Source organism: Notamacropus eugenii, chromosome 7 (genome assembly GCF_028372415.1).
Source record: "Notamacropus eugenii isolate mMacEug1 chromosome 7, mMacEug1.pri_v2, whole genome shotgun sequence".
NCBI lineage: Eukaryota > Metazoa > Chordata > Mammalia > Diprotodontia > Macropodidae > Notamacropus > Notamacropus eugenii.
In genome coordinates this window covers 155,658,263-155,730,351 of record NC_092878.1, presented here as the reverse complement: position 1 = coordinate 155,730,351, position 72,089 = coordinate 155,658,263, and the positions used below count along the sequence as shown (strand labels likewise).

Sequence of the window (72,089 nt, the reverse complement as noted above, 5' to 3'; positions counted from 1 at the left end):
AGCAATGTGACCCAATATTAACTCATCGTCCTGCCTCCCTAAACTCATTTCTCTTCCTAATGCTTCTATTTCTCTTGAGGGCACTACCATTCTTCCAGTCACCCAGGATTGCATCCTAGCCTTATATTCAATTCTTTACTCTTGCTCACCCCTACTGAACTGCATACTACTCACAGTCAGTTGGTGAGTCTTGTCAACTCTTCAGTCATTTTTTTTCAGTTGTGTCAGACTCCTTATGACCTCATCTGGGGTTTTCTTGGCAAAGCTCCTGGAACAGTTTGCCATTTCTTTCTCCAGTTCATTTTACAGAGAAGGAAACCAAGGCAAACAGAGGTAAATGACTTGCTTAGTGACTAGCAAGTGTCGAGAACCAGATTTGAATTGAACTGAAGATGTATCTTCCTGACCAGGAAGTCCAGTAGTCTATCCACTGAGCCATTTAGCTGCCTCCTTGACAACTTTACTGCCTCTGTATTTCCAACTCCCCATCACCTTAGTATAGACATTTATCTCCTCTCACCTATACTACTGTAATAGACTTCTAATAGACCTCCTTGCCTTCGATCTTTCCCCTCTTCAATGAACATTCCCACAGCTGGCAAAGACATATTCTTAAAACGTAGGTCTCACTTGGTCACCCCATGTCTCAAGACAATCCAAAGGTTCCCTAATTCTTGTAGGATAAAATACAAACTCCTCTGTTTTGCATTTAAAATCCTTCACACTCTTAACTCCAAGCTGTCTTTTGGGGCTCTTAACATTTGTTAAATACTAGGTTACTGAGTTCATTTTTTTCTCATTTTTGTCTAATCTGTTCCATTGAGCTACTTTTCTGTTTTTTAAATAAAACCAAATAGTTTTGATGATTTCCGCTTTGTGCTATAACCTGAGATCTAGAAGTGCTATTCTGCCTTCATTTCTAACCATTCTCACACTTTTCCTTTGCTAGTATATATGCATCTCTCTATATATGTATCTGTACAGATAGAGATGTATATTTATATATTTGTTCATGTAGATGAATTTTAGGATTTTGTCTATTTCTATGAAATACCTCCCTCACAATTTGATTGGTATAGTATTAAATCTATAAACTGATTTGAGTAGTATCATTATTCTTATTTTATAAGCATTGCCCTGCCATAAACACCAAATATTCCACATTTTTAGTCATTCTTTACTTCTTTACAGAGCTATTTGTAACGGTAGCTATATACATTGTGAGTATGCCTTAGACGACTGAATTCCAAAAATTTTAAGCATTCTACAGTTATTTCCAATAGAAATTCCTTTTCTATTATTTTCATCTGGATTTTTTATTGCTAATTTGAAATTCTATTGATTTTTGAGGGTTTATTTTCATATCCTATTTTATTGAAGCTATTAATAGCTTCAACTCATTTATTTGACAACTCTCTTGGATTTTTCAGGAATATTTATGTCTCTCCTTGACTATAATTAGGTCTTTAGTTTATTTCTGTTATTTTGTCATTATTAATGTTTTTAAAACTATGTCAAATTTCATGTACTTTGGGGAATGGAGAGCATCTTTGCTTTACTCATGTATTTATTGAGAATGTTTCTAGTGCTCCTCTTTTGCAAATAATTCTAGTTTTTGGTATACATACATGTATCAAAACACACACACACACATATATATATGTATATGTGTATATACACCCACAATACATAGTGTAGATATTATACATACATATATGTGTATATATGTGTGTATATATGTATACATATGTATGTACATATTTCTTATTTTTTAAAAAGGTCATTTATGCCTGTTCTTTTGTCAGATTTTTGGCATGACTTTAGCAAAGAATTTTTCTGCATTTATCGTGTATTTATTTTGTATGTATTTTTATTTTAATTATTAATGCGCTATCCCTTCTAACCTTGAGAATATAAAATTTTTGATGATAGGGAATTGCTCACTTTTGTCTTTGTGTTTGCTGATACCATCATGGTGCCAAGGCTCAGAACAGGATCCCCCCAAATGCTTGTTGCTTAACTGGTTGAAACAGAAGGAAAACTTGTGTGACTAATCTAATTACAATCCAATTTGCCAATGAAAAACAACTCACCTAAAGTGTTGAAAAATGACAGTTTCCTTTTGCAAAATGCTGAAGCATAAGGTCACTCTATGCCCATACCCATATCCACCAACTCTGGTAACATACATTGGTTCAACACAAGGTAGCACCACAAGTTTTACTTTACATCTTCACCATAGTGCTAGATTCAGTAGCAGCTCAGCTTTCATCAGATAAGAGGTATGTTTGACCTAACTTTGCTTCAGTTTATATGGTAGAAATTCCCTTGTCAGTAAGGCTTTCTTGAGCAAAGACACAATTATATACAAATTTCTGATTCTATTATAATCAGTCATCCTTCTCAGTAAAATATTCTATGGATATAGAAGGAGAGAGGTTAAAAAGGGAGCAAACAAGAACTGATTCCTTTTAACAAAACAATTAACTAAAAGGACGTATGTCATGTCTTTTCTTCACAGCTCCTCCATAGAATCGGGATATGACCTAACAGATGTTGTTGATTGCTCTGTGCCGCAGTTTCCCTTTCTCCAAAATAATTATCCTGGGCTCACCAAGACAAAATAAGGATTGAGAAGATACTGTCAATGATAATTCTTCTCTCTATGAGGATTAGGTGGCATTAACCTACACTAGAGCCTTATCAAAAGTAGATCTGTTCAAGACTTTCAAGTAGAAGAACAAGAATTTTATTACAACATGACTGTCTCTATAATGAAGTTTTCTGAAAGAAAATCTACTGTATATTTATTTTACAAGTAGTCAAGATCATGCCTACTTCTACACACATATTTCAAAATTTTTGTCTTCCTTACCAAAACAAAATTATCTTACCATATGTTTCATTTTTAGCCTTTTATTTAGATCCTCCATGATTGATACTATTTTAGAGAACATCTTTGACTCTCCTAAATTCATTTTTTGCTTGCAGCTATTATGATAAATTAAATACCATTTTGTAAGCAAACCACAGTAAACAAAGTCTAATTGTGAAAATTGTCTTTATGAAAACTGAAAATTCTTTTGAAATAGTTTATCATCACATAATTTATATGGCAATAAAGACTCTTATTACCACTAAATACGATCCATGTGATAGAATAAACGTTCATTTTCTTTTTAAATGACTTTTTTGAAGGCATTGTAAGGATTAACGATAAACATGAAGCATGATCTTTATTATACTCAACACTTGCACTAGGCATTGAACTAGATACAGTAATGAGTCTTCTCAATACTTTTCTTGAATCTGCTCTAAACTTTTATTTCACTGTTCTCCAAATAGATTAATAATTTTAATGCATAGGTACAATCAGGGGAAATAACGTGTGCAAACCATTGGACAAAAATTCAAGTGCTATATAAATGTGAGTTGAATTGGTATTTGTGATATCCTCCTCATCATGATCACTATCATCATCACCATACACTCTTCTCTTTCCCTGGAACCAAGTTTCCTGGGACTTTGAAGACATCACTTGTTGCATATACCTACCATGAGTAGTGGGGGATTGTCATTAATATCCCTTTATCTCTGTCTGACAAGAAATGCTAGGAAAATCGGAAAGAAGTTTGGCATAAATTAGATTTAGACCAGTACTTATAACAAACTCACAGTAAGCTCTCTCTCTCGCTCTCTCTCTCTCTCTGTCTCTCTCTCTCTCTCTCTCTCTCTCTCTCTCTCTCTCTCTCTCTTTATGTCTCTCTCTCATACACACACACAGAGATACATGAATAGACTGGGGTCTTCTGTAACATGAAAAGATACACAACACAGGGATACTCTTGTTGAATTGTACATTTTTCTTTTTTTGACATGAAATTTCATATATGTACTTGATAATATCAACAAACATGAACATTTAACACACAAAAGACAGAAAAGATGTCTGCTTTCTGTTCTACTTCCCATTATGTAGGATTCACTATATAATTCACTATATATGCATTCTATTCATGTTATATAGCATTATATACAACTTACATTTACATTACATACAAATTACATATAGAATTGTATTTTCATCATATAGAATTATATTTTCCTCTTTATTCTCTACTATTCTCACCATTTACATAGGGGAAAAAAGGTTAGAGAAAGGAAAGAAATGGGATTCATCCAGGTAATCAACACATTTCAGAGTTTAAAACATATAACATGTTACTTCTCCCTGTAATCACCAAAGCAGAAACTCTGGGAAATGATCTCAGGCAATAGAATCTCAGCAATAAATCCTAATGCAGTTTCCCCTTGGGTTAAATTTCAAGAAACTACTTAGCCAAACAGCCTCCCTGCACCTTTGAAGAACCACCCTGGTGCACACTTTGGAAATTAAAGCCTGGTATGTAAAGGATCCATAGGGCATACCTATGAAAGGAGATCTGAAGAACAGAGCAGAACAAGAAAGAGATCCAGGGACCAGCTTCCCTCAGTGATGAATGTTGAGAGTTGCTGTCCTCATGCATGCAGTAAGGTGGCCACCCCTCTTTCTAGTGATGGCTAAGCTCCTACCACAGTCACAGATGGAGTGCACCTAAGAAAGCTTAGCAAGAATATGTATTTGCTAGATATCTTGCAAATCAAATCAAAAAGCCTTTCAAAGAAAGTAGATCAATGAGAGAAAATTGACTCTGTGTATCCACAAGGCTCAGTATGACATTTAAAGAAGGAAGAAAACACTTCTTAAGTAGCTAGTGCGTGTCAGGTTCTGTGATAAGTATTTTATAAACATTTCATTTGATCCTTACAATATCACTGACAGCCAGCTATTTTACAAATGAGGAAATTAAGGCAGCCAGAGGTTAAGTGCTGTGCCCATTATCACATAGGTGATAAGTATGTAAGGCCATATTTGAATCTGAGTCTTCATGACTCCCGCCGAGGGCCCCATCTACCCACCATGCCACCTACTAGAATATGTCATATAAGGGAGCTGACTTGTAGCATGCAATCCATTACCAGACCCTTACTAGAAATGTTCCCATCTCAGTAGAATTTGCTAGAGATTGTAGAGGCTTGGCACAATCTTTAAAAACTCAGAGTCACTTTCATGCCACAACGAGGAGGATTTCTTAACCTTTTTTGCATCATGAGACAACACAAAGTTGTCTTTGACACTCTGGCAAAGCCCATGGATCTCTTCTCAGAATAATGTTTTTTAAATGAAGAAAATTAAGTATATGGAAAACAAAGGACACAGATCATACTGAATACATATGTATATGCATATTTAAAACAAAGCTCTCAGACCTCTGGTTAAGAGCCCCTTGTTCTATATATTCTATTAGAATGGTTTGCCCAAGTGTTTAGTTCCAGTTGATTTTAAGAAAGCATTTCAGGCCTCATTTCTTTAGGCCACAGACTTTACCAGTAGTTCCTTCCTTGGATTTTGTCTCCTGTGAACTGCTGAGTGTCGCTTCTGCTTTTGTGCCTCAATTTTGTGATTTTCTAAAAGACATAATTTCATTGAATTTTTATAGTGGATTTTCCCTTAAGTGAGAGCCAGTTTTGTGTAGTGGACAGAGATCAGGAAGGTCTGATTTCAAGTCCTGCTTCTGATATACGCCATCTGACCCTGAGCAAATCACTTCACCTTTGAGTGCACCAGGAAATTCTCTAAGACTACAAGTTGCAGTGAGGTTTCTGGTCTCCTCGTCTGGGAATTCCCTATGCCAATAAAATCATCCATCCAGTTCCTATCCCTATCACACTTTCCTTTATTATAAATAAACCCTAGAAACTATACTGTTATGGTTTGAGGTGGGGAGTAGCTGAAGTCAGATAGAAAAGAGAACACCATGTCCTAGAATTAGGTAACGACATATCACAACAGAGAGAGGAGAAGGGGAAAAAGGTCATTAAATTCTGGTTACAATAGATCTCTGAACTTAGGGAACCAAGCAAACTTAGGGAGTAAGTCAGGTTCAGAAACCACAGTGTCTAGTTAGAAAATCTTGGGGGCAGAAAGCACATTGAGCCCACTGCAGTCAGAGTTGCTAATATTCCAAGAAACTGCTACAGGCTGGCCAGGCTCGAGGTCATGGAATGAGCCTTTCAAAGGTCCTCTGGTGGCTCACATATTCCCGAAGAATATAAGTTCCTTGCAGGCAAGGAACTGTTTCATGCTTGTCTATGTATCCTCAGTTCCTAGTACTGTGCCCGCCCGTAGAGTAGACACATAGTAACTAAACCCAACACTACTCCCCTGTATGTGTTGTATTTCCCCTACCAAACTGTGTGCTCTTTGAGGTCATAGACTGGATCATTTTTGTATTTGTTTCTCCATCACATAGCATAGTGTTTATCCTAAGCTTGTTAATGTTACCGATTCCTCATTAGTTGGGTGTATTGCCACTGCCCGACCTCCTTCCCCCCAAAGAGGAAGGTGAGCTGGGGACAGTGTTGCAGAACTCATTGTATCTGGAGAAATCTTTGCCAAGTTCTTCTGCCTTCTATGGGTCCGTGGAATCTGGAAGTTCAATAGTTGGTCACCCAGGCCCCAAGAGGTGCCACTCACCTCTTGTCAAAGGCTACATAGATACCTTGGTAGAGACACTACGTAGGCACCTAACAATAAGTCCAGGAAGTGCCCAGTGAAATCCAGTTAGACAGAGTGTGGGCATGACATTTTCTGACCTTTTTAACTTCCGTGAATTTCTCAACCAAAGCCCTATTGTAACAGGAAAGGGGTCCACCCCTCTCCAAATCCCAGAACTGACAACCACAACTTAAGTCTCAACCACAAAGGTCAACCTAACTATGAGAAGTTGTTTGAACTGGGAAGTTTTGTTTTGTTTTGTTTTCCTGGGTAATAGCACACTGATCTTTACATTAGCCTTTACATTAGCATGTGTAAAGGGAAATTGTCCCTGACAAGTCTAGCAGAGTTATATGAGGGAAAAAACAAATATGTAGGTAAGTGGATAAAGGGGGGAAGCATTTATTCATTCCCTCACTGATTTAACTGTATTTGTGGAGCAACTACTATACATGTATTCTCGGCTATGGAACCAATGGAGACAATCTATTTAACCTTTTAAATCTGACAATGAAAAGGATTTTAAAAATGGAATCACTCTTACAGATATGAAAGATGGAGAATAAAGGGGGCAAAGTGAAACATCAGAGCAAGAGACTGGTATCAGTTCACGTTTTCACATACTATTTATAACGTGGGAATATAAAATCTGCCATACTAAAATTTTAAAAGATGTCAGTGTAGAGTTATAATTTCATCACCATAAAGAATTCCTGCCATAAAAACTCCTACTGATAGAACTCAACAATTCCATTGTAATTTAGTTGTCTGGGGGACTGAGAGGGTCTTATATCAGTAGTTTCCACAGCTCTACTGGACCATGACAAGATCCCACGTGGGCAGGGGAATGATCCCAAAGGGTAATCAATCTGAAGGTCGGTCACATCCCGTTCTCTCTTTGATAGTCAATTAAAGTGGAGCTAATCATCAAAATAACTCCTTTTTTAGCCATAATCACCCCATACTCTCCCACTATGTCTCTTCCCGCCACTAGCATCCTATTGTTTTACAAGCTCCCAAACTCTTGTCTCTGTATCTCTACAAGTTGGCTCCTAAGTTACAACCTAACCAGGACCTCCAGCAGCAGCTGAGCAAGCAAAATTCTCCCCACAGTATATCTCCATGGCTCCAGCAAGCTTCCCTGAGTGGGCCTTGGACTGTGGGACAGTAGCTAGTAGGTAAGAGTCCCACCCTATTTCCAACCAGTTTTGTGCTGGATACAGAGTGAGTCACAAGGGATGAGTAGGCATAGGTTGTTTGTGATCTGCATGACACATCTCCTTGTGTTCTCTTCTCTTCTACCCACCCTCCCCCAAACCTTCCCTATTTCTATTGAGGGGACCACCATCCTTGCAATGGGCCAGTTGAATGTCCATTCACACTCTCTTGCTCTATATATCTAACTAGTTGCTAATTAAGTCCCTATGATTCTATTCGTAGACCACCTCTTGCATCCATCCCCTCATCTCTTCCTTTGGGTCTTGTTCAGGCAGGTATATGGCACAGTGGAGAGAAAGATGGTCCTGGAATGAAGAAGACCTGAGTTAAAATTCTACCTCAGAGCTGTGTGACTCTGGGCAAGGCATTGAACTTCTGACTACCTCAGTTTCCTCAACTATAAAATGGGGATAACAATAGCACCTACCTCCCAGGGTAGTTGTGACCAAAAGCAAAGCACATCATGTCTTAAAGCCTCAATCTCCTCATCTGTGCATGGGAAAAATATTTGTATATTTATATGATAACTACACAAAATTATTATCTATGCATTTACACAATTACACAAAATTATTATCTATGCATTTACACAATTACACAAATTATTTTTCACTGTTGTTGTTCACTCATGTCCAACTCTTTGTGACCCTGCTTGATGTTTTCTCAGCAAAGATATTGTAGTGATTGGCCATTTCCTTCTCCAGCTCATTTTACAGATGAGGAAACTAAGACAAACCAGTGAAATGATTTGCCTAGGGTCACATAGTTAGGAAGTATATGAGGCTGGATTTGAAGTCAGGTCTTCCTGACTCCAGACCTGTTGCTCTATCCACTGTGCCACATAGCAGCCCTTAAATTATGACTATATAATTATATGAGCTGTTATTTATATGCTAATTACATAAAGTGTTATATTTACATGTTATACAAAATAAGTTATGATTTGTATACTATAATAATAAAAATAAATTCTTACTTATTACTACAAAAATCATACTTCCACTACCTACCTCATAAGGTTGTTTTGAGAAAAAAAGAACTTTATAGTTCTTCTCTCTTTCTTTCTTTCTCTCTCTCCCTCTATACATATACGTATATATACATACATATGTGAATGTATCATTTATTGCATAAAATGTTTTGATGTTCAAACAACATGAAAAGCTAACATCAGACAGCTCTATGGCTCAATCATGACTAAGTATTACCTCCTGGCTTATGGCTCTTAGCTAAAATGCTTCATTTCCTTCAAAGGATGCTTTACTCAATGGGCATTACCCAAGGCTACCCCAGGCATTCCTACCCAAGGCTAAGTACATGCTTATATGATCATCTTAACTGACTCATTAAATTTCACCTGAAACAAATAATGCCAGTATTGACACAATCATTGACCAAGTACTAAGATCCTAATACCCAAGATCCCACAATCAGGATTAATAGCTTTCCCAGCTGGGTTGGGAAGCAGAAGTTAAATTACTCACTAGTCCCTTTGATATAGTTTCTGTGAAAAGGGGAATACCAGATTGGTCCCTAATTTCAACACCCTGTGACATTCCCTGATCCAACAGGATAATGTTGGATCCCAGGGGAGAGGCTCGCAAGCCACAAGCTTCATTCCATAGTGCTTCTGAATGTATAAAATATTTGTCGGTGCTGAGACCACCTATATTCTCCTGTTCTCACAACAGAGTCTGAGAGGAGAATCCGAACTCAGAGTCTGAGGTAAGAGAGATTTTAATAACAAAATATATCTTCTTTCGGCCTCCGTGAAAAGAATTTGTATTTCATCTTAAAATTTCTATTAATTAGACTACATGGGGAATGAGGTGTTCCAGCTAATTGATTTTCGTTAACTAAAATATTGATCAGAAAACCCTTTTAACATTTCAATCTGGTAGTTAAAAATCTATTGGAGGAACATTAGTCTATCATCCTTCTGGCTTTAGTAACGTCTAATGAACATAACATCTTTTTTTGATTGAGAATATTGTAATTTTTCTTTATTTTGCACTTCAGTCAATGCTCACTAGTGTTACTGGTGTAGACGGTAAAGTCTAGAAGACTGGCCTTGAATCTATACTGAATTCATGATGCACCCTGAGAGGATTTATGTGTTTTAATTAATTTAATGAATTAGGGCTATAATGATATATTTAATGAAATTTAATGAATTAGGGTATAATGATATATTCACATATATGCATATATCATATACATATATATCATATACATAAGTAATTTCCACCCAAGGCAAAGCATATGTTTATATGATCATCTTAAGTGACTCATTAAATTTCACTTGAAACAAATAATGCTGGTATCTATCATTTGCCAAGAAATAAGAACCTAATGTCCAAGATGCCAAGATCAGGAATGCTGTCTTTCCCAGCTGCATTGGGGGAGAAGGGAAAGCGAAACAGAACTAAAACCATTCAGTAGTCACTCTGACATTCTTTCAATGAAAATTTCATGGAAATCGATGGGGTTTTATTATTATAACTATTATTAAAGCCCCGTTTTAGGGCAATAATAATTATAATTTATGTGTTTCAAAGTTTACAAAGTATTTTATGTGTTATTCGATCCTCAGAGCAACCCTGGGAGGTAGGTGCTATTATTATTCCCATCTTACAGATGAGGAAACTGAGACTGAGAGTGGTTAAGTGACTTGCCGAGGATCACACAATTAATAGGTGTTCGAGGCTGGATTGGAACTGAAGCATTCTGGACTCCAAGTTCAGTGCTCTGTCTAGACTTCGAGAGAGTCCAGATGGGGGTATTCCTCACACTGGTCATCATGGATGCCTCCCTCCCTACTTCTCACCTCTTAGAGTCTCCTTTGCTTTCAGACACAGCTCAAATGCCATCTTCTGCATGAAGTCCTTCCTGCTCCTCACCCTAACTGTGTCCTCCCTCCCATATTACCTTTTATTAACAGAGTACTATGTTCAGGTGTTGTTCAGTCATTTTCAGTTATGTCCAATTCTCTGTGACTCCACTTGGGGTTTTCTTGACAAAGATACTGGAGTGGTTTGCCATTTTCTTCTCCAGCTCATTTTACAGATGAGGAAACTGAGGCAAACAGGATCACATAGCTAGTAAGTATCTGAGACCAGACTTGACTAAGAAAATGAATCTCCCTGATTCCAAATTTGGTGCTCTAACCACTGTACTATCTATATCCACCTGTGTGCATATTTGTGCCTGTATAATTAACTTTAAATTTTTGCTTTATATATTTCATATGTTTTCATTGACTTCCCTACTAGGATGCAAGCAAATTGTTAGTAGAGACTGTTTCTCTTCCTGCTTGGATCCCCAGCACCAAGCACAGTGCCTTGTATATAATCTGGGCATGTAGGTGTTTGTTAGGTCATTGCTACATCTCCTAATGCAGAAAAAAACATAGTGAATTGAGGGTTCTAGTTCACTAAAATTCTCCTTACTTACCACAGCACTATTTTGCTAAATGTTTTCAAACCTGGAGTTCAATTCAATTCTACAAGTAGCTAGTGAAATCCTACTTCATCCAAGCTGGTAGCTTGGAGGATTTCAAAGAAGAGGAAGGCATGGGTCCTATCTTCACAGAGCCAATAATCTAGTGAGGAAAACAAGATGGGCTCAAGTTCAAATGAGAAAACACAATAAAAGAAAATGAAGAAAAGTTGTCCCACTAGGTTCAGGACCCCTTTCCCAGATCCTCCATCCCTGTCAAGGTCCCTCCTCCACTGTCTCCATGGGCTGAAGGCATCATGCCATATCTGCTGTCATGGAATTATGGTGGTCAGGTACCACTGTAGATAGAACGCTGGACCGGGAGTCAGCAAGCTTGGAGGTGGGATTCTGCCTCAGACACACCCTGGGCAAGTCACTTCACCTTTGTCTGTCTCATTTTACTACACTGTAAAATGGGATAATAAAAGCACCTACCTCCCAAGGTAATTTTGAGAATGAAATAAGACAATATTCATAAAGTGCTTTACAAACCTTAAAGCATTATAAAAAGGCCAGTACAAGAATCATTATCATAATATTCATTATTTGTAATATAATTTATTTGTGCATTCTTTATATATTACATAATTATATAATATTCTGACATATATAATCATATATTACATATTATTTTTGTAATATAAATATGATGCTATTAATTGTTTATATTTATTTATAACATTACATATATAATTATAGTGTCATATAATGCTGTTTATAATATATGTTTATTATTCATATGATATATTATTTATTATTCATAATATGATACATGTACTATTCATAATATGGTGTCACTTACTATTTACAATATAATTATGCTAATTCATAGCCTCATTTATATTCTATAATTATATAATATTATTTGTAATATATTATTGTAATATATAACATAAATTTCTTATTAACTTCAGTGTAGAAAGTTAACTTCAACAACTCAGAACAAAGGTCCAGAGACCTTTCTACAATTTGCTAAGAAATTCAGCCAAATACAACCTTATCATACATAAGTTATAGTGTGAGTAGTGGCACTCTCTTATTTTCCCTGAGGCCCAGAGATAGATCCCCCTAAAGTGACTGGCCATGTCTCCTGAAGATGTCTTAGCAATGCTACGTGTTGATCATGACTCCGTGCTGCTTGCCCCCAGGACACACACACTGCAGAGGATCATGAAAGCCTTCCTGATCATAGCTGTCATCGCCGTGACTCTTGGGTCCCTGGTAAGCATGGGCTCTATATTCCAGAGCTCTAGGTCCCTTCCTGTTGACTTTGGTCTCTTCTCCTCTCCTCAGTGGCTTTCTGGGTTGCTTCTCCAGGATGGATGGGGTCCGTTAGGACCATAGCTGAGAAGTGATTCTTCCTCTTGGAATCAGTGTTTTATCACTGAAGTGAAAGATTAAGTTACACAGAAATCTCATGACTCTGACCATCTAACCTGTCAACTGGGGTAGCCCTGGGTCAGCACATTCATGGTCTGGAGGAAGAGTCAAGACATCAAGTAATTATGAAGCGCACACCTTGTGCTAGGGGCTGCTGCAATGGATACAACATGGGGCCTGGAGTCAGGAAGACCTGAGTTCAGATCCATCCTTGGACACTTACTAGCTGTTCCACCCTGGGCAAGTCACGTCATCTTGTTTGCCTCAGTTTCCTCATCTGTAAAATGAGCTGCAGAAGAAAATGGCCAACCACTCCAATACCTTTGCCAAGAAAACTCCAATTGGGGTTACAAATAGTCAGATATGACTGAAACTACTGAACCAGCATCGTGCCAGATCTGAGACACATTAATAGCCATAGGCTTATCGATTTCAGGCCAGAAGGGGCCTTTGCTTTGGCTGCTGTTTAGTCATTTTAGGGCTCACTTAATCCAACCTCTTCATTTTACAGATGAGGAAACTGAGGCCCAAAAAGGTTAAGTGACTTGCCCCAAGATCATGCAGGAAGTGAGCCCAGGTCCCTGTCTTCAAATGTAGCTTTCTTTTCTCTGTACCCCTTCTGCCTCTATTTACCCCATTACTGTCTACTCAGTCATTTCTTTTTGATTGTATGGATGTGTCTATATGTGGCCTATGTCCACTTGCATGCTACATCTAACAGATTTCTATTGATTTGCACTTTAGGTTGCTCAGGACCAGGAACAGGAAAAGCGAAGTGTGAGTTGAACCTACTCCTTCCATGTTGCCTCTGCTTATTCATCTGAAAATGCCATAGAAAGACATATGTCTAGTGGACTTTCTTTTCTGAAAACATTTGTTGCTGTTCAGCCGTCCAATCAAGTCTGAGTTTTTGTGATCCCACGGACCACAACATGCCATGCCCTCTTCTCCTCCACCATTTCCTGAAGTCTGTCCAAACCCACATTGATTGCTTCTAAGCATCTCCTCCTCTGCTGTCCCCTTTTCCTTTGGCCTTCAATCTTTTCCAAGCTCACAGTCTTTTCCAGTGAGTCCCCTCTTCTCACTATGTGGCCATTCTCTAATGTAAGAAGCAGGGAGTTTGGAAGATAATGACATAATTAATTTTAAATTAAGCTGAGGAAGATAAGCAGAAAAGGTTATTTTATTGTTTTTGTTGCTGTTAATTCAGTCTTTTCAGTCATGTTTAACTCTTCATGACGCCATTTGAGACTTCTGTGGCAAAGATCTTGAAGTGATTTGCCATTTCCTTATTTTTGCAAATTAGGAAACTGAGGCAAACAGGGTGAAGTGACTTGCCCAGATTCACACAGCTGGTGTCTGAGGCCAGATATAAACTCCCAAAGATGAGTATTCCTGACTTCAGACCTGGCACTCTGTGCACTATGGTTCCACACAGAGGTCCTGTTTAATCATGGCTAACTAGACATGGAAATCAATGCAGAACTAAACTTTAACTAATCAATGCTTTTGCACTGAATGTAACCTGACATGCTTCCCGACAACGGTAAAAAAGAATGAGGAGACAGGGAGTTTGCATGGCAGTCATGTTGTAACAACATCAAGAAAAATGGAAGGTATGTCTGAACTTGTTAAAGCACGCATTGGACCTTCCTGCACATTTGGTTCCAGTTTCAAGTCATAGGATCGTGTCACTTACATTGAAAGGGATCTGAATCTCTTCATTTTAAACATGTGGAAACTGATCCCCAAGGAAGCCAAGTGTCATGCCCCAGGTCAGACAGGCTGTAAACTGCGAAATTGCAATTCTAATCTGGGTTGTCTGACTTCAAGTATGACACACTGAGAAGTAGGACTTCGTCCTATTTTGCTGCCACACATAAATTGGCTGTAAATATCCTAGCACGTGACAGCTTCAAAAGTCATTATATGTGTCTATCTCAAACCCCAAATTATACTGAGAGAGTTTCAGACATCAACACTTTAGGAAACAGTTTCTGACTACAGAGCCTTTCTCTTTACATAAGTGGAAACCAGAAACATATAGTTATGCATTGTCCAAACCAGTTCTGACTGCAAAAGGTGACTAGCTTGAGTAATTATCCAGTTGGATTTGGATGAAATAGCACCCAAATATGATATTGTGACTAAGCTAATCTGTGTCAGTGGTCAGTGCTGTCCTATGCTCATCACAGCTCAAGAATCTGCTCTGGAAACAGAGAAAGGGAGTCAAGACATCTGGGTTTAAGTCTTGACTCTGACATCTGCTAGTTGAGTGGCCATGTGTGAGTCACATACCCCCTCAAGGCCTCAGTTTCTTCACTTCTAAATTGAGGGAGCTATCCTAGATGATTTCCAAAGTCCTTTTCAGATCTGATTCTCTGCCCTTCACAAAATAGTCACTAAGAAGTTGAGAACTGGGAGGCTCTAAAGGTTTTGCCTGTTTCAACAGTGGCAAAGTAGATCCAGATACCAATAAAATTATTTTTGTACCAACAGTAAATTTTGGCAAAAGATGTATTATCATTATTATTTGTCAAAAGACTTGGCATATGTCAGCTAAAGACTGACAACACTGAAAGCAGTGGGTTTGAGGAACAGGCAGCTAAGTAGAATATAAACACATCTAAGTAAGGAGTTGGAGGAAGTCCTGCTTGAATGCAACTGGACGAGATAACATTGTCTAGGCTTCCCCAGCTGTATTTTAATAGACAAAGTTATCTAGTAAATTAAGGCTCTGCAGATAGCTCACTTGGGGCACAATCAGCTGGAAGTGACTCTCTACCCTGACCTCCCCAGAGCAAATAGTTTTTCCTATAAACATAGAAATAGGATCAGAGATTTAAACTAGAGTTGGAAGGTCAATCAAAAAGGAGGGGAAGCATTGGTTAAATGCCTATTATCTTTTAAGTATTTTCCAAGTATTATCTCCTTTCATCCTGAAAACAAACCTGAGAGGTAGGTGCTATTATTTTCCCCATTTTACAGTTGAGGAAACTGGGGTGGAGGTTAAGTGACTTGCCCAGGGTCACACAACTGGAAAGTGTTTGAGGCTGAGTTTGAACTCAAGTGTTCCTGACTTCATGACTATAGGGTCACGAAGAATTGAATATGACTAAATAACAAGTTCTTGACTCCAGGGCCAGTGTTCTACTCACTGTGCCACCCTGCTGGCTTAATTTTAAGTGCCAGGCACTGCTATCAGTCCTGGGGTACAAAGAAAGGTAAAAACAAAGAGCTCCCATTGGAATGAGGGAGACACTATATAAATAAAGAAATACATAGAAGATGTATACAGAGGAGACAGGTAATCCCAGAAGGCAGCGATGTGAACTGAGGAGACAAAGAGACAGAAGGGGAGGGGAGGGGCATATTGGACATAAAGGAGAGCCAGCGTGTGTGTGTGTGTGTGTGTGTGTGTGTGTGTGTGTGTGTGTGTGTGTGTGTGTTCGTCCTTCGTTGCCAAAGAAGACCATGCCATCAGAGAAATGATGACATGACTTGCACTTGACTTTGTTTTGAGTGAGGGAGGGCTGTGCAGGTCATCAGCCTCACTTCTCCTCCAGAGCCATCTGAATCCAGTGACCAGATATTCATTAGGATGACTGGAGATGACCCAGGATGAGACAATTGGGGTTAAGTGACTTGCCCAAGGTCACACGGCTAGTGAGTGTCAAGTGTCTGAGGTGAGATTTGAACTCAGATCCTCTTGACTCCTGCACTGCTGCTCTATCCACTGCACCACATAGCTTCCCCAAAGGAGAGCCAGCAAAGGCTTGGAGAACAGAGAAGTGACCTTTCCAGAGTGGTTACACTGGAAGGAAGAGGGTAAAGCAGAAGACAGCGGCTGGAAAGGTGGGAAGGGCCCAGGTGGTGAGCAGCTTGAAATCCAAAGAATTTACATTAGATGTTGGAGGAAATAGAACCACTGGAGCTTTGGGGGAGGAGATAAGCCAGGTTTTGGAAAAATCACTTTGGCAGCTGAGGGGAGCATGGATTGCAGTGGGGGAGAGACTTGAGGACAGGAGACTATTGCAGTGAGAGGTGATGAGGGACTGTATTAGGGTGTATGAGTGGAGGAAAGAGAATATAAGAGAAATGTTGCAACTTTAGGGAAAATCTAAGTCCCATGGTAAGGAAACTGAGGCCCAAGGAAGTTACTTGACTTGCCCAAGGGCACTTAGGTAGAAAGTGAAGAAAAGAGAGGCAGGTTTTGAATTCAGGCCTTTCCTTCCATTCCATAAAGGGATAGAGATCCGGCATATAGCAAGTATTTAATAAATGTTGCAGCTAAGTGGTGCTGTAGTGGATAGAGCACCAGGCCTGAAGTCAGGAAGACTCATCTTCCTAAGTTCAAATCTCGCCTCAGATACTTCCTAGCTGTGTGACCCTGGGCAAGTCACTTAATTCTGTTTGTCTCAGTTTCTTCATCTTTCAAATGAGCTGGAGAAGGAAATGGCAAACCACTCTAGTATCTTTGTCAAGAAAATCCCAAATGGGGTCATAGAGTTGGGCATGACTAAAACAAGAATAATGAATGTTTATTGATAGTCACCTTTGATTTTATTTTTATAGGGAAGTCTCAGGTAATGAAAATCATTCTAGCAATGTGGGTTGTGACTTTTAATGTACCATACTGTCTTAAAGAGTTGCCTGGGGGGACTAAGAAATGACTCCCCCAAGATCACACAGCCAATGTATATGAAGACTTGACCCCAGGTCTCCTTGGTTTCAAGGCCAGCTGGTTTACAGTATACATACTTCCATGGTATCTTATGTTAAATAACTATTGTACCTCTGCACCTTAAATAATGAAACTTATCTTATTTCTTTGTCTCAGTTGAGCAGTGAAAGTGGTGAACAGTTGGCATGGTTTAACAGGAACCGTTACCGGTATCCATTTGGTCCCTATGGACCCTACCAACCTTTTGCCTATCCCAGATATCGATGGCCATGGTATTATTTCATCCCATTTCCAGCTGCAGCAACAACTCCTCTTTCTAATAAAAAATAAGTCAAATGCAAAGCAATGAGGTAAGTCCTAAGTTACTCTACAATGAAGTAATAGTACCCAACTCCAGTTCTGTTAGAATGTTCTATCAGAGAACAGATATAGACTTTAGGGCTTGGAGAGGGGAAAACTGGGTTCAAGTCCGTCTTCTGATATTAGTAGCTTCATGACCCTGGGAAAGTCACTTAAACCCAACTGCCTTAAAAAATGTGGAATATACAAAGGAGGAAAGAAAGTATCCAGTCTAGCTATGGAATAGAATGGGACAACCCTGGAAAGATAGGATAATTAATTATGAAGGACTTTGAATGGCAGGCTAAGGAGTTTGAACTTGATAGAGAAGTCAAGGAAAGGCATTTTTGCTCAGAGCAGTGACATGATCAGATAATAAATTCTCACGCTGAAACTTATGTCAGAGTTGTCCAGGGCACTGAGGACAAGTTATTGACCCAGGGCCATACAGCAAGTCCAAATTGGGGCAGGATTTCATCCCAATCAAGTTTTCCTGACTCTAAGACTAGCTCTCTACCATCTACACCAAATGGTTGCTCAGGCTAGAAAATAGATGAAAACCTTTCTTTACTATAACCAAGATTTTTCTTTATACATTAAATGTTACCATCAATGGGTAGCTAGGTGGCGCAGTGGATAGAGTGCTGCACTTAAATCAGGAAGACTCATCTTCCTGAGTTCAAATCTGGCCTCAGACACTTTCTAACTGTGTGACTCTGGGCAAGTCACTTAATCCTATTTGCCTCAGTTTCTTCATTTATAAAGTGAACTGGAGAAGGAAGCAGCAAACCACTCCAGTATTTCTGCCAAGAAGACACCCAGTGGGGTCATGAAGAGTTGGACACAACTGAAATAACTGAACAAGACTTACCATTAATAGATTTTGGAGTCGAAGGGTCAATAAATCAGAGATCTATCACTGGAAAGGGTCTCATAGGTAATCCAGTCCAATGCTCTCATTTTACAGATAAGGAAACTGAGGCCAAGAGAAATGAAGTTGCTTGCCCAAAATCACTCAGGTAGTAAGCCTCAAGGACAGATTTCAAACCTATGTTTGCTGACTCTAATCTTTGCTTTTTATCCTTGTCCTTTGACGGCAGTGATCAAAGATAGACTTGATGATTCCAAAGTCTAGATTATACCCAATTCCTAGATAAGGGTGCTACCAGCCAATCAATCAAGCAAAGACTAAATCAATCAGCATTGACTAAACACCGACTATGTGACAGACGCCATGCTGGGCACTGTCAAGACACAAGTCCATTTCATTCAGTCAGTAGAAACATAGCATCTGAAGGATGAAAGTCAAGACAAGGAAATGCCAGGAAATACTTCTTCTTTTTCTAAATTTGATAAACTGATCAATCCTCTGCCCCAGAAACAAAGGCAAGAGCAGGACAGTTGGCTAAGGAATTCAGATACCATACATCATATGTGTTCTTATCCCAGGAACTAACAGAGAACTTCAAAGACAGTGTTTCAAATTCTATATGGAAGCCTCCACTTTCCCATGAGTCCCATCTATTCTACAGTTGAAAGTTTCACAATCCTGGAAACTAGATAAGGACCATCTAGAGACATGTTAGGATGTTTGTATTAGAAAGCAAAACATTCAGTGCATCTCAAGAAGGCTGTCTATGCAGAATTCATGATAACAGCATTTCCCTCCTCTCTTTTAGGTCATGCTCTGATTCAATCTTGATTTCCTGTTCTCCAAAAGCTGCCTCCTGGAAGAAGGCATACTAAAGCCAAAGGGAAAACTCTTGTGGACTCATACCTTTAACCCAAGGCTTGTAACTGTGTCCAACGTGATGACTTTTCTCCAATAAACATTAATGGCAAATGTTTCAAGATCTTTGATTTCGCTGGTTTGATTTCTCTCTCAATTAATACACATCATGACCACTCTACTTCCATGGGGATGGGATAGAATAAAATAATATTTTCTAAGCACACTGCAAACCTTAAAATGCTATATAAAAGCTAGTTATTATTAATTTTGGAAGACATTTCTGTCTCTGTACTCTGAATCATAGCATCTTCCCAACCCAATTCATCTCACCTTGCTCATTTCTTGCCTCGAGATTTTATTTCTTTACTTTCTTTAAGATGAGGAGAAAGGAAGACTCTTTTCAGACGCAGGCACATCCCCTGTAATCTTTGAATTGAAGTACACTGAGGAATCTTGGGTGCTTTTCTGATTCAATTCCTTGGGTAAAAGGGTTACCCTAGGACATTTCATTCTGAAGTTCATAGATCAAATAAATTCTGGCTATAAAATATACTCCTTCAGCCGTCTTTTTAAGTCACCAAAGGAAAGTTCTCAGATCTGAAGCCTGTTCACAGATACTTTCTAATGAGTTCACTGTTCCATTTGATAATCTCCTTTCCGAAGCAGAATGATACTTCTCTTGCTTTTGAATAGATTAAATGATGAAGATGGTGAGGGTGATCTTGGTACCTGGACAAGACTATGATTTTCAGATAGGCATGCTCCTCTGTAAACTAGTGAGACATCCATGGGAAATATTTAGGCTGTTATAGAAAGTTGTGTAGAGTGCAAGCAATTGAGATGTTGTCCAGATCATTATCACCTTATTACTTGTTTCAGAATCAAAAACACAACGGTTATAAAAACTGCCTTAAATTTGCCTGGATTGTACAATGAAGAATGAATATAAGGTCCTACATTTGAACCTTCTAGAAGTCATCTAGTCTGATCCCCGTGTTATTAAGTTATTTTTCAGTCATATCCAACTCTTCATGACCCCATTTGGGGTTTTCTTGGCAGAAATACTAGAGTGGTTTGCCATTTCCTTCTCTGGCTTATTTTACAGATCAGTAAACTGAGGCAAACAGGGTTGTGACTTGCCCAGGATCACATAGCTAGTAAGTGTCTGAGACCAGGTTTGAACTTAGAAAGATGAATCTTACTGACTCCAAACCTGGTACTCTATCCAGTGCACCACCTAGCTATCCCAATCCCCACATTACAGATGAGGAAATTTACAGGGTGAAGCCCTGACTAGCTCAAAAACACTTAAGAGACATTTCTCACATCACACTGCTGATTGATCTAAAACCCTTCCCCCCTTCTACGTGACTTATGAAGAAGCATCTTAGGTGTGTTCCAAAAGAAATTTTTGGAAGATCATCTCATAGTTCTTCCTCTGATTAACATCAATTGTGAGGGTAGTCTGTTTTGGCAGCTAGGTGAGGTGGTGAACTAGGAATCTAGAATATTTGAGTTCAAATTCCACCTCAGACACTTACTGTGTGATGGTAGAAAAATCACTTAACCTCTGTCTGCCTCAGTTTCCTCATCTGCAAAATAGGTAGAATAGTAGCTCCTACTTCCCAGCCTTATTGTGAGGATAAAGTAGTATTTTCTATGCACTTTGCAGACCTAAAAGTGCTATACAGATGCTAGTTATTAGTATTAATTCTGGAAGACATTTCTGTCTCTGTAATCTGAATCATAGCATCTTCCCAACCCAATTCATCTCATCTCCCAATGTATAAACTGTGCCCATAAATCATATCAATCTGAGAATGAAATGTTTGATTCTAAGATAATGCATGAATTTCGAGGGTCAGAAAATCCACCTTGTGCCCAAACAGATTTGCTGGCTTGATCAGTTATGAGTAAACCAGGGAAAGTGCTGATGGGAGGAGACATTTAGCCTGGCAATTATCCCTTCTTTTCTGTGTAGTGTGAATACACCTTGCAAAAGGTTTTGTGAATTCTGCAGTGGAACTATTTGTCCTGGCTAGTATCTCTGGCTACTCTTCCATAGGAGTATAAAAATAAATCCACACAGGAGGAAGAAGGAAAAGGTGATGATGAAATGAGACTGTCAGATAGCACCTGGTAGGAGTCATCAGAAACAATAAGCCTTTCATAGTGTCACAAGGACAGCTTTTGTTCCACTGGGATTCTAATGAGGAAGTTACCAAATTTTCCTTTGAACAAAGCTCACGCTACAGCTAAGACTGTCCTTAGAACCGGATATACAGAGCATTCTCCTTCAGACTTCCTGGGTTCGTTGGCTCACTTATTAACTAGGGCTGACCTTGGATGGCTTTGAGGTGGTATAATTTGAGGGGGTACTTGGAAGGGACTACAGCAGAATGACATAGTGGATAGACAACAAGCCTTGAAAGACCCAGGAAGACCTGTGTTCAAGTCCTGCAGGTGACTCATACTGTCTGTGTGACTCTTAGTCACTTCAGCTCTCAGTGATTACGGGCGTTGACTTAGTCAAATAGAGACCTGAGAAAGACCTTGGCTTAAAGAGGCCAAGGTCTCCCACTGCATCCTGGACCATCTCCAGTTGTCCTGAGCTATCACTTGCCACTGGACCCTGATGACTCCAGAGGAAAAAGTGAGACTAGTGACTTTGCACAGCCCTCCCTCACTTAAAACCAATTCACTTGCATGCCACAGCCTCACCTCCCTGATGTCATGGTCCTCTTCTAGAACAAAGGTCAAACAACAACCTCTCAACGCTTCCAGCTGTCTTTCAGATTAGACATCACAGAGAAAGTGCCTGCCTGCACTGATGGAAGGATTCTCCTCCACCAATGATATCCCATGTCCAGTCCCTATTCAATCCTCAATCCCTCGATTAGATGATGAGCTCCTTGAGAGTAGAGTTTGTCTTCCGTCCTTTTAAATCCCCGGCACTTAGACCAGTGTCATTTATTGACCGACTGACTGACCTGTCCCTTTCACTTAGAGGTCACAGTGGGCAGAGTACTAGGAGTCAAGTCAGAGAATTTGAGTTCAAATTCCCCATTAACAAACTCTGAGAGTTTGAGTCAATCATTTAGCCACTTGGGGCCAAAGTTGGCTCATCTGTGAAATGAAGGCGCTGTACCAGAGAGAGGTCTTGTGAGATCCCTTCCAGCATTAAATCCATGATGACAATCCTGCCATCACACCTACCTAACATGGAGGCAAAGATTGCTTAAAGAGTTATTCCTCTGACCTTAAGACACTGATACCTGTTAAAATGAAAATAGCCCAGGAAGTGATAGCACATTAAGCCAATAACAGACTTTGACATCCCAGTAAAAATCACTTCATCACATTGTTTCCATGTAGCATCTACCTAAGCAGAGACTTCAGCAGGAATAAGAAACAAGGACAGTTGTGATGGGGACAAGGATGAAGAGCAGGGCAGAGCCCAGGGTACAGTCTAGGAAGGCCAAGGCTTAGGAATTTACCAAAATGAGAGATCAAGGCCCATGACCACATAAGACCAGCAGCTGTTTGGATGAAGGGATAATCTAAATGAAATTAAAAGTTACACATGAAGGAAATAGAGGAAGATAAAGACACACTTTACCAGGGCCAACTCTTGAGCTCTTTGCACTCCACTTTAACAGTCCTTACTTGTAGGCAATCCTTAATGTGCTACATAAATGATAGCTATTATGATTCTTTCCATTAGGAAAGAAGTGGTATGATAGATGGATTCCTGAATGATGGCCTATTACGGAGCAGCTCCTAATTTTCTTCCCAAGGAGGGGGGGGTGTCAGATGGGGCAGTCTGGTTTGTCACTGGCTTGGGGAACAGAGGATGCATACCTAAGGCCACCACCCAGTCACCTCCACCCAAATAAGCTTTCTCCCATTGTGGCTGCTCTGCTATGTTCTCCACCTTTGCAGAGGTATCCATAACTTTTAGCTCTTGCATAGCAGTGGGATACAGCAAAAACAGTCTGCTGCCACTGTACTGATGACTGAGGTCATTTTCCTTGGGTGCTTGCAGCATTTATCCTGTTTTCTGGAACACTCTTCCACCATTGTTTTCTTTGACTCCAGCAGCATTCCATGAAGGTTTTCCATTTTCTCAAGATGGGTTTGTGCCACTGGAGACAAAGGATTTGACTCGGTGTCAATCATCTCCTCATGCAGACTTGGATTAAATAATGTCACCATCATCTTTTTTTCTTTGTAGATGTTCACATCCATGCTGGAGAAATTGCTGCTGAACTTAGAACTCAGACTTTCTATCAGACTGATTAATTCACTCGTGAAGCAGATCTCTGGTTTCACACATACATAATTCTTAACAAGATCTTGATCATCTGGCCAACACAATATCAGTTCATGGCCAAGTCCAGTCAGTTCTCTTATTTTCTCTTCAGCATTAGAGTCCTGTCAAGTATCAAATGATCCCAGAAACAGGGGGTACAATCATGTAAATAATCATACCAAAATATCCAAATTGCAAATTGAGGTGGTATACAGAAACTGCTTAGCTGTCTTCAGTCTACTAAAGACGCTCAAGAAAGGGGCAGCCCATGTCCTTCAACCTGTCCATCACCCTCAGAACCTCCAGAGAGAGCTGAGAGTCTTCATCCTCCTCCTCCTGATCCTCATCCTCCCAATCTGCCTCCTCCTTGTCCCCTACTTCCCTTCAACTATGTTCTGCCACTCCACCTCTCCTATTCCTTGTCCTCCCTCTCCTCCTCTTCACCCCTCTCCTCTTCTTCATTTCCCCAGTCCTCCTTCTCTGCTCCCCATAATGCTTCCCACTGCCTCTTCCTCGCTACCACCATTTCTTGATCATTGTCGCTAACCCCAAACACTGTCCAATACTCTATCATCATTGCTGCCTTTCCTGGACAACAGAATCTATTGAGCACAATCCTGGGAAACAATTTGTAAATATGTCCTCACTAAACTGCACATACACACTCTTCCTAGAACACATTTGTGGTGTTGATAGTTCAAGGATTGCTTTAATTTTATGAATTAGGAAAAACATCTTTTAAGGTCTCAGTTTTGATGGACTATACCACTTCTAAGTTCCCTTCTAACTCTAGGTCTGTGCATGACCTTAGGAAACTGAGGCGGGTGATAAGGTGAGGTTAAATGCTCAAAAAATAGTGTCTGAGGGAGTAAGTACATTGCTTTGTTCAATATAGCAATCATCTGACCCATATTAGCTACATTCAGGAAATTCAATTTAATTTAATTCAACAAGTGCTTATTAAGAACTTGTATAAGTCCTTATACACATGTGTAAACACTGAGAGAAATAAAAATTTAAGAAAGAATTGTCCCCTCTTGCCCTCAATGAGCTTAGTATGTAGTTGGAGAAGTCATGATATGGAACCTCAGCTGAACAATGAATCAAGGTCAGGAACTGAATTAAAGTCTCTTCATCTACTCTCTGCTATTTTTTAATGGCATTCAATCTAAAAGGGAGAAAAACAAGGGAACAAAGACGGTGGTAAAAAGACTTGAGCACCCAATTATTTTCACACTACCTATTTTCTTTCAGAAAAAGTATCTTGACAATATTAATTCTGTGAGAGCCGTAGAGGGAGGGAATGAGCATAGCACCTCCGGAAATGACTACACAGTGAGTACAATTATTTCTGGATCCTCTTACTAGTCCTAGAGGACATTACTACCCTGAGGATATTATTTCCTGGTTCATTCATTCTAAGGAAGTGCCTTCACAAGTTCCAGGAATTGTTCTGGTCTCTGGGATAATCCAGCAATGACTATCCAAGGAGAATCATAACCTTTGGCTACCAATTACCTAATTACCTGACAGGAGGTGACAACCAGCAGCTGTATGCAATTCAAGAGGTGTCACTCATAATTCTACCTTCTGTCTACTTGTGTGATCTTGGAGAGGTTACATCATTTTTCTGGGCCTCACTTTCCTCATTTGTAAAATGAAGAGATTGGAGTAGGCAACTTCCAAGTTCCCTTTGAGTTCCAAGTATAAGATTCCCTCCATAAGAATACAGTCAGAGAGCAAAGCGAGATCAGCTGGTTAGTCACATTCCAATATAGACTCCTCTAGAAACTCTTATGCCATTCCTAAACATCCGAGGAAAATTTGGAATAGACCAATCTTCATAACCAAATGGGAGCACTACTGACATGAAACAAAGAGCCATAGAGATCATGCAGCCCAAGCTCCTCTTTAGATGAGGAAACAGAGAGATGGAAGCATAGCTGGGGTCTCCTGACTCATAGACCTTTGATTCATAGATTCTTCGGACCAAACCACCCCAATTGCCAAATCTATTCTGGGCTCCCAGGTACTCTTGGACTAGTTCAGATTTCAGGGAGTGTGTTTTGATAGAGGTGGGACTGGAACTATAAATTCATTGGTATGGGAAATTCCCAAGTGAGGAAATTTTATCTATTAAAGCAGGTCAACCCCTCCTCTGCAAGTTCAGACTCAGAGCGCTGCCTATATACAGCACTGAGAGGTGAAGGGGCTTGCCCAAGGGTTACAGAGTCAATAATGTGTCAGAGACAGGATTAGAACCCAGGTCTTCCTGACTTCTCACTCGGACACTTACTGAATAAATCAAAATTCCCAAGGGGATCCCAGAAGTGTCCTGGCAACCTGGGAACCTTTCTAGACCTCAGCCTGAAGAGTAACCCTTGCAGGTCTCCCAACTCCATTCTACTTTGTAAAAGAGCCTTTATGTTAGTTAAGGAGCACTGTGGGGTTTGCAAAACCCAAGTTTTATCTCATTTAATATTACAAAATATTATCTCATTTAATGTTCCCAGTATCTCTGGAAGGTGGTACTATTATTACCTCAATTTTACAGATGAGAAAACTAAGGCAGACAGAGGTTGAGATTAACATAACTAGTGAATGTCTGAGGGTGAGTTTGAACTCAGTTCTCTCTGATTCCAGGATGTGAGATCTATTCCCTTTGCCTCCTAGATGCCTCTGAAGTTACCATTCTATTACAAATTTATTCAGGTTAATCACATGCACAGAACTATTATTAGATTATTGAGCATATAAGGAAACTGAGACGTAGGGGTCAGGTGATCTGCCCCATCAAGGTCACTTACCACAATAAGTGCATCATTGGGTTGGCACAGGTATGATGACCATGAATCCACTATGACATCCAGAATGTTGCCCTACTATGCTACTCTGTCCATAATGCCTCAATGTGACTTCTGATCACTGATAAAGACTTCCATGGAAAACATGGAACACGCAAAGAATCTTAGGGGTGATCTATTCCTAATTCCTCTGTGGTATTGTCAGATTTAAAACCAGGACAATCTGTGTTACAAAGAGGTTTTTATATTGAAAGAAGTGCATTATTTACAAAATAAAATCAAGCCTGTTCTCTTCCTCTGATTTAATTCTGGGCCTAGCTTACTGCTCATCTTCAGAGCCTATACCATGGATGGATGGATGGATGGATGGATGGATGGATGGATGGATGGATGGATGGATGAATGGACAAAGATAGACACATGGATAGATGGATTGATAGATAAAAAGAAAGAAAGGTAGATAGATATAGATAGATGTGGATAGATTAATGGATAGACAGATATATGATAGATAGATAGATAGATAGACAGACAGACAGACAGACAGACAGATAGATAGATAGATAGATAGATAGATAGTAATACTCTGTTCAATCATCTCATGACTATTCCCCCCAACCACATCCTGAACAATGAGATAAGAACACCCTGCCCCCCTTCCACCACATCTCACTAAAGCTATATTTTTTCTTTTTGTGGTTCATTCTTTTTACTCCCTTCCAGGGCTGCTCTTAATGTTCATTTTCATTTGATTCAGCTTATATAAAAGCATTGAGAGGAGTGCTAATGATCATAATTTGGTCCAAACTTCGCCTCCATAAGGATGCCTCTGGAGCCGGGCCTGATCATAAGAAAAATGAACAAATGAGAGTCTAATTCTACATCATTCCCTACCCGTGGGGCAAAGGTAAGATGAAGCTCATATTTAGTTCCCATAGATGAGTAGAACAAGATTTCACATGACGGACAAGTCAGCCAAGTACACCTAACTGCTCAGTGTCTGGGCAGCCTACAGGGAAGGGGAGAAGTTGGGACCCAGACAGACACACTTTGGGATTCAGAAGTTAGTTACTGGGAAAGAGAAAGCCTGCAAACAGCTTTTGCCAACTGATTGAGCATTGCCATCTTCTATACGTCTTCATGACTTTCCAAGCATTGACCCAATTCTTGGTAAAGGAGTAATTTTGAGAAGTCCTGAAACAACCCCAGGCCAACATTACTTGTGAGTATTGGCAGCCACCACTACAATATACCTACCAGAAGGGAGGCAGGGAGAGGAGAAGGAAGGAAGGAAGCAATCATTTATGAAGCATCTACTATAAGCCAAGCACTAGGCTAAGCTCTTTACAAATATTATCTCATTTTGTCCTCCCGATAACTGCTGGAAAAAGTCGCTATTCTTATTCTCATTTTCTAGTTGAGGAAACTGAGGGAGACAGCTCAGGGTCACTCTGCTAGACAGTAACTCCTTGAGACTGGGTTTGACTTTTCATTCCAGGATCAATGCTCTATCCACTGTGTTTTTGAAGTTACTATTACATAACTAAACTGTTCATGTTTGAACATCACCCCATCATGTTATTGAATATTTTCCTGTATTCAAGAAATGTTCATACTAAAAAATGGATGTGATCTCCTTAATGCAGGACTCCTCCCAGCACGACAGATAGCAGCCCATTTATGCTTTCTCATTCTATGCAATTTGCGTTCTTGTGTTCTCATAAATCTTTCACAGGAGAATCCACCTGAGGTTCTAGGGTCTTCCATTACCTTTTAACATTCCCTGGGTTCCAGTGCAGCCCTCAAGCTATTCATTTGCCTTAGTTTGTTCTCACTATATGACTGTCCTCCTTCCCCTTTATTTGTAATCATACATTCCCTGGATGAAATGTTTTTCACCATGTCTTCCATACATGGTGAAATATAAGGCAATATATTTCTGAATATTATTGAAATAGCAGACAGCTAGCTGGTGCCACAGTGCCCCAAACACTGAACCTGGAGCCAGGATGTTATGAATTCAAATTCAGTCTCAGACACTCACTAGCTGTGTGACACTGGGCAAGTCACTGAATCTCTGCCTGCCTCAGTTTCCTCATCGTTACATGGGGGTAATAATAGCACCTATCTTCCAGGATTACTTTGTGGATTAAATGAGAAAAGACTTGTAAACAGTTTTGCAAACTTTAAAGTCCTCTATTTGTTGGTGTCCAGTTGTATCTGATTCTTCATGACCCCATTTGGGGTTTTCTTGGCAAAGATACTGGATTGATTTGCCATTTCTTCTCCAGCTCATTTTACAGATGAGGAAACTGAGGTTAAGTGACTTATCCAGAGTCACACAGCTAGTAGGTGTCTGACGCCAGATTTGAACTCAGGAAGATTAGTCTTCCTCACACCATGCCCGGCGCCCGATACATTGTGGTACCACATACCTGCCTCTTATACATATATACACACACACATGGGCACATAAAAATATGGTACAAGTACTATAAGAGATTACATCTTTGAGAAAGAAGGCTAATGATATCTCATCTATAAAATAAGGAGAATGACCTCACAGATGAATCTTTCAGGTCAATCTATGAATTCTACGATTCTCTAATTCTGGTGAAGTAGTAAGAACACTGGCTTTGTAGGTAAAGGTCTGGGCTCAAATATGAACTTCAAAACTGCCTGCCTGTGTGATCTTGGGCAAGTCATTTCATGGTCATTAGGTGATCTCTAAGGTTTCTTCCAGATGCAAGTCTATGGGACTTTTGATTATAAGATTAGTAATTCTTTCTTCCCCTCTTTTTGACCCTGGCTAAAATATTACCTAGAATTTACTTGGAAATGACCTAATTTCCTCCAACCTTCTTTTTTTCCCTCTTCCCTATTGGGTAAAAAGTAGGAGGGAAGTAGAAGAATATGACTTAAGGCACAAAAACTCTCCTAATAAGTCTTCAGTTATTTTAATCCTGGCAATCCAGGTAGCAGTCACTGAGAAGGCTAACTCAACTCATTGCCAAGTCAATCCAGAAACCAGATCTGACCGAAAAGACCTGAAAAGTAAGAAAAATCTCTTGCCTTAATCCCTTATTGGTAACCCCCAAACTTTTAAATCCCCTTTTTAAGCCTGACATACTTTGAGATATATTGTAATATAAATGTTCTCATTATCTGTATCTCACATCCTATCATTAGTTGAGAGGGTCTTTCTCTGGGTGGAAACCAAGGGTAGTAATTGTAAAAGTATACACATAGGACATTCTCTAGATTTTAGCCCCAACCTAATGTGACTCTTTCTACAGATTGGTGCCTCAAAGCAAACCCTCAAGGAGACTCAAAATAAGGGGCCAAAACAGTCCCTTTCATTTAGCCACATTCGAGTTTTAAATGTCCCTAACAGTCATTACTTAGCTACTTAATTTGAGTCATTCTGAAGTGTATTTGTTATGCCAAATTATGCTTTGTAGGTATCTGTGACATTTCAAGAAGCTCTGTTATGTGACAAATTCATTTTGATTTTGAAATCTATTTTAGTTTTCAAGTGTTATAATTATCTTCTATTAATTTAAGTTTCGATTATAGTTTTCAAATGTTATAATTACGTTGCTAAGCAGACAGGTTTGCCTACAATTAGCACTGACTTTGGTGACTGATAGAAAAGCCTGTGTTGAATTATTTCTTGAAGATGAGGAGAATCAACAAACTTTGCTGGTTTTCTCCTGTATAATAATAACGTTAATTCACATTTATTTAGCTTCTTAAGGCTTACAAAAGGCTTCCTTCACTACAGCTCCTGGAAGGAGGAAGCATAAGGACTGGTACTGATGAGAAACTTGAAAGGTGGATTGATTTTCCGAAAGTCATTGGTTACTGTTGGGTCAGTGGCTTCACTTGAGTCTGTGACCATAGCACGTCAATGTCTTGGCTCTAAGGACATGTTTCAGAGAAGGTTCCAGTCTACACCCTTAAAGGAAGTTTCTTCTTTTGGGACTGCCTCATAGCAATGAAATCACAGCCCAGTGTCTATCTTATGAGAAGAAAAAAAATTTTTGTCATGTATAGACTCTTCTTCAATCTATGCTTTTAAAAAGGTGACTCTCAATTTTGAGGTTGGTCATCTCCAGATGGAATGTTGCAGTTCGTATCATTTGTTTAGACTTGTTTTAGAGTGAGTTATTTTTCACCAACTGATTTCCTCAGCAGTAGATACACCTAACTGCAGAGGTCTCTTAGGGATCAGTTGTATAAAACAATAATTATCTGAACAATTTTGGTGAAATGAATATGCATTCATATTCATTCCCTTGTTTTAATGTGTATGTGTGCATGTGGTTGGTTTGTGTCTATCTGAATCCATTTAAATTTTCCCCAAGTAAAATGTCTGGAGGTTTTAATAATTACATTCCATAAAAGTCACTGGTAAACACCAAAGAAAGATTTTTTTTATTCCCATAAGATTCCAGTTTTCAAGTGTATCATCATGGCAAGGAAGTAACCTAGGTCCTTGAAGACTGTATCGGGGAAACATAAACTCCAGCAGGTCTTAAAAGTCTTTTTATATGGGCCTAGTCATAAACTGTGAAGGCCTTACTAACAAATACGCTGATCACAAGAGGGTCATTAACCAAGTGATTGCTTTTCATCCATAGCAACTCAAAAAAACATTTACTAAGGTTTAGAGGTGCTGCAAAATACAGAGGTAAAGGATTGTGCCTACCATTGAGATCACAAATCTTTTGAAATATTCAAGTATAAAGATTAAAATTTTCAAATGTTACAGTTATCTTCCTACAAGATAGGGTGATGTGGATTCAAATACATAGATGTCACTCAATGAACCAATGGGGGGAAAAGGGGGATATTCAGTTATCCCAATGAGTTGCTAAATGTTCTAACCAAAGCATCTGCAGAGACTGTAAATTAACTTCCTTCATTGAGCAGTTAGGTATCAGCCACAGTCAGACACACTACACTGTGACCCCAACATAGTGATATAGTTTTGGTCCTCTTAGAGAATGAAGGACAACCACCACCTAACCAACTAAACTGAGCAGTCAAATACGATGACCGTGGTTAGATACTGGGACTGTCAGAAATCCAGTCTTGGGCTTCATCCAACTTTTAAGTCTCTTAGATACTATTTAGAATACATGTATAATGTGGATTCTGTATCTTTTTTAAGGATAATAACAATGAAGGTCCTATTCTTGACTGTGCATATTCTGGCAGCAATGGTGTGCTTCTTGGTAAGTGTACCTGTTTTGTTTTATGATATAATTTCAAGAGGAAAAGTTCAAATCTGGATAGTTTAAATATTTTCTTAAAATTAACTTGAGACATCTTTTCTATTGCAAATAAGATATTGTTCATTGGCTAGAAACACAGACCTCATAGAACGAGGGATTTAAACACCCAGTGCAGCATCATTTTACAGATGAGCACAGGGAGGCCTAGATCATTAAAAACTACATCAAGGTCACATAGGGAGGTAGTGGTACAGCAACAAATAGAGGACTGGTGTTCCTATTCCTCATAAACCTTAAAGATTAAGTGGTTATAACCAGCAGATAAGGGCAAAATTGGGCTGGGCCCAGGCTCCTTTTTTATATTTTCATTTTTAAATTCTTTCCTTATATCAGGAAATAGAGAAGATTTTCTCCAGACTACACCTCCCTAAGCAGTCCAGGGATCTGACTTTTGCTTTATTTTCCATGTCTACTAAATCCTTCAGAGAAGGGAGATTTGTCTGAAGGACCAAAGGTCTAAGATACCCACCCAGCTCTACTTTCAACAGAGGTTCACTTGGCTTTATAGCCTGGTGGGGGGAGGTGTGAATTGATTCAGATCCCTCTCTCTCTGTCTCTCTCTCTGTCTCTCTCTGTCTCTGTCTCTGTCTCTGTCTCTCTCAGTCTCTCTCTTCCTCTCTCTCCCTCTCCCTCTCCCTCTCCCTCTCTCTCTCTGTCTCTCTCTGTCTCTCTCTGTCTCTCTCTGTCTCTCTCTGTCTCTCTCTCTCTGTCTCTCTCTCTCTCTCTCTCTCTCTCTCTCTCTCTCTCTCTCTCTCTCTCTCTCTCTCTCTCTCTCTCTCTCTCTCTCTCTCTCTCTCTCTCTCCCTCTCTCACCCGAGCTCCTAAGGCAGTCACTACTTAGAGCTTCAGTCCACATTCTTTGTTGCACGGAGTGGAGCCTTGGCCACTGAGGTCAGCCTGCTCTACTTAGGTCCCCAGTGCAGAGCTCACACCACAAGACACCTACCAGCACCAGAGCTGCCATCATCCCCACACTGCGGAATGCTCTCCTCTCCCTCTTCTGCTCTGTCTGCTCAAATGCTTCTATCACAGATTACCTCAAAAGCTCCACGTCCAGCAGTATCCTTTGGAGCCTCAGTGTCTTTTGGGCTGGAGTGGAATGCGACCCCTCCAGCATTTCCATTTTGGATTTCCTCTGCCTGAGGGCAAATGGGTCTGAAATCCAATTCTAGAGCCACAGAAAACATCTCCTGGAAGTTATATTGCAAAAACATAAGAAAACTTTTTTTTAAAAAAATCCTCACTACATTCAATGAGCAGAAACTTGTATAGAAGTGAGCAAATTTGGTTTGTGTCTAACTAGCTTTCTCCTTGCATTTCTTACTGCTCCTGTCTCTGCACCACATCAGAATGCTGACTTGGACTTGGAAAAATGGCCTGTAAGTCCTTTTATTTTTTTCCAGAACATCACAATGACTAATGTACATTTTGTGAAAGGCACTAAAAACATACAAATGCCTGCTCTTCAAAACCTAAGAACTTAGATCCCAGAAGTGAGCTGATGAGCTTCCAAAAATAACCTCTGGGAGTGGAAATCAACTCGTTTTACTCTCAAAATCCAACTGAAAAGCCTTGCATCGATATTCATCCTCTTTCCTCCTTAGGAATCAGTAAGGAGTGTGAACCACATAGGAAGTACAACCCCAGGGCTGTGACTCCCCTCTCTAGGGAATTCCTGGTGGGGAAGCTCCCTCTACCAGCAAAAGTGGCACCACCTCTGCGACTTATCGTCTTAAAGGCTGTCTATAGCATTGAAGTCCAGGGTCACACAGGCAGGAGTGGTCAGAAATGGGCTTTGAACCCAGGCTTTGACAACTCCCAAACCAACTCCCTCTCTAATATACTAAGCTGATTCTAATAAAAGAACCTTAAGAACCCTAATAATTCTCTGAGCACTTGCAGGTCTCTCATTTTTTCATATGCTGTGCAAGAGGAAAGAGCACCAGTCAAATTTGTAGCTCCATTCACAATTAGTTTCCTTGTCTTTGGGTGTTAGAACATTTGTCAATAAATACAGGAAGTTCAAGACTCTACACTGACATTCAAAAAGATAAGACTGAAAAGAAATCCCAAGTCATAATGTTCTAGGTCTCTTTGAATTCATTATTCCATCCATCTGCCCCTATTTGGCTTGTAAGAAATGTTATCCAGAAGTGATCCTGGATGATTCACTTTCTGCATGGAATATGGGCAGGATAAATGAATGCATTCTTTTAGAATGTCAAGGTCTCCTACGGAGTTTCTTCATGTGCTATTTGAAACAACAAACATAATTACACAGAGTCTAGGGTAAGGAGGTAAAACCACCCAGACAAAATCATCTGAACATCAAGGATAATTCATTTAATCTGGTTTTTTCCCAAGGTGAAATATAATGATGTGTGCTTTCAAATACTGCCACGTTGAGAGGTTTCCAGAGTCCAATGTGTGGTATGAAAATAAGCTTCTATCTGTTCTCTTTTTTTTTATTTGCAGTGTGATAAACAAAATGAAAGACAGTCTGAGCTGAGACAACAGCCACTCAGATGGTCCCCTGTCCAATATGTCTATACCCCACATACACATGAACCATATGTACCAGTTGCTTTTCCACCAAGGGCATATGTACGTCATCCATATTTCTCTAGAGTAGCTTGGTGGAAACTATATTCCTCCTACGTGCCACTGCTGCCCAATATCCATCCTTGGTCTGTGTTTCCCAGAAACCTACACCCTGCACTCACTTTTAATCCCCCCCACTATGCTCAGCCTCCAACATCATCAAATCCAATCAACAGCCCCACAACTTCCTTTCAGACCACCACCCTTCCCATCACTAACACCGTGAGCACTACAGACATCCCAGCTGTCTCCTCCATGTTTGTGACCAGAGAGGACAGCATAACTGCTGCAATTCCAACTTCCCCAACCCCTGCACAGGAGGCATAAGAAGGAAGGTTTCTATGAAGACAAGGTAAAAACAAAGGGTAATTATCAATAATTCGATAGATACATAGATAGATGGATGGACAGACAGATGGACAAATGGATGGATGGATGGATAAAGAGATACAGAGAAAGAGATGGCAGATGAATCAGATGAATGGTATTTATATCTAATAGAGATTGAGACCGTTAGAGATAACATTGTCTGAGGGGTAGGGGAAGGGAGAGGAATAAGAATCTGTTAACACTATGTGTCGGGCACTGTCTTAGCATTTCACAAATATTATCTTAATCCATAGACAATAGAAATATAGACAAAAGATATCATAACCTCACTCTTTAAACACTCAAATTCAATTTACCATTTTTTATCTTCTCCACCTTATTTTCAACCTCCCTGAGATGAACCAACAGTTGTTATTCAGATTTAATGAGACATCAAAAAACAATTGAAACAAATAGCATGTCAGGATCCTAATAGTGTGCTCCTATGCCATCCTACTCTTCTTTCTCGTTGGTGACACACCATGATAGGTCTCTTATATGACCTTAAGAGCCCTGATATGGAAGACTTTTTATACATTTTTGTATACAGATTTGCTCTCCACATTGTGGGTGTGTGGGGCGTGGTGCTGCCTCATGATCTGGAAAATCCACATAAAAATTTTTGGCCCTCCTTTCATACTGAAGAAGTCTAAATTATTATGATATTAAAAGATAAAATATGTTGATACTATACAATCCTACACATATATTTTATGTATTGCTGAGTTCTAAACTTCTCCTGTGTTGTCTACTGGCCTTTGTGTGTCCTCTACTGCGTCTACAAAATTCCCCAAAAGTTCCCATTTAATTTCTTATGCCAATATATGGAAACCTCAATGGGAAAAATTGGATGTGGAAGGGATAACTGTATATGTAATATTTAAGCACTTGAGAGCAGGGATTGTTTCTTGCCTTTCTTTGGATCCCCAGTACTTAGCAAAAATGGCAAACATATAAATGCTTAATAAATACTTGTTGACTGAGTGACTTGCAGCATATCTTTAACTTTTTTTTAACATAGTTCTATGATTCTATTCATTTTTCTACTAAGAAATTTTTAGTTCCATTGGCAATTATTTTCCATGTCTTTTGTTAAAGCAGAAGAATACAGGTAAAGGAAGTTTTTAATATTACACTCATCAGATTTACAGATGGCACAAAGATGATGGGAAAGATTGAGGCGATAGAATATTTGGACAAAGCTAATAAGATTAAATTTTAATTGGGATAAATGTATATAAAGTTTTATACTTGGGATACAAAAAAACCCCAGCTTCCCAAGTATGAAGAAGGGAAGGCATGGCTAGATAGCAGTTTGTCTGAAAAGTTCTAAATGGTTTTAGAAAGGTCCATATGATTCAAGACTGTGATACAGGAGACTTAGAGCTACTATAGCTTAAATTATACAAGATTGCCTGGGGTTGGGAGGTGATAGTCCATTGTTCTCTGTCCCGACCAGTCCTTACCTAGAGAATCATGTACAATTATGAACCCTAGAGTTTTAACCAGAGGAGGTCAACTAAGACCATGAGAAGATTTAAGATCCTGCCATATTGTTTTTGTTTGTCCTGCCATGTAAAGACCAGTTGAAGGAACTGGGACTTAGAAAATAGAAGACTTAGGCAGGACATAATATGATCTTCAAGAGTTTGAAGTACTACCATAATATAAAAGAGATAGCAATGTTCTGCTTGGCAGTAGAACTCAGGATCAGGAGCAATGGGTGGAAAGTAGAGGGACAAATTTAAGCCGGAAGTCAAGAAAAATGTCCCAATGATTAGAACGATCTCAAAGAAGAGTTAACCACCTGCAAAATTCATGGGTTCCCACCTCCAAACAAAGGCTGGAGGACCACTTGTTAAGAATGAGGTATTCTTATCTAGATGTGGGTTGGACTGGGATGCTTTTTTGAGGGGGCTGTAAGGATTGCTCTGGAGTCCCTTCCAACTCTGAGATCCTCTCATTCTCAGGCAGAGATACCTGGGCATCTTTGCAAGTGTTATTTCAGGTAATCAGGACACACTGATAAAAAAAAGTGAAGCATTCCAAGGTCTAAAGCAATTTAGAAATTATCAGTATTCTTTAAGAGGGTTCCAGGTAAGAGGAAATGAATGGAGCCAACAAAATGGTCAATTAATTCAATGTGCAATACTATAGTCTCTAAGATTAGTTACTTTTAGTGAAATAGTCATTATTTCATCTTTATTATTGATACTACTAGCAGCATTATTAATATTTTATTATTTAATGATAATTAACATTTATTATATCATAATGGGATCTAATAGGTATATATCATTTTCAGTTTTTCCAAGTTATTTGCATATATTATCTCCTTTAACATCCTCCTTATTATAGAAATCTTGATCCTAAAAACTTAAAAAATGAAAGAAAATACAAAATACCAAAGGCTCATTCAATTCAAACAAATATTAACTGAGTACCTATTACATACCAGAACTAGAGAATATGGCTTTCCTAGTTCTTCCTCAAAATGGTGGACACTGGGGACACAGAGGCAAAAACCAAAATGTCTCCTGCTTGCATTCTCCTGCTAAAGCTGGTTGCCAAGGAGTTACTCTAGGACATCGACTACTCAGTAATTACAGAGGATTGTCAATCTTCATTGGTGGATCCAAGTATCCACACTGACACAATCATCCCAGTTTGCTTTTAAGTACAACACAGCCTAGGATTGTTTCCTATTAAAACCCAAAGGAAGATGATGTCTTAAGGGACAGAGTATTTGTCTAAATTTTCATTGCTGGAACGGAGCAGGCTAGCTATCAAAAGTCATTGTTGATCAGATTCAAGGCTTTATGAGTTTAAATCTTGTAAAGGTCAAGCTCTGTAAGTCATGGTACAAAGTTAAGTTTAATGTTCTATGAATTGACCTTCTCTGAGTGTCTAGTTAAAGTCTTTTATATGGGTTGAGTACTATTGGTAAGATGAAAAAAGCTAATGATCAGATTGAATTAGAAAGTTAATGCCTCAGATATTATACTTTGTCATAGGTCCTGATGCAACTAACTGCTGAAATGAAGCTCTCCCAAGGCCATGGGGAAGAATCTACCGCCCTGCTTTCACTGGACAGTCTGCGACCTTGAAGGACATAGATTCAGTTCCCTCAAGCTTTCCATTTGTGCCATATTTCATTTCTTTGTCTCTTAACAGAATTAAAACAACTTAATGTCGCTTTATTTTCTTTGATTCTTTTCAACACTTAATTGGGATTGATCACATTTCAGCTTCAGTATTGTGCAGGGGGGTGGTGCTTTAGTGCGTAGAGTGCCATACCTAGAGTGAGGAATTCTCAACTTCATGAGTTCAAATCTGGCCTCAGACACCTACTAGCCTAGGCAAGTAATTTAACCTTGTTTGCCTCAGTTTCCTCATCTTTAAAATGAGCTGCAGAAGGAAATGGCAAACCGCTTCAGTGTCTTTGCCAAGAAACCCCAAAGGAGGTCACAAAGAGTCAGACACAACTGAAAAACAGCTGAACAACGACATGATATGATGGAAAGAGAAGTGGCTTGTGAGTCAGGGTACCAGGTTCCAACCTTGCCTCTGATGCTTACTACCTTTGCGTCTTTCAACAAGTCACTGAACTTCCACAGACTTCAGTTTCCTCAACTGTAAAATGAGGAGAATTTAACCAAAAGGCCTCTGAGATTTCTTCAAGCTCTCTCTCCAGAGATTATGGAAATATCCTATCTAGCTGCCAACTGACTTCAGCCACAGAAGGTACAAGAAATTGGAGGGGAGGGTACCCACTGACCATGTTATTCTTGGCCAATGACAAGACTGCATTCAGTGTCCCCCTGGTGTTCATGGTAGCTGTGGGTTTCTAATTTACATTGGGGCATTTTGTTCAAAATAACTTCCCAAAGAACGTGCTTAGAACCCAAGGAAGCAATGGATAACCAAGCAAAGGCATCAGTTCCATGAGCTCAGAAGGGCTTAGAGGTCATCCCTGGAATTCCAGTCTAATTTAAGTTGGTGGGGGTGGGAGGTGGAGGCAGGACTACTAGCCTAGTAAGTCAAGCATATGTCATAGACACGGTGCAAGCATTCAATAATGTCTTTCACAATACCTTTGTGGACAAACAGACAAGATATGGGGTGGATAACAATACATTCAAATAGATTTGGTCCCAGTTGAGCTACTGGATCCAAAGTGTGATTATTAGTGGATCTATGCCAACCTAGACAGTGGTGGCATGCCCCCAGGGAACCGTCCTTGGCATTATTTTGTTTTTATTAATGACTTGGATGAAAGTATGGATAGCATGCTTATCAATTTTGTGTTTAACACAAACCTGGGAAGATACACTGGAAGATAGAATCAGGCTACAAAGAGATCTGACCAACCTAGAATGATAGACCAGGAAAGTTTCAGAACTGGAAAAACACTATATAAGTCCAGTCAAGAAGTGTTTATTAAGGCCACTGTGTGCCAGGAATATGTAGTTGGTTGAACAGTCTGGGAATGTTTGGCCTAGAGAGGAAGTATTTAAATGATTGTCTTCTAAAAGAGGGATTCAACTTTTTATTTTTGCTTAAATTCAAGGAACAGAAGCAGGAATAAAGAAGTACAAGTTTGGTAGAAGAAGAGTTTAAATTATTGGTAATAGTGACCTGTGATAGGGGAATTTCCAGGTGAGGAAACTCCCTCCAGCAATGCAGCATAGCACCTTCTCTGCAGCTTAGACTCCTAGAGGAATAGTGAAGACAGGCTCATTGAGCACAAATGGGTATCACAGAACCAATACAGGACAGGGGCAGGGCTCCAAATCAGATATTCCTGGTTCCAAGACCAGCTCTCTAGCCACCACACCTGACCACCTCTCAGTAACAACAAGGACCAGTTTGCCAAGGGCCTTACATGGGTCATCTTATTTGCCCCTCACCACAATCCTGTGAGGGAGATGCTAATATTAATCCTGCTTTCCTGGAGAGGAAACTGGGGCTAAAAAAAATCAAATGACTTGCCTAGGATCACAGAGCCAGAAATTTCCAATTGGTCAGGTCAGTCCGCATTTACATTCATGATGGGGTTCTTGTGGGAATTCACTGAAGAACTGAAGCCCCCAGTCTGATCTTCCACTGCATTCCTAGAAGGAAGGCACCAGCCTGGAAATGCTTAAGAATGCTTTACACTTCCAGTGGGTACTATTATCTCTTCCTCTTTAAGCAAAGGAGAAAATGGCAGCAACAAGCAGACTGCGATGCTAGTATTGGGATATTCCAGGAGGAATACAGTCAGTAATCATGACATTGGATCAGAGCCATCAGGAGCATGTGTCAAATGGACATTTGCACCTAGATACTGCTTTCTAATGATTCTTTACCATGGAAACACCATTTCTAAGCCTCACTTTATGGTCTTTCACTGGCCCCTATTTATGGAATAATCTCCTGTAGTTTTCACCCTGTGGTCCCTTCGCCACGATTCCTTTCTTGCTGACCTGATTTCCTCCCCAATCTGTAAGTGGCTGCCATAGAACCAAGGTTTTCTTAACACGACTTCCCCAACTTCCTTCCCATACAAAACCCGATTGGTCCCCCCTTCCCTAATGCAGCTTCTTGGGCTGGGGGTACAAGGGCATGTAGTCAGTGCCTCTCAGACTTGGTGGGAGCCTAAGACTGTACCAGTCACTCTACCCCAATGACTTACTGACCACATGCATTTCAATGCATGACGGAGTTACAATCATCTTCCATGATGAAGACTAGTGGGACTAAGTACTGCCATATCCTTCTATATCTTTGCTGTGTTTCAACAAAGGAAACTTCCTTTATTGTGCCTTATTTTTGTCAAAATTGTACCTGAGTTGAGTCTACAATAAGGACTCACAGTCAGACCATCTTTTTCACTGGTACCCTCATCTCTGCACCACCTTCCACCACCACCTCCCACAACTTCCCATCCAGTTGGATTCATTCTCTCTGGCTCCTCCTTCACTGGTCCTTCCTTATCTCTGTCCCCCCTGTCCCCACCAAATGTTTGGTCTCAGGTGACATAATTACTAGTAACAGACATGCAAAGGAGCCCCATCCCAAGGAAAAACCAAGGTTTTCCCACGAGTCAGACACAAACAAGAAGCAAAACAGAATATTGCCACCAAAGTGATATTCAGCTGAAAAGTGTTCTGTACCCAGGGAAAAGTCATTTGCTTACTCTTTTACTAGTAATACCTTTTGTGGACCTTTTGTACCAGATGGTAAAATGAATAATACAACTGAAGAAGATGAAGTGTATCACCAATTACCAACCCCAGGGACAAGAGAATCTACAAATTAACTCTATACAATCATCAAAGATAATTTGAATTATTACATGAACTGATGGCCAAAAAAATTAGAAAAGATCCTACAAATTTCTTCTGTGATACAAATATGATCTTAATATCCAAACCATGGAAACACAAAGTGAAAAAAAGAAACAGAAGTTCTTAAGTTTTGTGTATGTCATGGAACCCTTTGGCAATGAAATCTGTGGAAATCTCAGATTGTCTTTAAATAACTGGAAGAAATGATAAAATTCAGTTATTAAGAATAAAGGTGTAATTTTTTCCATCCAAGTTCACAGACCACATTTCAGGTTTAGAAGCCCTTCTACAGACTAATACCCCTAATAGACATCAACCAAAACTATTGAGTACGTTATTAGCAAAGAGTCTATTTGTTTTTCAGTCGTTTTCAGTCATAGCCAACTCTTCAAAATCCCATTTGGGATTTTCCTGGCAAAGGTACTACAGTGGTTTGCCATTTCCTTCTCCAGCTCATTTTACAGATGAAGAAACTGAGGCAGGGTTAAGTTACTTGCCCAGGGTCACGTAGCTATTAAGTGTCTGAGGGCAGATTTGAACTCAGGTCTTCCTGACTCCACGGCGGGACACTTTGCTCTCATCTGCATTTGCCTTTGTGTTTAATAATAGAGCAATGCCTGTTTGCTGCCTCTGCACTGCTTATCGCTTATTTGTGCTTAAATGAATGATTATATTTGTTTGCTCTTTGTAGACCTACTCATGTTATTATTGCTATTTAACTGGACTTTTTTTTTGCTTTTTATGCTTTCTTACTCATGTATTAGGGATAGGTATAAACTCAAAGAGGTGCATGTATTACATATGCCCTGTAGGTAACTTAGACATTCCATCCTCTGTCTGATGACCTCATTACAACTCCTGCTTTTCTGGATTCACATGATGCATAGCAAATTATCCTCTTCTTCTATTTCAGATTTTTTTTTATTCATACACCTTACACTTATTTATTTGGTTCTTAATCTTGGCATTTTCTCATGGAATTAAGGTTTCTAAGGTACATGTTTGAGCTCCTTCTTCTAAATTACTGCCAGATCTTGCCCTGGGTGCCCTTTTCCTGATGTGGCTCTTACAAATATTAATCCTGCAAGAGATGGAGAGCATAATTCATTACTACCCTTTGAGTATCTTCAGCGATAGAACAAAAATGCTTCCTTTCTCCACCATCATTTGACATGGTGCTGGAAATGCTACTTAAACCTGTAAAATGAGAAAGAATGAATTTATAAGTGGTAAGTAAAATCATCCCTACTTACATGAGAGATGATTATTTCTTGGGAAGTCCTAGAGAATCAATTAAAAATAATCAAGGTCATTAAAACAGTTCAAAAAATAAGTTAACAGAATCAGCTTTTCTGCATCTTACTAACAAAAGCCACAAAGAAAAAATGTGAAGAAAAATTCCATTAAGAATAACTCTAGAATACACAGAATATTCAGGATTAAACTTTCTATGAAACATAAAGGACTTCTATGATTACAATTAAACAGTATTTATAGAAATAATGGAATCTGTACATATATTAGGAAATATTCGAAATTCATTTCTTGGTCCTAGAATTAGTTTTCTGTGCTTTTTTTTTTTATTTTAAACTTAAATACAAAATGAGAAAAGAAAAAAGACCATCACCATGTATACAGCAGACCATGAGAGGATTCAATATAAAATAATAAATTTCCATTTCAAGAGAACCTATATAATAAACATTACATTGCTTTCAAAGCTGTCTGGCTTTTCTTTGTTGGTTTTATTTTGTTCTCACTTGTGTACTTTTTATTCCCCCAACCCACCCTGAAGCAGGCTACAATTAAGCAAGGATATATACGTATAAATAGATATCTATAAACATACACATATATAAGACTGTTTTATGCTTATTTACTTCTATCATCTGCTTCTCTTGAGGTGGAGAGCATCTTCCTTCATAAGTCCAAGTCTTTCCATGTTTTTCTAAATCAACCAGCTCATCATTTCCTACTTCACAGCAATTTTCCAACCCAATCACAAACTATCTGAGAGATTGTGAAACTTTTTTACCTAATTTTCTGCATTCCTTCTATTCTTGGCTACATAGGTATTTTTATACAAGAAAATTTTAATTTAAAATAATTGAAGTTATCCTTTTTACCCTTCCACAATGCTCTCACATTATAATATAGTTTAAAGTCCGATACTGTTGAATCTAATCACTTCACATCCATCCTTTTCCTCTGGCTTCTTTGACATTCTTGACCTTTTCTTCTTCCAAATGAATTTTATTATTATTTTTTCTATTTCAGTAAAATAATTTTTTACTAATTTAACTGTGATGATGTTGAATAAATAGATTAGTTAGGTAAAACTGTCATTTTTAAAATTATATTGACTTTACCTACCTATTACCAATAAATACAACCTCAGTTATTTAGATCTGAGTTTATTTATATAAAAAGTGTTTTTTATTTTTATACGACCAAAACCAAGAACTGCCAGAATGTTGTACATCCTCATTTCTGACTATACAGGCTGTACAATCTCAGGCAGAGTGTTATTAAAGAGAATTTCCTCATCTAAGAGTTTTTATAGCAGTAAAATCACAGGTCTGGGCTCCATCCTTATATGTGTGCGTATATGTGTGTGTGGGTGTGTAACATAGCTATGTACAGCTATAACTATAGATCTAAAGTATACATGTGTATTAAGTAAATATAATGGATATTTTATACGCAAATACATGTACAAAATAAACATACATATTTGTTGTTCAGTCATTTCAGTCACACTTGACTCTTCATGACCCCATCTGGGGTTTTCTTGAAAAAGACACTGAAATGGTTTGCCATTTCCTTCTCTGGATCATTTTACAGGTGAGAAAATTGAGGCAAACAGGGTTAAGTGATTTGTCTAAGTGTTTCAGGCCAGATTTAAACTCAGGAAAATGAGTCTTCCTGAAACTACTCTATCCACTGCACCACTTAGTTGCCCACACATACATATATCTAAACATAGACACAGATCTTCTAAACTCTCTGACCCACAGTTTCCTTTTTGTAAAATGAAAGTTGGACCAGGTGATTCCTAAGGATATTTTCAATGCAAAATCTAGGCTCCCATGATCCACTTTAAGAGGTTCACATCATCATTTTTTTGTTGTCGTTTTAAATCATTCTGCCAAAGAGTAAAGGAGTTTTGTTTTCTTTTCCTAAAACTTTCTTGAAGCTATTTTATTTTTAGGGGAGATGTGACAAACTAAAAGATAAATATTTTTTAAAGTGGCAGGTGTATGGCACAAGGACACCGGGTACAATAATAACACATTACCAAAAAATCCACAAAAAGGCTACCAAGTCATGATTTTTTCATTTTCTTTTCTTTCCTTTCTTCTATTTTATTTCTTTCTCTGTTTTCCTTAGGAATTAATGGCCCTAAGTCAGAAGTTTCAAGGCACTGAAGAGAAAAATATCCAGAAGCAGAAGCCTATCCCCCAAAAGCCTCCCTCAAATGGCTAAGAATTCAGAAGAATCTCAGATGATCTTGGCATTTTAAGGCAAATGGAAAACTGGGAAAGGAAAAGGTCCTGATTTCATCACGAATCAAATCGTCCTTGGAGTTTCAGTGTCTGTCATATTTTTGGCTTTCAAGGGATTATCTCAGTTCTCGTGAAAAGACAATATTCTGGATTGTTCTGTGACTGGCACAGCACTTATTTTGATACCAATTATCACACCAAAGTCCTACGTGTTAAGAATGGCAATTCACCCCACCTACTCCAACCCCTCCTCCCCTCCCCAGGTTATTTATGTTCATCTGTGACTCTTGACCTAAGTGTGTTGGTAAGCTGCGTCATGGCTGGGGAGGAGGCAGTGAGCCCACATTCTGCATGGAGTTGGGAATGATCAATATTGATGTTGAATTAAAAATTCAAAAAAAAAGATACCACATGGACAAGTGAGGATGCAGATGAATAACGTGAAACGGATCATGTTAACGACAACACAGCTGTCATTCAGAGTCTTAGGAAGTTGTCTGGCCTGGAGAGGTTTATTAATGGCATTAGGCTATTTTGGAGGTAGGATCTGAACTTGGGACTTCTTGAGCAGCTATGAAACTATATTGCTAGTCTCACAATCCCACGGGTCATTCCTGCGGTAGTCTTAACTTGGACCAACTGCATGTGAGGAAACATTTTTACAACAGTGTGTAGATCACTTTGAATATAATGTGTATAATCAAAGATAATTATTTCTCATTTTCTTAATCACATAACTGAAATGGGGGAAAGGCCTAGAAAGGACAACATTAACAGAAATCTAGGAATTTCTGCTTTCTCATTTTTCCCTTATTCTTGTAGAATTTTTTTATTGGTTTATCCACCTAATAGAAAGTTTTCCCTCACTGCTCAGGATAAGAATACTTTTGTTAATTTAGTCAAGAAGTCCCCTTAGCCATAACTGAACATTTTCCCCTAATTAAAAAACAACTGTGGAATAAGGAATTGAAACGTAAAAAATAAAGAGTTAATCAAGGTCCAAGAAAATAAGAATATTTGATGGTACATAAATTAGTAAATGAATCTTAGATATTTAAGTAAGCTATTTTTCTTTAGAAAAAAATATTTTAAAATGAACTGTAGGCTTTTTAGAGTTAAATTTTTGAAAATTACCATGAAGTTTGTAAATGACTGTATCCCTACCCTTTCCAAAGAAAAGATATAATACATCACAATGTTCCGGAGAAGAGAATACTTTAAGGCCAACTGCCTATTTCACAGGCAGCATCTGTTCTATCTTTGTTTCAGGATTAACCTGAAGCAATTCCTTCTTCATGAAACTCTTCCTTTCTCCCCCCACTAGACAAAAAGTAGGAGGGACAAACGTGAAGTCCGGTTCCTTTATTAGACCAAGACACAATCAGTCTGTCTCTTCATTTTCTTTGGGAATCAACAAGTAACTGAGTCTAGTAACAGGGTCAAGAAGTGGCAACATCTGACCAGGACAGAAGGGAAGGGACCCCTCTCAAGGTACCAACTTGGGTGACCCCAAAGGCTTGGGGGGACACACTCCTCTATTATCTCTCTTCTGTCTTCATTGTCACTCCTTTCTTCATTCAAAGCTTGGCCCAGGGTACAGCTAGTATGTCCATGACAACAACCTAAGATAAGGCAAGGGTGTCATGGTCAGGTCTGGTTTTTAAGAAATATGAAATGACGTATTGTTGAGCCCTCAATCACTAAATTGGTAGTATTTTTTATTATCCCAAAACATAACATAGTCTAAAGATTAAGTTGTGTGTGTGTGTGTGTGTATTACCTGGGTTTGGGGGACAGGGATCAAGAGTACAATCTTGACTTGTGTTTACAAATAATAATGCTAAGAAATCAATAAGTATTCATTAAAAGCCAGATTGATCATTATTGATGTTGAATTAAAAATTCATGGTGGTGCTAGAGGTACAAAGATGAAATTGTCCCTGTCCTCAAGGGGCTTATATTCTATTTGGGAAGAATATAAACACAAGGTAATTTTTCTTTGGGGAATGTTTCTTACTAAGAGCTGTGTGATGGGGGGAGAAGGAAAGGCTTCATGTTGGAGGTGTCATTTGGAACATGTTTTGAAATAGGAAAGGAATTCTAAGTGGAGACAAGGAAAGGGGGCATTCCAGGCATGAGGCACAATCCTATGTAAAGACATGGGGAAGAAAGACAGATTATTAAGATAATATTAAGTATTATTAAGCAAGAATATTAATATATATTAAGATAATATTAAATATTATTAAGCAAGAATGCCAGCTTGGATGGATCCAAAAGTATGAGAAGAGCAATGGTGTGCAACAAGACTGGAAAGGTAGACTGGCTGTAGGTGGACAAAGCAGTTTATCCTTGATTTTAAAGGCAATTTGGAACCATTAGAGTTCACTGAGTAGGAGAGTGGACTCCAAAGCTCTTTTTACCACACACTCCTATAAAATAGTTTTGACCATACACTCCAAATAGGTATCTATTCTCTTATTTGTAAATTATTTATAGGCACTACTATGTTTTGATTATGTACATTATAAAACATACACAAAAAGACATTTTAAAGGATGATATAAAGATGAAATATTCTGAAAACAATATTTTATTTTAGTGGGACAAATATCCTCTCTGTTATCACTAAAATATTAGTACTAATAAAACTTTAGTGAAAGCCACGTGATTTCTTATGCTTTTTTTTTCCCTATGGGGAAGAGGAGTAGTGAAGCTAGGTGAGGCTAGTGGATAGAGCATCAGATTTGAGTTCAAATTCAGCCTCAAACTAAACTGTTTGACCATGGACAAGTCACTTAACCTCTATTTGCCTCAGTTTCCTTATCTGTAAAATGGCAATGATAATAGCACCCATTTCCCAGGTATGTAGTGAAGATCAAATGAAATCATATTCATAGAGTGCTTAACACGGCACCTGGTATGCCACAGGTGCTAGACAGATGTCAACTATTTTTATGGTATTTTTTGTTCCAAATGCAAGAAATGCACCACTGGTTGTGACTACTGTATCATGATACTCACTTCTGAATCCTAACAACCAATTAAGCATGGGGTTTTTTGTTGTTGTTGAAATTCTGCAAGCTGATTCTCACCTTCCCTGATGTCGATCCTTGCAAACTGACTGGAAGGTTTTTATAGTTTTGATGAATGAGCTCTAAACCCACTAAAATTCTTCCTTTGTAGGATTTTTAGAACATATTATAAAAGTCTGTTCCCATGTTTTTAAAGCGTACAGATATGAGAGTTTTTATAAATGCCACACACCTTGTTTTCTACATTCAGCACCTAGCTCACCACCTTCCAACTCTTCCCAACTCCTGCTCTTATCCTAGGGGACTTTAATATCCATGGAGATGTTCCCTCAAACCCCCTCAGCATCCAATACTTTATCCTGCTTAAAAGTCATGACCACTGTACTCCTTCACTCTACTTCACCACACAGAATGGCCACATACTAGGTCTCACCAGTACCTACAAATGGTCCAACAACACTTTTTCTAATTAGAAATGGACATTCTCCTATCTGAACACAATCTTCTATTATTGTACTTTTCTCTGAACCTTACACCTCTTATTCTCCACTCCACTAATGGTCTCCCACCCTTACACCTCTTAGTACTTTCTCAGGCCATTGCCCTGGGAGTTAGGAGTCTTGGTCGATTTTGCTAATAAGCAGCTAGATGGCTTTGGGTACCTCACATCAACTGTGGGGCTTCAATTTTCTTACTTGTAAAATGAAGGGGTTGTTACTCATTGATCTTTGAGGTGCCCTTTGGTGCTGGGATCAGTCCTAAAAGATCAAACATTTCATTATGATAACACACACACACTCACACACCATTCTGTCCTCTCTCCTTATGAGAGAGAGAGAGAGGAAGGGAAGGAGGTAGGGAGGAAGAGAGAGAGAGAGAGAGAGAGAGAGAGAGAGAGAGAGAGAGAGAGAGAGAGAGAGAGAGAGAGAGAGAGAGAGAGAGAGAGAGAGATTGCTGCATCTAAATGCATGTGCTACTATGTTTTTGGCCAGACATATTATCATTGAGGTTTCTCATTTCTACCACTGAGGAATGTCATCCAAATTTAGGGTTGAATCCAGCACAAGAATGGGATAGAATGATTTAACGATACTCATATCCAAGCACAGAAAAGGAAGGTACAGACAGATGTCACATGTGGCCTCCCTCACTCCCACCATCCCATGGGTGGTCAGCCTGAAGAGTAGTAAAGTATGCTCTTGGGTTCAAGGCCTAGAGCCACTGGGGACCCAGGTTTACCTAGAGTTTTCAGACAAAGGGCCTGCCATGGCATCTACAATGCTGTTCATGGGATGATGTGGTCAGGGAGCATGGACAAATTAACAAGGAAAGCCTACCTAAGATGAGCATAGCAGAATTATAATTATGCCACATAAGCAAGCTTGCAAGAGAACTTAAACCTTCAGAATACAACAGTTGTATGCTGGGACAGTCCTAGGTGAGTGTAGCCAGAGATTCCTTTGGTTGTTCAATGAAACATGGGAAAATGGACTGAACCTATGGTTTCATCAGAACAGGAAATCTCTCAACCAATCCATCCTCACTCTTTGTCTGCAACTTAGAGTCTCCAAGAGTTTGTAAGAACAGAGAGGCCAAGTGATTTGTGCAGGGTCACACAGACAGGATGAATCCATGTTTTCCCGACTCTGAGCCTAATTCTGTACCCACTAACTCTCCCTGGGCATAAGGGGCATTTTATACTAAGGTACAAAAGAGTTGCTTCTAAATTACATGAACTTGAGTGGTCCTATGACCATTCCCCTGACATAAATGGCTTCACCACCAAATTGATAGTACAGTAACTATGATTTGAAATGAGATAATGATTTTTAATCTGCATTTTAATGTAGGGTAATTTTAAAGTTTCTACATCATGTTAAGGAAATCATCTTATATGTGGATTTTTAAGATGACTTTTGAAATTATAATTTTACACCTAAAAGCAATTTGATCAGAGTGAATTATTCATTGTCACACAATTACTAGAGAATTCACTTGCTTCTTACTTTCAGGGGCCAGAAGGACAAGATGAAGACTCCAATCCTGATTGCGCTCATTTTGGCCTTTACCAGTTGTTTTCCGGTAAGTTCCAAGATTTTGGAGAAGCTAAATCTCTTGTGATCCACATCAATGATTTCATTACATTCTTTTTCCCTTTTCCCTTCCCCCCTCAAAAAAATGAATTTTTCCCTCCTTCAAACCTGCCAATTTCCAGGCAGACCAGGTTCACAACCCATATAACATCTGTAGCTTCTCACTCTTTCTTTCCACACAAATACAATTAGTTGACCAGGCATTTCTACTTCTACAACAATCCTCAAAACTGTATCCTGACACCCTAGTTTAAGATCTAGCAACTTCTCACCTGAACTATTTGTCTCCCTCCCTTTAGGGAGTCTCTCTTCTCTACAACTCATCTTCCCCTTAGCTGCCTAATATTTAGATCTGACTATGTTACTCTCCTACACTATAAATTATAATGGTTCCCTAATACCTCTAGGATTAAGTATTATTTCATCAAACTAATTTTTATTTCATTTATATCTTTATATTATATCTTTATACAATTCATATCTATATATATTAGAATATATACATTTATAAGTACATTAGGTCCACACATATATGTATACTTTGCATAGAAGTGTTTAATGAATGCTTTATTCATTTGTTCATATGATTCAAAAATAAGTAAACATATTGGGAGTGCTCAAAAAATGTTCAACCAATGGAGCGTGTGATCACACAAGTTTGAAGACCACTGACCTAGAGGATGATTAATATGCCACATGTCCTTGAAAAAAGACTCCCTGGAAAGTTTCACAGGGTTTGTTTGTCAGGGGGCTGGAGAGGTAGATGAGGATGGATGGAATGTGATTAGTGTTGTCCTCCAATTAGCAGTATACCTGCTGAGATATTTCACCTCACCTTAGGGAAAGCAACATGACAGAAAAGATGAGTCTCCTGCCTTTGCCATACTTTATCATTGCCATTAAACTAGATACATTTTCTTTCAAAGTTATACTGAGTTCTAAGCTGATCTTGAGATTTCAGTCTCCTCAAATCAGTAATGAAGTACTCAGTGCTCCGGGGCCTAAGCCCAAGTACTTCAAAACATCAACTGATTTTCCTAAAGATCAGGTTTGACCCTGTCATTTCTCTAAACAAGAATATATCCTATTGCCTTTGAGATATTAGGAGTGGGTACTCAAAATGTTAAGTTTATAAAATACAAAATATTTTAAGAATACATCCCTGTATCCTATTACCTCTGAGACCAATAAAAATTTCTGTTTAGCCTTTGGTAATATGAATCCAGCCTATCTTCCTAGACTTATCATGCACTGCTCTCCTATGCTCCACACTCCTCACTAAACGACGCAGCCAAACTTGCCTGTCTGCTGTCTAAATCCCCCTCCTGTGTCTTTCCATAGGTATTCCCCAAGGCCTAGAATGGGGGTGGGGAACCTGAGGACTTGAGGCCACATATGGCCTTCTAGATCCTTAAATACGGCCTTCTGAGTGATTTGGATTCAGTCAAAAGGCCACACTTAAGGATGTAGAAGACCACATGTGGCCCTAAGGCCATAGGTTCCCCACCCCATGACCTAGATCATAATCCTCACTTCTATCTCAAAGAATCCTTAGTTTCCGTCAAGAACCTTTTTTGATTCTCTCCCTCATATTTGCTTTTTACATATTTTGTATTTATTTGTCTGTGTTCATGGGATCTCCCAACCACTTCCTCAAATATAAGTTCGTCGAGGGCAAAATGTTTTGTTTTTGTGTTAGTATTATTAATGTCAAGTACAACATCTGGTATATTGTGGGAACTTAAAAATGTTTGTTAAATGAAGAAGTATCTTTTATTTCTCCCTTACAGTTGAGTGAGAGTCAGCAAAGGCAACGTCAGAGAACACAGAAAACACCTAATAACCAATTTGGTCAAAATGTTCCACTTCGAACTTTGAGTAGAACCTCTTCTGCTCAATCTCAGTCCCGTCCACGAGCATCTGCCTCATCTTCATATTCCCAGGCTCCAAAAGCCCAGTCATCACCTTCCCACAAGGTGGGAAGAAGGTTATCTGCTCCTGTGAAAGCTCCCTCAAGGTTAGCTCTGCCTAACCAAGTACTTCCCAAGTCATCTCCAGCACAGAAACAGACCCCCCCTTTGAAGGTGGGGACTAAATCAGTGAGGACATCCTCAAAACACACTGCAGGTTCTCAATTTGCATCAAGGCAGTCTCGGCCTGCCAAGAAACCAGCAGCAGTATCTAGAAGTTCCAAAGTCACCCACAAGCCTTCCCGACCCGCCAACAGGGCAGCGAGAAGGCCCACAAACACCCTCAAGCCTTCCCGACCCGCCAACAGGGCAGCGAGAAGGCCCACAACCACCCGCAAGCCTTCCCGACCCGCCAGCAGGGCAGCGAGAAGGCCCACAGCCACGCGCAAGCCTTCCCGACCCGCCAGCAGGGCAGCGAGAAGGCCCACAGCCACGCGCAAGCCTTCCCGACCCGCCAGCAGGGCAGCGAGAAGGCCCACAGCCACCCGCAAGCCTTCCCGACCCGCCAGCAGGGCAGCGAGAAGGCCCACAGCCACCCGCAAGCCTTCCCGACCCGCCAGCAGGGCAGCGAGAAGGCCCACAGCCACCCGCAAGCCTTCCCGACCCGCCAGCAGGGCAGCGAGAAGGCCCACAGCCGCCCGCAAGCCTTCCCGACCCGCCAGCAGGGCAGCGAGAAGGCCCACAGCCGCCCGCAAGCCTTCCCGACCCGCCAGCAGGGCAGCGAGAAGGCCCACAGCCGCCCGCAAGCCTTCCCGACCCGCCAGCAGGGCAGCGAGAAGGCCCACAGCCACCCGCAAGCCTTCCCGACCCGCCAGCAAGGTAGCGAGAAGGCCCACAACCACCCGCAAACCAGTGAGAAAGCCCAAACCCATCCGTAAACCTTCTCAATCTGCCAAGAAGCCCGTGAGAAGGCCCAAACCCACTTGCAAGCCTTTTCAACCTGCCAAAAAGCCAACACATTCCAAATGTACACCAAAACGATCTCCAGCGTCCCAACACTCATCAAAGAAACCTCCACATGCTCAAACTCCACAAAAGAAATGTACACCTTCTAAGGCTATTCCAAAACAACCTCTACGACATCCCAATGCCAAAGCTCCATCACGTAAACCTGCCTCATGTTCTAAGCCAAAGGCTCCAAAGCCTCCACCACACCCATCCCAACCTCTCCGTCCTCCACCATCCCATCCTCCTCCTAAAAAACCCTGTCATTCAGGATCCCATTCAGGAATCCATCACCCACACCCAGGCCATATACATCGACCACATCCAGGAGGGCAACGACCACCTCAAATAGTGCCAACTACTTCTGCTGGAACTACAGAAGAACCCAAGGCCTTAACTGATGCCCAAACAGATTTATTCATCACAACTACTGGAACCACTACTACTTTATCTGGAACAAGGACTACTGGGTCAGGCAGCACAGTCTCTACAGCAGCTGTCACGAGTGTAGGTTCCACAGCACCTATCACAAAAATCACAACAGCTGGCACTACAGGAGCCATCACCACCACTGCCACTACAGGAGTGGAGACCACTACTACCACAGGGGCCACCACTGCCACTACAGAGGCCACCACTGCCACTACGGTAGCCACAACTGCCAGTATAGGGGCCACCATCACTGCCACTACAGGAACCACCACTACTACTACAGGAGCCACCACCACAGCAGTCACCGCTGCCACTACTGCCATATCTGAAGCTTCAACTGCAGTTGAGGAGGTCACTACCGAATCAACTATTGGCATCACTACTCTCCCTGAAACAGATGAATCAATTTCACCAGGGACAGAAGTCACCACCCCAGCTCTTGAAGCATCCACCTCTGAGCCTGATGCCTCTACCCAAGCAGATGAGCCTACCACTGGGGCCGTGGAAGCCAGCACTGCCATTACAGCAGCCATCACTGCCACTACAGAGGCCACCACCACTGCCACTACGGGGGCCACCACTGCCACTGTAGGAGCTACCACTGCTACTACAGGGGCCACAACCACTGGAGACAGTACATTGATCACTGAGGATAATACTGCCACAGTATCCCCTGAAGCAATAACTTCCGTGGATGCTGTCACTACTGAATCGGCTGTAGAGAGTACTATTCTCCCTGCAACAGGTGAAACAATTTCAGCAATGATTGAAGCCACTACCTTGGCTGTTGATGGTTCCACTCCTACAGAAGACTCCAACTCCCCTACCACAGGAATCACAGCGACATCTGCCACGACTTCTGCAGAAACCACAAGTACAGTTTTAGTTACCACCAGCCCATTAGCAGACTCTACAAGTACAGCTTCTGAGAGCACCACCACAGAAGTGGACACCAGCATCTCTGTCACAAAGGTCACCAACCCTGCTACAGATGCTGCCAGCACAGGGGTCACGACTTCAGGCACAGAAGCCACTTCTTCAGGTGCCACTGATGCTATCACCTACACCAAAGGTGCTCTGACTGCAGAGAGTGGGACCAGCCCTGCTCCAAACTCAACAGATGTGGCTCCCAGTTCTGCAGGGAACACCATTGCTGTAGATGGAATTCCTTAAGAAGAGCACAGAGGAATATTTTGACGGATTCCTTAAAAAGGTAAATGATAGTATTGGCAGTTATTAAAGGAAAAAAATTAGCAGTCTTCTAAAAATTCTGAAATTCAATATTCTTAGCAATTATATCAGTTTATGATTTCATTACATTGAATATTAGAATTCCAAGCTGGGAGGGAGCACATAAGTTATCTGGTTCAAATCCCTTGTTTGATGCATGAGGAAACTGAGGTCTAGAGTAAATGATCTGCCCAAGATCTCACAGGTTGTAAGCAGCAGAGATAAGATCTGAATGTTGTCCCTATGCTACTGAATCATGCGACTTCCTTTCCAACAAACATCTAAATGTCACATGAAACAGACAGTCATTCAACTTGGATTGAGCACATTAAAAATCACAGCCTTTCCAACATGGTCATTTTCCTCACCAAGGCCACCAACCCTCTACTTGCATGTTTGCTCTCCCTCTGGCAAATGTTCCCCATAAGTACCTCCCCTCTCTCTCTAATCTTCAATCTTTCCGTTATCTATCAGCTCCTTCTTACTGCCTGAAATCATTCCCAGTCCTTAAAGAAACCCCTTATTTGACATCATCTTGAGTGATGGTCACTGGATGTCAGTTCTGTCATCTATAATGAAGTGCTTGGACTAGTTATCCTTTGAGGTATTTTTCAGCTCACAATCTATGATTAACGAGTCAGGAAGACCCAGTTTCATAACCTACCTCAGATATCTTCTAGCTCTGTGACCCTGACCTCTCCAGACTCCCATTTCCTCATTTGGAAAATATAAGAGGTGGACCAAATGGCTTTTAAAATCTTTTCCAGCTTTCAATATATGATCCTATGAATTAAAATTAATTATATGACCAACTGTCAACTGAGAAAATTATTTTTGAAGATTTCTAGTAAGAAAATTATATTGAAACCAAAGAAAAAATTCCAATAGTACAACACAGAGTTGAATGGGGAATTTGGATACAAAGACAAAGAAGGAAGTGGAATGGTAACCATTTAGCCCACAAGGCTAGTTATAGCCAGATAACATCAAGCACTTTCACTTGATTGAAAGACCAGGATATAATGACAAGAAGAGAGGCAGTAGAACATTTTCATTGCTATTTATGAGACAGAAAATTGTGAACATATAATCACCCTTGGAATCAGGAAGACTAGTGATCAAACCTTGTCGCTGACACATAATGATCATGTGACCAAAGGCAAATAACAACCCTTTTGTGAGGCTACAAAATTGCTACTTTGCATGGCTTTAGGAAATTTCCACACTTACACCCAGTGAAATCACACCAAAAAAGACAACAATCAAATAAATCTGACTTGGGTCAAACTAGAAGGTTGCTGTAGCTGGTAAGAAAAGCTACAGCTTGATCTTAGATTATGTTTGTGAAAAGAAAGATGATGGAACAGCTCTTGACAGTTTCAACGGAAGAATTGATGAAATTCAACTGGGGCTCTATTAGAAACTCAAATTCCCAAAAACTAGTTTTAGAATAAAGAATACAGGATACTTTCTGTTTTTGTAATGTATACATACATTCAACAGAACTATTAAAGATATAGCCAAAGGGTCTTTCCTTCATAGAAAGGGATGATATATCTTTAATTGCATTTTTATTTTGCTGTTAAAATGAATGGGAGGTACTAATGAGGGGAAGATGGCAATAACGTTGATAGCCATGACAAAGTACAAGGAAAGTTATAACAAGAAATAATAGTCAACATTTATAGAATATTTTAAATTTTTCAAATTTCAAATTACTTTGAGTGTTACAACAGCCCTTTAAGGTAAGTACTGCAGGTACTATTTCTACCACTTTACAGATGAGGAAGGAAGCCATGGTCACACAGATTGCAAGGGCTGGAATTCAAATTCAGATTTTATATGACTCAAAGCCAAACAGTATAGATTAGAACGTATTTATCCTTCTCTAGGAAGAAGGGGGAAAAGTTATTTCAGTTTAGATACACTTAGATACTATGGTCCACTATCCAAATAGAGAGAGGCAATGTGTTGTGATAGAGAGCTAGCCTTGAAGTCATGAAGATCTGGATTCAAATCTCACCTCCAACAGATACTGACTGTGCTATGTGACTTAGCTTCCCAAGGTTCTAATCAACTCTTTAAAATGGTAAATGGGAGAGACAGCACGTGCTGTCTTGGTAATAAAATTAGCCAACATTTACTTGTCAATTTAATGTTTGCAAATCTCCTTACAAATATAATCTCATTTTTTCCTCAAAATAATCCTGAGAAATAAGTGTTATTAACCCCATTTTACAGATGAAGAAACTGAGGCAGGCAGACATTAAGGGACTTGTCCATGGTCACAAAGCTTCTGAGTATCTGTGGCTGGTTTTGATTTCTGGTTTTCCTGACTCCAGGTCCAGGCCTAAATCCAATGCACCACCAACTGCCTTGACTTGTCTTGGCAGGGACAGGTTTTTTTTTCCACCCAGAGTTTTTTATAACAATAAATTCATGAGTCCAGTACCTATCCAGTCCTTACCCCCTTCCCACCAAGATGGAACTATCTATCTCTGATTTTATATGTATATATATATATATTGTGTTCATACTTCGTTGTCGAAGACCATGCCATCAGAGAAATGATAGGTCACCAGTCTCACGTCTCCTCCAGAGCCATCTGAATCCAGTGACCTGATATTCCTCAGGATGACTGGAGATGGCCCAGGATGCATTGGGAGACCATCCAAAGAATGGCCAGTGTTGAGGGTAAAATAAAATGGAGTTAGTCTTACATGGCAACTAAGACAAGCATAATTTAAAGTCTTATATTTGTTTTCTCTTTGATTCTTCCAGGTCCTCCTGAGCATAATAAACATTGAACTGCTCACTTTTCACCCATCAAGCATTTCCAGAAACAATCGTGGCCACTTCAGAGGCGATAATCATTGTAGAGATCTGGGCTCTTCTCTTCTGTTAAGAAATTCTCTTGACAACTTTTGTCCAATACATTTATTTGAAATCCACATACATGTTTGCTCCATAGGTTTGATATACCTCTCCTAGTGATTGAAATAAAAATTAGCATGTACATACCTCTAAGAATTTGACTCTGCACAACAATGAAATAACTTATATAGATAATGTGCTAGGGGAGGGGAAGAACAGTAAGGTTGTTTTTAAACAGCTTGTACTCTGAGACCCTTTAACAGAACTTCAAAATGGTGTGTGTGTGTGTGTGTGTGTGTGTGTGTGTGTGTGTGTGTGTGTGTGTGTGAGAGAGAGAGAGAGAGAGAGAGAGAGAGAGAGAGAGAGAGAGAGAGAGAGATGGATAAACAGAAAGACAAAGACAGAGACAGTGACAGAGAGTTTGAGAGAGAGGAGGAGAGGGGAGGGGAGGGGAGGAAAGAGGAAAGGAAGGAAGCAAAGGGAAGGGAAAGAAAAGAGAGAAGGGGAGGGAGATGGGGGGAAAGAGAGAGAAAAAGAAAGAAGGAGGAGAGGAGAAAGAAGAGGGAGAGACACACAGACATAGACAGAGCTATGGAAAAAGCAATGCAATCCAATATCAAATATTTATTAAGCAAAGCATAAGGCTAGACACTGAGTAAGGTGCAAAGATAAGGACTGTTTCTGCCCTTTCTGCTGTTGTACAGTCATTTTTCAGTCATTTCTGACTCTTTGCAATCCCATTTGGGGTTTTCTTGGCAAAGACACTGGAGTGGAGTAGTATGCTATTTCCTTCTCCAGCTCATTTTACAGATGATGAAACTGAGGCAAACAGGGTGAAGTGACTTGCCCAGGGTCACTAGTCACCAGGGTCATCAGCTAGTGCCTGAGGCTGGATTTGAGGGCCTCTACTCTATCCACTGAGCCACCTAGCTGGCCCTCCTGCCCTATAAGAGCATATAATCTAACAGAGGAGATAAAAACCTTTATACAGATAGTATAATGAGCAGCTGTCTTCAAGCCAAAAGATCTGGGTTGAATTTCTGACGCTAATGCTGATTAATTCAGGTCCCTTTGAATTAGATGACTCTTCAATGACATGATAAAAATGAATAATCCAGTCACTCTTCCATATCCATCCTGTAGTTATAAAATTGATTTTTGTAACCCAAGTGTTGAGTTGACATTTGCTCCTATTGACTTATATCTTATTAGATTCATTCTAGTGCTCTAATCTACCAAAAGCTTTTGGGACCCTGTTTCTAATACATTGACAGTCACTGGGAAGGGCAGAGCCTCTTAGGAATGGCCCATTGAACATCCATGCTTGGTGAACTTGTAGATATCCCCCTGTGGCAAGTCATCTACATGAAGGGATACACAAGGAAGGAACATGTATTATAGGGGCTTATGTAACCCATGCCTGTGGTGCTGCAGAGCTCTCTGTGCCTTGTAATGATATGATCATACTCCTTTCTGGTGTACTGCTCTGCACCAGACCTCTGTTCTCTTTTTAATTCACACAGATTTTCACCTTTTCTTCTCCTTAAGAAGTTACAAAGAGAGTGACCCAGAACGACGATTAGAAGCAGAAGGCAAAATTAAAATAGAAGGAATTCATAGGTCACTGCCTGAAAACAATCTAAACTTTAGCATATTCCCAAATGTGATAACCAAACTCCAGATATTACAAGCCAAAGAAAATATTCTGCAAGTAGTCAGAAAGAAAGAGATCAAATGCCAAAGAGTCACAATCAAAAATCACACAAGATTTTACAATGACTACATAAAGGCAAGAAAAGATTGGAATATTACGTAAAAGACACAAGCCAAAAAGGCTTACTGGGTGGTTGTGGTAACGGGATCAATAAAACTGCTGATTCTGCATTTTCTGCAGGTAACATTAATTCTCAATTAAAAAGAAAAGAATCAAGAGACATAGAGCAATTACAGATGGATCCACAGGACAAAGAAGAGACTACACCAAGATAGAATCCGTATGGATTCACACTTGAGAATATTAATCCTTAAAATGCTCACTTAGAAGCCTTCTCTTACTACCCTTCATATGCCTGGCAGGGATGCACAAATTAAACCAAAGCCTTGTGCTGGGGGACCATCCTAGGAGGGATTCTTCCTTCCTTCACTACTACACTGACTCTTCAGGCACATGCCAGCTACCTAGAAAACAAAGACTGTGCCCACCCATCTGAGGAGGAAGAGGAGGAAAAACACATTTACTCTTTTCCTGGGGCCACACCACACATTAGGGACCCTATAACTTCAGAGACTTTCCTTTGCACACCCTCCAAGCCTCCCTCCACCATGAAAAAGAGCCTAGTTGGAGAAAGAGATGTGAAGGAGGAATGGGTAGGGACTGGCATATGTAACTTTCAGACCTGAAGAAAATGGTGACCGAAATTGAGGCAAGGTCAACTCTGTTTCCCCAGATGCTACTCAGAACTCAGGCTAGTGAAACAAATACCCAGTGTGCAAGGAAGCCAGGTCAACTTTGCCATTCAGCCTCAGGTGTGCATCTATCAGAAAGAAGACATAAAGTGACAAATGGGGGAATTTAAAGGGAAAAGGGTAAAAAACCCAAAAATTTCAAAAATATTTTTAAAAAATCTACAAAATCCTGGTGCATAAACAAATAGACCAATAGAAAGAAACTGAAACTAGAAAACAGGGGATTAAAAGCCTTTAAAAGATTGCAAAACTCTCATACATTATAGACAAAGAAAAGTGAACCCATGCTTACTGAAGTCTTGTTTTGTAGTTGTTTGTACTTCATTTCTGAAGAAGATGGATGAGATCAAGGACTGAGGTCTTGACTTGAGCATGAATTGGATTTAAGTGAGGCAGAGTTGCACAAAGTCATCAGCCTTACCATCTCTTCCAGAGTCCTCAAAATCCAGTGGCAGGACAAAAGTGACAATGACAGGTGATGGCCTGGGATACAGTGGATGACCTTGGCGCCTTCAATGGTTGACCAAATTCTAAGCACTCCATGGTGCCTGTTTCAGCTGCCTTAATGACCCTTGGAACAAACTGGTCTCACTTGCCTATTCTGCCAGGGGAAGTCTTCACATACTTGGGGTAGATGCTCCCCTAACTCACTGATGGGTTTCAGGTATTCTGGTTATCTTCAACCTGGTTTAGTCCATCTGCTGAGATTGTTTTACCAGGGTGTGGCCACTGCATATGCCACAGCTTCTTGGAATCACAATTGAGAGATGGGTAAGAGATGGACACCAAAGGTGGGTGAGTAACCCTAAAAAGAGGTCTGCAAGCCCTCTCCCCAGAGATACTAGTCTTCCTGAACACCCCATATGCATGTATAGTGACGAAATATAGAATCCTATGAACTCCCAAGAGAGTATAGAATGAATACACACACACACACACACACACACACACACACAAATCCCATAATGTTTCAAAAGAGAAATGATAAAGAAATTAGGAGTGAATATAAATCAGAACTCAGAGTTTTCAATGCAAAATAAAAAATAAAATAAACTAGGTCAGTTTCACTAAAGAAGGGAAAGAAATCTAGCAAAAGAGAAGAAAAAGTCAGCATCAATAAAAAGAACATGTGATTTCTAAACAAGCCAAAGCAATTGACCTTAAAGATAAGATATGTAGAAATAAGGAGCAAAAGTCCCTCAGTCAGTCAGATGAGATATCTAGTTTGAGAAGTAGCAAGGAGGTTGGTGTCACTGGTCAGAGTATGTGAGCAACGGGGCATAAGGAGGAGGACACCTGGAAAGGTAGGAAGGGATCAGGCTAGGTAAGGTTTTAAAAGCCAGAGGATTTTAGGTCTGGTCCTGGAGGTAGTAGGGAGCCAATGGAGTGGGGTGGGGGATGACATGGTCTAACTCATACTTTAGTAAGATCATTTTGAATGCTATATGGAGAATAGGCTGAAGTCAGGAGAGACTTGGGGCAGAAAGAATAATCAGTAGGTCACTGCAGTAGGGCAGCTAGGGAGCACAGAGATAGAGAACTCATCTTCTGAGTTCAAATCCAGGCTCAGACACTTACTAGATGTATGTTTCCTCATCTGTAAAATGAGCTGGAGAAGGAAAGGCCAAACCACTCCAGGATCTCTGCCAAGAAAACCCCAAATGGGGCCACAGGGAGTTGAATGTGACTGAAGAAAGACAAAGTCATGGAGGTTTATGCCATCAGGGTGGTGGCAATGTCAGAGGAGAGATGGCAACTTATTTGACGGGGGACAGGACGACAGAGTGAAGAGCTGAAGATGACATCTAGGTTGAAAGTGTGGGTGACTGAGAGGATGGTGGTACCCTCCACAATAACAGGAAATTTAGGAAGAGGGGAGAGTTTGGAGAAAAAGATAATGAGTTCAGTTTTGGACATGTTGAGTTTAAGATTTTTAAGGCCATCAGAAAAGAGGTCAGAGATGGACAGACAAATCTGAGAATAATTTGCATAGGAATATTCATTGAAACCACAGAAGCTGATGAGAGGAACACATTGAAAAAGCATAGAAAAGCAGCCACACTATATAATGCAGAAAATAATGCAAGAAAATTGTCTTAGCTCTCCTGTATACAGAAAACAAAGTGCCAATGCAAAGAAGACACAGAGTGTCAACAGAAAAGTAAACAAACAGAAAACCTATGTTTCACATCCAAGATATATAGCGGTGAAAATAAACAATTTCAATAGTACACAACAAAATTTACAAAGGGCTAAAAGCAAGACCTTCAAATATAAAGGAAGTGAAATGTGAATAACAACATTATTTGCATCTACAATAAAGGGCAGAGAGGAATGGAATATAATATTCCCAAAAGCATATGAGCTAAAGCGTTAACCCATAATGCTATAATCTTCAAATTTGAGACTAATCATCTTCTCAGTCATTCACAAGATGTTTCCTTTGTGCCATCACATGCCTTTAATTCAGTGACCAAAAGTAGTATGATCCTTTAAAAGTCAGGACTGGTGTATAACTTATGATGAGGTTACAGGAAAATTTCTCAATACATAGTTAACTCTATTGATTGATTTGAGGGGGATTAACCATTCCTTTACATAATAATTTGAGGAAAATTGGCAAACTAGAGAAAATGCTAACAAACAGGAATGGGGTAGAGAGAGGCATAGGAAAGTCAGTGGAAATAGAAATGCTACAAAAGATGCATACAAAACTAATCACAGGCACAAAATATTGGCTCAAAAAAGGAAGGTCTTCAAAAACCTAAAATATACGATTTCTCATAACTGACCCTTGATAGTTCCCTTGTCTGGAGGCATGTCTGCTTCGGTATTCTGAGAAAAGCAGTTGCTGAGGGTTCTAAGGAAATCCATTGCTGGAGGTTCTTTGCCAGCAGCTGATGATTGGTAAATGGCAGCCAGGAAAAAGATGGATTTTACCCTTTTAAAAAACCACTTGCTTCTGAGGAGAAGAGTATATGTTGCTTTCTATGGCACTTGCTGCAAGCGGGGAGAAGGAGAAGAAGGAGAAAGTCATCTATGGTAGAGAAGTGAAGACCTGAATCTCTTTGTTAATAGTATGGCGTGATACTTCACTGGTGTCAGAAAGTTTTATGTTCTAAAAAGGTTTTTATGCATTAAAATAGAGGAATATGAGTGTGAACAGTCATAGTTTCAAAAGCACCAAAGAGAACCACTAACTTATTGGAAGCTTAAGAGTATGCATGTACACACATACATATATGCATGCATACATGCATACATATTTAACATACACACATACATGTTTTATGATACCAAGATTAAAAGAACAAGGAATAGGTTATTAACTTAACCCAATCTCAGAAAAAAATGAAATGTCATAAAAGGACTCCCAAGGTAACAACAAAAACACAAAAACAGAAAAAGAAGGGAGCTTATCCAACTCATTCCAAGGGATGAGCATTGGGTCCAGATGTCAAACCTAGAAAGAGACAAAGAAGAGAAAGAAAACTAGAGAGCAATGTCTTTAGTGAATATAAATGCAAAACTACTGAAGAAAATATTAGCAAAGAGACTTACAATAAAATATTAAGAAGATTATATACTTTGACCAAGTTGGCTTTATACCAGAAATGCAAGATCACTTCAATATTGAGACAACTAAGACATAAAGATCATATGAATTACAAAAACATTAAAATCTCATGAATATATCAGTAGAAACAAAATCTCCAAGACCCATTTGGTCATTGTTTGGGTCCTGACTGGCTTAGAATGAATGTAAATAACAATTGTTTCTGTTTTGGCCAGAATTCCTAAGTCTTTCCCTCTCAGATCGATTTTTTTTTACTAGGTAGAGAGGCCATTTTTTGCCTTATTTCTTATTAAGCCTTAATCACTGGAACAGGCATTGCCTCAGTCAAACTGAGACCTATTAAGGACCTTAACTGGAAAAGGCCAAGGTCCCCTACTCTAACCTGGGCCACCTCCAGTTGTCCTGATCTCTATCTGGCCACTGGACCCAGATGGCTCTGGAGGAGAAAAGTGAGGCTGATGACTTTGCTCTGCTCTCCCTCACTTAAATCCAATTCACTTGCATGTCATGGCATTACTTCCTTGATATCAGGGTCCTCTTCAAGAACAAAAAACAAACAATAACAACAAATGAAAAAAAATTAGCAAAGAGACTACAGTAAAATACTTAAAAGACAAATACTTTGTCCAAGTTGACTTTATACCAGAAATGCAAGTTCACTTCAATGCTGAGAAAACTATAGACATAACAGACCGTATTACTTACAAAAACAATAAAATCTCATGAATTTATCATAGAAACAAAAATGCTTTTGAAGAAGTACAACCCCACTTAATGTCATCACACACATACACACACATTAAAAGCACAGGAATACATTTGTAGCCAAAAGTTGTACAGATGAGAGACAGACAGCCCAACTCCCACACTCCTCCAGTAGAAACCGGAAAATTACATCAGATAAAGTAATGATTGAGAAAGTGACTTCGTTTACAGAAGAACCACACACACACACACATACACACACACCCCAATTAACCAGAATTCTATGAGCAACAGGAAAAGAGGTCTAGCAAAGTTAGGATAAAGCAAACTAGTCATTTCCCAATCCTAGAGACAGGCAAAAAAGCATGCATAGCCCTCAGGGATCCTTGTGAGAATGAAGCAAGAATGGAAGGCAACTCTGCCCATTAAGAAAGCCACAGTGTGAACATGATGGAGCAGAAAGAGACATATGCAAGGTCTCCCCACACAGCCCATAAAATACCTGTAGAGAGGGACTCTCAACAAATTTTGGAGCAGCAGAAGTGGAGAACAACAGAGTGGAGGACCTGAAAGGCCCATGGGAAACGTCAGTTGCACCAGAGGCAGAGCAGAGCCCAGCCCAGCCTTGACTGCATGATGCGGCTCACGAATAGCCCTTGGGGGAGGAATCTCCAGTCGCAGAATCCCCAATCCCAGCAGCAGCGGGTTCGAAGATCCCTCAACCCACAGGTGCCAAAGGTCAGTGATAGGATTTTTCAGCTGGCCAGGAAGGGAGAAGGGCCTTCCCATAGCTCCAGCAGCAGGCAGCCGCCTGAGAGGCTACATCGCAGGCTCAGCAGCCCCATACATTGTTGGAGTGTAAGAACCCTGGGGGCACCGAGGAGCTGATCCTTGCCTCTGCCCTGTGTGGAGGCCCTGGGAGAGCTGGTCTTTGTCTCACACTGAATGGCAGCCCTGCCCATCCAGCTTATCTGAAAATCAGCCTAAGTGCTGACTTGGGAACTGGAGGCCAGGTGGCTGTGGAGAGGTAGCTGCTAAGATTCTGGGCACAAAAATACCTCTCTGCATCCAGACTAGTATATGCCTGATCATGCCACCTTGGAGGAACTGAGATCTAACAGATTCCCAGAATATACCCTGCTCTTGACAAATGACCCAAAAGTCAAGTAACTGGTCGGGAAAAATGCCCAAAAAAGGGGAAAAAAATAAGACTATAGAAGGTTACTTTCTTGGTGAACAGATATCTTCTCCCATCCTTTCTGCTGAGGAAGAACAATGCTTACCATCAGAGAAAGACATAAAAGTCAAGGCTTCTATACCCCAAACATCCAAAATAAATACTCAATAGACTCAGGCCATGGAAGAGCTCAAAAAGGATTTTGAAAATCAAGTAAGAGAGGTGGAGGAAAAATTGGGAAGAGAAATGAGAGAGATGCAAGAAAAGCATGAAAAGCAGGTCAACACCTTGCTAAAGGAGACCCCAAAAAAATGCTAAAGAAAATAACGCCTTGAAAGATAGGCTAACTCAACTGGCAAAAGAAGTTCAAAAAGCCAATGAGGAGAAGAATGCTTTCAAAAGCAGAATTATCCAAATGGAAAAGGAGGTTCAACAGCTCACTGAAGAAAATAGTTCTCTCAAAATTAGAATGGAACAGATGGAGGCTAATGGCTTTATGAGAAACCAAGAAATTACAAAACAAAACCAAAAGAATGAAAAAAATGGAAGATAATGTGAAATATCTCATTGGAAAAACAACTGACCTGGAAAATAGATCCAGGAGAGACAACTTAAAAATTATGGGACTACCTGAAAGCCTTGATCAAAAAAAGAGCCTAGACATCATCTTTCATGAAATTATCAAGGAAAACTGCCCTAATGTTCTAGAACCAGAGGGCAAAATAAATATTGAAAGAATCCACCGATCACCACCTGAAAAAGATCCAAAAAGAGAAACTCCTAGGAACATTGTGGCCAAATTCCAGAGTTCCCAGGTCAAGGAGAAAATATTGCAAGCAGCTAGAAAGAAACAATTCAAGTATTGTGGAAATACAATCAGGATAACACAAGATCTAGCAGCTGCTACATTAAGGGATCAAAGGGCGTGGAATAGGATATTCCAGAAGTCAAAGGAACTAGGACTAAAACCAAGAATCACCTACCCAGAAAAACTGAGTATAATACTTCAGGGGAAAAATTGGTCTTTCAATGAAATAGAGAACTTTCAAGCATTCTTGATGAAAAAACAAGAGCTGAAAAGAAAATTTGACTTTCAAACACAAGAATGAAGAGAAGCATGAGGAGGTAAACAGCAAAGAGAAGTCATAAGGGACTTACTAAAGTTGAACTGTTTACATTCCTACATGGAAAGACAATATTTGTAACTCTTGAAACTTTTTTCAGTATCTGGGTAGTTGGTGGGATTACACACACACACACACACACACACACACACACACACACACACACACACATACACACACACACAGAGCACAGGTTGAATTGAATAGGATGGGATCATATCTTAAAATAATGAAATTAAGCAATGAGAGAGAAACAGATTGGGAGGAGAAAGAGAGAAATGGAATGGGACAAATTATCTCTCATATAAGAGGCAAGTAAAAGACTTTTCAGTGGAGGGAAAAAGGGGTGAGGTGAGAGAAAAAAATGAAGCTTACTCTCATCACATTTAACTAAAGGAAGGAATAAAATACACACTCATTTTGGTATGAAAACCTATCTTACAATACAGGATAGTTAGGGAGAAGGGGATAAGCAGGGTGGGAGGGGATAATGGAAGGGAGGGCAGTGGGAGGAGGGAGCAATCTTGGGGGGGCGGATAGGATCAAAAGAGAGAATAGAAGAAATGGGGGGCAGGATAGGATGGAGGGAAATATAGTTAGCCTTACACAACACGACTATTATGGAAGTCATTTGCAAAACTACACAGATATGGCCTATACTGAATTGCTTGCCTTCCCAAAGGGAATGGGTGGGGAGGGAGGGATAAGAGAAGCTGAAACTCAAAGTTTTAGGAACAACTGTCAAGTACTGTTCTTGCAACCAGGAAATAAGAAATACAGGTAATGGGGTATAGAAATTTATCTTGCCCTTCAGGATAAAAGAGAAGATGGGGATAAGGGAAGGGAGGGATGTTAGAAGGGAGGACAGATAGGTGATAGGGGTAATTAGAATGCTCGGTGTTTTGGGGTGGGGGAGGGGAGAAATGGGGAGAAAATTTGGAACCCCAAATTTTGTGGAAATGAATGCTGAAAACTCAAATAAATAAATTTAATTAAAAAAAAGCCACAGCAAGAAAATTAGAAGTTCCCAGAAGTGGCAGTGACCAGTGCCAATGTGGTAGCTCTCAGATCAGGATGTTCCAAAGCTCTGAGGTGCCTAATACTCTATCCTCAAGTCACATAGAGGGCTCTGAAGATCCAGTGCTATGAACCTCAAACATCTAAGAGGTTGCAATCCCTCAGTGTGGGAACTCAGGTAATGGATCCAAGACTAAGCAGAGTCAACCACACCTAAAGAAGCAATAGGAAACAGCATATTTTCTTGGCAAGAAGCCCAGTTTGGAAATTAAAGCTAAACAAAATGAAGATGAATAAACAAACCTCTCACCAACATAAAGAATTATTATTGATCCCATAGATGTCCCAAAATTCAATACAGAAAGGAGTAGCAAGCAGCATCTCAAAGGAAAAAGTGCATTTCCTACAAGGCCTATACATGAAGACCTAGTAGTAATAAAGCAAGAAAAAAACTGGCAGAAGGAATTATAAGGAGAATAAACAGCTTAGGAGAGAAAGCAGTAAACATGAAATTGCTACCTGAAAATTAGAATCAAACAACCAAAAATTAATAACTCCACAAGATATAAAAATATTAGGACAAAATCAAAATATTGAGAAGACAGGAGAAAATGGAAAGTATCTGATTTTCAACCACAAGTGACATAGAAAATAGGTCAAGAAGAAATCATTTAAAAATAATTGGACTCCCTGAGCATAATGTTTAAAAAGTCTGGATGCCACATTTCATTAATGTAAAAATGAAAATTGCAATTTTTTTATTGTTCAATCATTCAGACATGTTCAGCTCTGTGTAATCTCATGCCAGGTCTTTCCATCCTCCATTATCTCTCAAAATCTGTTCAAATTCATGGTCAGTGTTTCCATGATACTATGTTTCTATTTCATTTCTGCCATCCCTTTTTTATTTTGCCTTCAATTCTTTCCAGCATCAAAGTCTTTTCCAATTAATTCTGCCTTCTCAATATGTGGTCAAAGTGTTTCAGCTTCAGTATTTAACCTTCCAGTGAATAGCCTTAATTAATTTCTTTAAGTATCAACTAATTTGATTACCTTGCTGTCCAAGGAGTCTTCTCCGTCACCACAATGTGAAAGCTCAGCTTTCCTTACAGTCCAATTCTCACAGCCATACACAGCTATTGGAAAAAACATGGTCCTGACTATATGGATCTTTGTTCACAATGTCTCTGCTTTTTAGTATGCTGTCCAGATTTGCCATAGCCTTCCTTCTAAGGAACACACCTCTTTTAATTTCATGGCTGCAGTCTCTGTCTGCAGTGATCTTAGAGCTCAAGAATATAAAATCTGGCACTGCTTGCATTTCTTCTCCAGTTTTTGCCAGAAAGCATTGGGGCCCGTTGCCAAGGTCTTAGTTTTCTTTTGTTTTTATGTTAAGCTTCAAGTCAGCTTTTACAGTGTCCTCTTTTACCCTCATCAAGAGGTTTCTTAATTCCTCTTTACTTTCTGCCAGCATAGTAGTATCATCTGCATATTTGAAGTTGTTCATATTTCTCTTATCAACCTTAATTTCAGCTTTTGATACATCCAGTCTGGCATTTTGGATGATGTACTCCATCTATAAGTTAAATAAATAAGGTGACACTACGCAGCCCTGTTGTACTCCTTTTCCCATCTTAAACCAATCACTTGTTTCATGTTCTGTTATAACTGTTGCTATAACCCGTATACAGGTTCCTCAGGAGACAAATAGGACAATCTGATACTCTCATCTCTTTAAGGTCTTGCCACATTTTGTCATGTTGTATGCAGTCAAAGGCTTTAGTATAGTGGCTGAAGCAAAAGCAGATGCTTTTTTTCCTGGAACTCCCTTGCTTTCTCCATAATCCAGTGAGTGTTGGCAATTTGGTCTCTAGGTCCTCTGCCTCTTAAAAAAAATCAGCCGGCTCTTCTGGTAATTCTCAGTTCACATATTGCTGAAGTCTGGCTTGAAGAATCGTTAACATAATCTTGCTGCATGTGAAATAAGTACAATTGTTTGGAAATTTGAACACTTCTTGGCATTGCCCTTCTTTATGATTGAGACATAAACTGATCTTTTCCAATCCAGTGGCCACTATTGAGTTTTTCAAATTTTCTCACATAATGAGTGCAGCCCTTTAACAGCATTGTCAGGCCAGGAGAGCAGTGACCATACCTATTTTTAGGTCATATCACCTTAAAAGAACTGAAAACTTACAGACCTCCAGAACTAGATATGAAAATAGCAGAACAAAAAACCTGAAACTTGTGACAATGTCCCTATACTCCAGGAGAAGATCCCAATTTTGGCATAAAGTTAAAAGTCAATAAATAGGTGGAAAATTGAGTAAACAACCAAAGAAAGAATCTCACCATGGAAAGTTATTATAGTGATAGGGAAGATTATGACACAAACTCAAAAGAAGACAACAAAGCCAAAACCACTACATGCAAAGCCTCAAAGAAAAATTTAGAGTAGACACAAGTCCAAAAAAGAATTTTTATAAGTGTTCAAAAAGAATTTTAAAAATAAAATGAGAGGTAGAGGAAAAATTGGAAAAAGAAATGAAAATGTTTCAAGAAAATAATGAAAAAATGAACAGCTTCATAAAAAGGCACAAAAATAAGATATTGAAGAAAATAAAACTTTTAAAAGCAAAATTGGCTAAATGGCAAAAAAAAAAAAGGCACAAAAATGCACAGAAGAAAAGAACTCCTTAAAAAAAGCATACTTGGCCATATGGAAAAAGTTGTACAAAAATTCATTTAAAAAAAGACATCCTTAAAAGGAAGAAATAGAAAAGGAGTAACAAGGATTCAATGAAGAAAATAATTCCTTAAAAATTACGGTTGGGCAAGTGGAAGCTAATGACTCCAAGAGACATCAAGAAACCATATAGCAAAATAAAAAATGAAGACAGAAGAAAATGTGAACTAATGGGAAAAATAACTCAACTGGAAAATAGATCAAGGAGAGATAATTGAATAATTATTGGACTTCCTGAAAGCTATGATCAAAGCAGAGTCCAGACATCATCTTTCAGGAAATTATCAAGGAAAACTGCCCTGAGATTCTAGAATCTGAGGATGAAATAAAAATGGAAAAAATCTACCAATTACCTCTTGAAAGAGTTCCCCAAATGAAAACTCCTGGGAATATTATAGCTAAATCCAGAGTTCCCAGGTCAAGGAGAAAATATTGTAAATGACTAGAAAGAAACAATTCAAATATCATGAAGCCACAGGCAGGATAACACAAGATTTAGCAGCTTAAATGATCAGAGGACTTGGAATATGAAATTCCAGAGGGCAAAGGAGCTAGGATTACAAAACTGAGTATAATCCTTTGGGGAGGATAGGGGGTGGGCAGGAAGAGACATGGATATTCAATGAAATAGATGACTGTCAAACATTTCTGATGAAAAAAACAGAGGTGAATAAAAAATCTAACTTTCAAATACAAGACTCAAGAGAAGCATAATGAGGTAAACAGGAAAGGGAAATCATAAGGGACTCAATAAGGTTACGCTGTTTACATTTTTACATGGGAAGATGATATTTGTAACTCCTAAGAACCATATCATGATTAGGGCAGACAGAGGCAGTCTGCATAGAGAGAGGGCATGAATGTGAATTGAATGTGATGGGATGATATCTAAAAAATAAGAAGTGAAAAAAGGAAATGAAGTGGAAAAGGGGGAAAAGGAGAAGTATGATGGGGTAAATTAACTCATATAAAATAGATGCAAGAGAGTTTTTACAGTGGAAGAGAGGAGAGGGGTGGAGTGGGGGGGTGCTTGAATCTTAATCTCATCAGAATTGGCTCAAAGAGGGAATAACATGCAACTCAGTAGAGCATGGAAATCTATTTTATCATATAGGAAAGTAGGAAGGGAAGAAGATAAGAGAAGGGGAGGGACTGATAGAAAAGAGGGCAGATTAGGAGAGGTGGTAGTCAAAACCAAAGCACTTTTGAGGATGGATAAAGTGAAAGGAGAGAGAGAAAGTAGGCTAAATAAAGGGAAATAGAATGGAAAGAAATAATAATTATTACTGAATTTTATAGCAAGTTTCTCTGAAAATAGGCCTCATCTCTCAAATATATAGAGAACTCAGTCAAATTTACAAAAATAAGAGTCATTCCCCAATTAATAAATGGTCAAAGGATACAAACAGGCAGTTTTCAAATAAAGAAATCAAAGTTCTTTATAGTTATATGAAAAAATGCTTTAAATCACTATTGATTAGAGAAATGCTCTGAGTTATCACCTACCAAATTGGTTAATATGACAGAAAAGGAAAATGGCAAATGCTGGAAAGGAAGTGGCAAAATTGGAACACTGAGGCACTGTTAGTAGAGTTGTAAATTACTTCAATCATTCTGGAAAACAATTTGGAAGTACACCCAAAGGGATATAAAACTGTGTATACCATTTGACTGCTAAATCAAAGGCCTTTGATTCTCAAAGAGGTCAAAGAAAAAGGGCATATTTGTGTAAAAATATTTTTAATAGTTCTTTTTGTAGTAGCAAGAAATTGAGGGGATGCCCATGAAGTGAGGAATGGCTGAGCAAGTTGTGATATATGATTGTGATGGAATACTATTGTATTATAAGAAATGACAAGCAGGATGCTTTCAGAAAAACCTGGGAACTGATACAAAGTGAAGTAGACAAAACCAGGAGAACATTATACACAGTAAGAGCAGCATCATGAAGTTAAGCAATTCTGAAAGATTAGCTGCTCTGATCAAGACAAAGATCCAAGACAATTCTGAAGGACCCAGGAGAGA

The 72,089-nt window shown here is 39.6% G+C and overlaps 1 protein-coding gene across 2 annotated transcripts; it reads left to right on the top strand.

Annotated features, from left to right (window-relative positions):
* The first annotated feature begins 29,510 nt into the window (after positions 1 to 29,510).
* LOC140514309 (uncharacterized) lies at positions 29,511 to 38,035 on the top strand. 2 transcript variants are annotated; one of them, XM_072624491.1, is made up of 5 exons: positions 29,511 to 29,619; positions 31,742 to 31,805; positions 33,215 to 33,244; positions 34,341 to 34,831; positions 37,850 to 38,035. In XM_072624491.1, the coding sequence occupies exons 2-4, from the start codon at positions 31,752 to 31,754 to the stop codon at positions 34,791 to 34,793; spliced, it is 537 nt and encodes a 178-aa protein (XP_072480592.1). In that variant the 5' UTR covers positions 29,511 to 29,619; positions 31,742 to 31,751; the 3' UTR covers positions 34,794 to 34,831; positions 37,850 to 38,035. The 2 variants fall into 2 exon arrangements, with proteins under 2 accessions (XP_072480592.1, XP_072480591.1); XM_072624490.1 differs by having other exon boundaries at positions 29,514 to 29,619; positions 34,341 to 34,818.
* Positions 38,036 to 72,089: the final 34,054 nt, after the last annotated feature.

What these genes read in the sequence shown, in the direction of transcription:
- LOC140514309 (XM_072624491.1), top strand. Translation starts at nt 31,752, where the DNA reads ATGAAGGTCCTATTCTTGACTGTGCATATTCTGGCAGCAATGGTGTGC. An exon ending in CAGCAATGGTGTGCTTCTTG is followed by an intron (nt 31,806 to 33,214) that starts GTAAGTGTACCT and finishes GCACCACATCAG; the next exon opens with AATGCTGACTTGGACTTGGA. An exon ending in TGGACTTGGAAAAATGGCCT is followed by an intron (nt 33,245 to 34,340) that starts GTAAGTCCTTTT and finishes TTTTATTTGCAG; the next exon opens with TGTGATAAACAAAATGAAAG.